The sequence below is a fragment of the Agelaius phoeniceus genome, chromosome 1 (assembly GCF_051311805.1).
Source record: "Agelaius phoeniceus isolate bAgePho1 chromosome 1, bAgePho1.hap1, whole genome shotgun sequence".
In the NCBI taxonomy this organism is placed as follows: domain Eukaryota; kingdom Metazoa; phylum Chordata; class Aves; order Passeriformes; family Icteridae; genus Agelaius; species Agelaius phoeniceus.
Genome location: NC_135265.1, coordinates 83695260 through 83758369, shown reverse-complemented (window position 1 = coordinate 83758369; position 63110 = coordinate 83695260). Strand labels below are relative to the sequence as shown.

The window sequence follows — 63110 nt, the reverse complement described above, 5'->3', positions numbered from 1 at the left end:
ACCCATAGCAGTGCAGGGACCCCTATAACAACACAGGGAACCTTAGAATCCTGCACAGCCCTACATGCAGACTCCCACAGCAAAGTATGGATCCCCTATAGTGATGTGCAGACCCTATAGCAACACACACACCCTATAGCAGCATAGCCCCACCACTCCCCCCACCCAAAGCACCCATCCCCATGCTGCCCCACAGCATCACCCTCACCTGGAGTTTGTGGATCTAGCAGGTAAGATGAAGGAAGCTAGAAGAACATGCAGAGGGTGAGTAGGGCTACACCTCTTGCTCCCTATAGACCCTTTGCCCTATATACCCCTTTATGCCCCACAGATCACTTTGTCACATAGACCCCATCTGCCCCATAGCCCTGCTGGTGCCACATAGGCACCCTGGGTGCCCCACAGACCATCAGTGTCCCCCAGATTGCTGTGCTGCCATGAATCTCTTTCCCCTACAGTTCCTCTCAGTGTTTCTTATACCTTCTTGCTTCATAACCCCATGTGTAGCCCACAGGTCCCCACACCCCAGAGAACCCCTGTGTGTCCCATAAGCCCTCTGTCCCCCATATTCTCCCACAGATTCCTGTGTCCCATAGATCCCCATATGTCCCATAACCCTGCTGTGCACCCCATAGCCCCCCATTTCCTCCACCAGCCCTTCATATCCACATCCCTTATTCCCACTTTGTCCCCCACCCTCTCCCTCTCTCCCCCACGCCGACACCTCTGCCAGCCCTGCAGCCCCAAGGCCTTTATAGACCATCATGGGATGGGGAGGAGCATTCCTGGGGAGGGGGTGGCTGATAAAGGAGGAGGGGGGCACCTCCCCCTGCTTCCCCAGCCACAAGGTGGCATCTCTCCAGTGACTCTGGCATCCAGGACCCACATATTCACCCCATAGAATGATCTATGGGGCAGAGCTCTAGGGGTGAGCAAGGGCTGTCCAGACCTCTTGTAGGAGTGGGATGTGGGGTGGGCTAGGGGGCCTGGATGCCTGGGTCCCTTGTGTAGGAGGTGTCTGTGGAGCCCAGATGTCTGGATCTCTGGTGTGGGGGGCCGGGGGGAGGGAGGGCACTAGGGAGCCCAGGCGCCAGGGTCCCTTGTGTGTGTGTGTGTGAGTCATCTCTGGGACCAGGGCGCTTTGGTGGCGTTTGTGATGATTCTATGGGTCTCAGATGCCTGGCTTTCTTGTGTGCATGGGATCTGTGGAGCCCAGATGCACCCCTGGGTTCTTTGTGCATGGAGGGGATCTATGGGGCTGGGACTCCGGGGACCTGTGTGGAGGGGGTGCCTATGGGGCCGGGATGCCTGGGTCCCTGGCCAATGTCCTGTCATCCGTGGGGTGGTGACAGCTCTACCCTGCCAGGTCTATATTGGGACACGACAGGAGAGGGGGGAGATTGTTATCTCGTCCCCCCCCCATCCAGTGAGGCGCCGTGGGGCCGCCAGGGGTCTGAGGGACGGGGCGGGAGGGGGGGGTCTGGCAGCAGTCCCCGAACACCGTGTCCACTTTGTCATCAAGGAGGTGACAAGTGTTCCCGCGAGGTGACACATTCCCGCGGGTGGGGAGGTCCCCACCTCCCCATTGTGCCCCACAGATCCCCCTCTCCTGCCCCACAGACCACCTCCTCTGCCCCACAGAGCCCTTACAGAGCCCCATAATTGCTCCATGGAGCCACAGAAAGTCTCCACAGATCCCCATAGAGTCTTTTTAGCGCCCCATAGAGTCCCCATAGGGCCCCACAGAGACATTACCAGATTACCCCACCCTCCCTCGGCCCGAGTTCGCCGGGGGAGGGGAGCCGCCCGCACGCCGGGGTCCCCTGGGGTCCATCCTGCGGCGCCGCCAGGACCGGGAGGGATGGGGCAGCGACAGATGGACGGCGAGAGGGAGGGTGAGGGGGGAAGGGGGGAGGGACAGAGGATTTGGTGGGGAGGGACATGCAGGAGACAGAGGGACAATGGGACATAGAGAACTTGCAGGGACCAGGGGGACATGGAGAAGGCAGAAGGACTGTGGGAGATGGAGGACACGGGGCTGGTGGGCAAAGAGGTGGTGGAGTGATGGATGGCAAGTCCAGAGCAATGGAGGGACAGGTCAGTAGGGAATGGGGGGCTGTGAGACATGGGGTGTGGTGGGATGGAGCAGCTGATGGCTAGGGGAACACTGACCAGGCCAGGACAGAGGGACCTCAGCACGTGCAGCAAGAGAAGGTGCAACCTCAGGAACCAAAACATGCCTGAGGGGCTCTGCCCCACATATGGGGATCCCAGATTCTGTCCCAGATGTGGTCCCCCCTTCCCCACCCCCACATCTGCCCCCAGATGTGTGTCTCCCCCCACATGGATCTAGGCTGCTGTGGAACAGGCTGAGGTTACACAACACCATGGGGCAGAGAGAGTATCTGCCCCACAGCAGATACACTGTGAGGCAGCCCAAGGTCGAGCTCATGGCTCACATCACATTGCACTGTGGGTCTGGTTGCATCACGATGTGGGGCACATGGTGCTGCACACTGGTTGGTGATCTTGTGTGGGCTACAGACATCTTTTTGTGTGCCATGCCATGGGGAAACCCCACCCTCCCCACACAAACACAGCCCCACAAAAACTGATGCTGCTCAATGCTTTTTATTGGCTGACCAAGATTAGGGGGCTGGGAGGGGGGGTGGGCCACTTGGTGGTCCAGGGAATATTGTTGGAGGTCCAGAGCTTCACTCTTCATTGAGTCCCTTCTGATGGAGAATGAGAAAAATGGACTGTGAGCATGAGGAAGTTATGGGGCAGCCATGGGGCAGCTGTAGGGCAGGGGAAAGTCCCACCTTGGCTCCAATGTCGCGGCTCTTGGCCCGCAGCTTGTTGACCTGGGACTCAGCAATGTCAGCACGCTCCTCTGCCTCATCCAGCTCATGCTGCGCCTTGCGGAACTTGGCCAGGTTGGTGTTGGCCTGTTCCTCCTGAGGGTGCAGGGACACCAGTGAGGCTCCCACACAGCTCTGTCTGGCCTCCTGCCACCCTGCCAGCTGTCCCTCCATCCTATCTTCTTATTGCTCCATCTGGCCCATCATGGACGCACCTGTCCTTCCAGACATCCCATCTTCCAGCCACCCAACCATCTCCTCAACAAACCATCCATCCATCCATCCATCCATCCATCCATCCATCCATCCATCCATCCATCCAGCCCACCACCATCTCCACATGTCACCACCCACCCACTTTCTCTTGACCTACTCTCCTCACCCCCTGATACCTCACCCCATGACCACCCCAAGGTCCCCTACTACTCCCCACATCCTCTCCCACACCCTAATCCCAAAGTGTCCCCTCCTGGGGGGTGGCCCCACAGATGTCCCTCCAGTGCTCACCGCCTCCTCTGCCTGTCGCTTGTAGGCCTTGACCTTCATTTGGAGCTTGTCCACAAGGTCTTGGAGCCGGACCAGGTTCTTGCGGTCCTCTTCTGTCTGTGGGGTGAGAACATGTGGGTCAGGACATGATCCTACCTGTGCTTTGAATCACTACGAGAGCAGTGAGGGTCAGGAGACAGTTAATGATGTTTTTGGGAGTGGAGCCTCTCTAGATCTGTGGGTGGCCTCAACTGTGGGGCAGAAAGTGGGTTGTCTCCTTTTGTGAAGGTATCTTCTTGCCCCTGATGTGGTCCCACCTGAGGGCCTGGATCATGCAGAGACCCCATGGATGCTGGGACGCTGAGAGGTGGCCTGGGTGGTTCATGACCCAGACAATATTCTAGGTGCCACTACATATCAGACAGTAGACAGTACACAGTATCAGACATACACACAGTGGGTGGTCTAGTTTACCCATGTCTGTCTGGCCAGCAGGTCAGCCATTTTTTAAGTCATGTTCAGCATGGGACATAAGGCCCTGGGGCCACAGGGAGAGTGGATGACCTCCAGGACCAGCTCAGACAACTCACCTGGTAGCTGAGTTCCTTGACACGACGCTCGGACTTGCGGAGACCCTTGACACTCTCGGCATGGCGCTTCTGCTCAGCCTCCAGCTCATTCTCCAGCTCCCGCACACGAGCCTCCAGCTTCTGCAGCTGCTTCTTGCCCCCTTTGAGGGCCAGCTGCTCGGCCTCATCCAGCCTCATCTGCAGGTCCTTGATGGTCTGCTCCATGTTCTTCTTCATCCGTTCCAGATGGGCGCTGGTGTCCTGCTCCTTCTTCAGCTCCTCTGCCATCATGGCCGCCTGCCCAAGGAGAGAAGCAAGCAGGGAAGGAGGACCAAAGCATGCTCTCCTTCACCCTCCAGTGGAAGGTGTCCTAGACATAGGTCCCACCATGGCACTCACATCAGTGATGGCTTTCTTGGCCTTCTCCTCAGCATTCCTGCACTCCTGGATGGCCTCTTCCACTTCTGTCTGCAGCTGGGAGATGTCAGCCTCCATCTTCTTCTTCTGGTTGATGAGGCTGGTGTTCTGGAGTTAGAGGAGAGGATCTCAGGAGGTGTCTCTTGAACTGCTGACCCATCCTTCTTCAACCCCCCAGTACTTAATGCTCCCCAACTCCATTCCAACTCTGCAGGCTTAAAGGATCTGGAGATCTTGGTAACTCAAACCATAAGAAGCCCAGATCCATTGGATAGAGGTGACCTCTGTCCTTGAAGGTGTGTGATGTCTCACCTGTGAGTGGAGAAGCTGGACCCTCTCGCTGGCCTCAATCAGCTCCTGCTCAGCCAACTTGCGGGCTCTCTCAGTCTGTTCCACCACTGCCCGCAGCTCCTCCAGCTCTGACTGGAGAAGGTTGTTTCTCCTCTCCACGATGGCAATATTCTCCTTCAGGTCCTCATTGACCCGTACCATGTCATCCAGCTGCAGTTGGGTGTCCTAGAGGTGGCATGGGGGAAGAGGGTGAGTGGGGATGGTGGGGAAGTGACTCAAGGTCTACTTTTCTTCCCCTCTGGGGTGGTGGGACCTACTACATGTCAACATGCTTATGGGATAGAAGTGTGATGGGTACCTTGAGGCAGCCCTGCAGTGTCTTGACTTGCTTCTGAGCTTCAGCAGCCACGCGATTGGCATGGCTGAGCTGAATCTCCATCTCATTGAGGTCACCCTCCATCTTCTTCTTCAGCCTCAGGGCCTCGTTGCGGCTCCGGGTCTCAGCATCCAGCGAGGTCTGCAGTGAGTCCACCACCCGCAGGTGATTGCGCTTGGCCTGCTCCATTTCCTCATCCTTCTCAGCCAGCTTGCGCTCATAGTCTGCCTTGACCTGGTTGAACTCCAGTTGGGCCCTTAGGATCTTTCCCTCTTCATGCTCTAGAGAGGCCTGGTGGAGACAGAGAGAAATTAGAGGGACACACAGAAGACTAGGACAACGTGGGACTCATGGAGATGTGATTTGGCTCACCTCAGCCTCCTCTAATGCAGCTTGGAGCTCCAGTTTCTCGGCATCCAGCTGCTTCCGGACCTTCTCCAGTTCGTGGATGGTCTTGTGGCTGCCACCCAGCTGCTCCGTCAGGTCCGAGATCTCCTCTGCCCAGATGATAACCAATCAGACTTGTGGAAAGTGGTGGAATACAAAAAGGTGGGCAGGGAAAGCCCACGGTCTCACCTTGGAGATTCTTGTTTTCCCTCTTTAAAGTCTCTAAGTGATCAAGTGACTCCTCATAAGCATTTTTCAGCTTGAAGAGCTCAGTGCTGAGGGACCTGGCCTCTTTCTGCGATGCTTCCAGCTCCACCTGCGACTCTTCAAACTTCTGCTTCCACTCAGACAAGATCTATGAAGACATCACCTGCTCAGCTGCTGCTTTGCCCTTGAAGAACCCCCTTTCCATCCTCTTCCTCCTTTCCCCAATTCTCTCCTGAAAGAGACTTGAGGCTCTGCTAAAGCATGGCCCTTGAAAGCTGTTCAGATTTCTTTTTGACTTCTCCTGCCTTTTTTTGATTCACACATTTCTCTAACCCCTTCCCACCCTTCTCCTTCCATCATTTCTTGGTCCTCTCACCTTGTCAAAGTTTCTCTGCTTCTTGTCCAATGCAGCTGCTGCTGCATTTGACCGCTCCAGGTCTGCCATGAGATCTTCAATCTCATTTTGCAGTCGGTGTTTGGTCTTCTCCAGGGAGGAACACTTGGCATTGACCGCCTCTACTGCCTCCTCAGCCTCCTGTAGCCGCTGGGCCAGCTTCTTCCTGTTGTGGGAGAAAACCTGACTGTGGTGACCCATGGACTAAGTGGGCCAACTCAAAACTTCTTCCACCCACTGGTTAGCTGAGGCTCTGCTCTGGATCTCCTCTACTATCTCCAGATTATTATACTTTCTCCAGATCCTTGTACTGTAGAAGAGTCTCCACTTCCCTGTGCCCCACAGAAGCTCCCTTCATGGGGAGATGACTCACTTGGCCTCCTCCAGTTCCTCAGTGCGCTGGATGGCATCTGTCTCATACTTGGTCCTCCACTGTGCCACCTCAGAGTTGGCCTTGGAGAGTGAGCGCTGGAGCTCAGCCTTGGCCTCTGTCTCCTCCTCATACTGCTCCCTCAGAAGGTCGCAGTCATGCCGGGCTGACTGCAGGGCATGGGCCAGTGCATTCTTGGCCTGGGAGGGGAGACAGTTACAAGGTGAGGAGAAGTTGGGTCCATATCAAGTTGAGCTATACTGGCATTCTCCAACTCCAACTGCCTAGTTACCAACCAACCAATCCAATCCAACCCAACCCAACCAACCCAACCCAACCTAATCCAACCTCCCTGTAATTCACCAGCACTACTGAATTTCTGAGGACCCTCGATTCATTTTCTCCTACTATGAGGGCAGGCTCATGATGCACTTCTCAATCCCAGACCAACCACATCCTTGGCACTGGAGGTGCCTTTCAGCCTCACTGACCCCCCAACAAAGCCCTACCTTCACTTCTTCCTCTAGCTGCCTCTTGAGGTCCTCCAGCTGTTGGGTGTAGGTGAGTTTCCCTCGTGTCATCTGGTTGATGAAGGCTTCCTTCTCCTCCAGCTGCCTAGAAAGCTCACCTGTCAGGTGGAATGGCAGATAATCAGTTTCAAGACACACCCCAAAGCCACCCCACTGGGCAAGAGTTAGGCAGTTGGGTTAGGAAGAGCAAGACCCTCACCATTCTCAGTCTGGAGCTTGGCTCGTTGAGTGGTGAGGTCATTGACCATGCGTTGAGCCTCTTCGGACTTGGTCCGGTGCTCATTCATCTGATCTTCCATGGTGCGGCACATCTTCTCCAGGTTGGCCTACAAGCAGGAAGGGCAGAAAGATGAAAGGGAACATTGAGAGGGCAGTGGAAGTGTTCTTCCTTCATGGCTGGAGGCCTGTTTCCTACCTTGGCTTTTATCAGTTGCTCCATGTTGGAGCCGACATCATCCAGCTCCAGCTTGAGCTCACTCTTCTCCTTCTCCAGCTTCTGCTTGACGCGCTGTAAGTTGTCGATCTGCTCGCTGAGCTCGGCCACGCTGTCAGCATGCTTCTTGCGCAGTGCAGCAGCCGTGGCCTCATGCTGCAGCGTGGCCTCCTCCAGGTCCCGCCGCATCTTCTGGAACTCTGCCTCCCGCTTCTTGTTGAGCTCGATCTGCACTGATGTGGCACCACCTGCCTCCTCCAGCCGCTCGCTGATCTCCTCCAGCTCTCGTGACAGGTCTGAGCGCAGCTTCTCCACCTTGGCTCTGCCTGTCCGCTCTGCTTCCAGCTCCTCCTCCAGCTCCTCAATCCGTGCCTGTGTTCCGGGGATGAACATGTTTTCAGTGGGCTTGGTTTCACTCAACTCCTCCACTCAACTCAGCCAATCAAGATGGAGAGTGTTTAAGTCAATTCAAGTCAACTCAACCAACTGTAGACTCTTCAGCTCAACCCAGACAGCTGTAGACCCTTCACCTCTATCAGTCTCGATCCCATCCAGTTCTTTTCAACCTAGTCAAGATCTGAGCTCTCCAGATCAACCTGGCCTTGTTTGAAGACACTCCACCTTCTCAAATTACCTTGAGGTTCTTCAACTCAACTGGTCTTGAGGACATTCCAATTGATCCATTCTAATTGGACTAACAGACAACTCAGCACAAACTTCTCTAGGGACATTGGAATGAATGTGACTCAACCCAGGTGGTCTGCTCAGCTCAGAAGATTCTACCCAAGATGCTCCCTACACCCCAAGCACTCCAAACCCATGGGTTCAGCTCAACCCCCATATGGGCCAACCTGTCTAGGAGCCCATGAGTCATTTCAAGGCAATAAATGACAGGGAGGTTCTGGGACAAGGGATATGCCACGGGCTTCCGACCTCAGATGGATGGCATACTAGTTTAAGTTCTTCTCAAAAAGATATGAAGAAGATAATGGGGAGGACCAGTTCCTCCTTCTGCTTGAACCCCAAGCTGAAGCCCACCTCACCTGAAGTTCTTTGAGCTTCTTCTGGAGCTGGGCTGCAACTGCTTGCTCATCCTCAATTCTGGCGTTGAGGGCATTGAGCTCAAAGTCTTTCCTAGGTGTGGGGAGAAACACCAGTAAGTCATCCTTCTGAGTGCTCAGCAGAGGTGTTAGAGGTAAAGAACAAGAAAGTGTGCAGGCCCTTACTTTTTCAGCCTCTCGTCCAGTTGTTGCTTGTCATTCTCCAGGTCCATGATATTCTCCTGAGCCAACTTCAAATCACCTTCCAGCTTCCTTTTGGCCCGTTCCAGGTCCATCCGAATCTTCTTCTCTTGCTCCAGTGAACTCTCCAGCTGCAAGTGAGGAAGAGACACACCCATCAGCCCCCAGAAACTCACACTCCAGAAGGACTTCCACACCCCAAGGGACCAGTTATGTGCCTGTCATGGACTATACTCACATCATCCACTTGCTGTTCCAGCTTGACTTTGGCCTTTGTCAATGTGTTGACCTTGTCTTCCTCTGCCTGCAGGTCATCCAGTGCTTGCTGGTGAGATTCTTGCAGGGCTTTCTTCTCCTTTGTTAGCTTGACGATGGTTTCATCCAGCCCGGCCATCTCCTCTGTGAGGTTCTTGACCTGCAGGAGGAGAAATATCAGGCCTCCAGCTTGGTACCAGAGGTAGGACAAGAGACAGGAGGTTGTTCTTTCTCTTTGTGAAGCTGGGTCTGAGTCAGGAGATGCAGGAAAACACAACCAGCCTTGGTTCTTGGTGATGCAAGCCAACCAGTCTTGCATTATCACAATCCAACCCAAGAAGTTTTGGGTCTTCATGACCCTCCAGCCTTGAATTTGGCAGCCCAAACAGCCTTGATTCATGGCAACCCAAACAGCCTTGATTCATGGCAACCCAGCCCAGCCAGCCTTGGGTCTTCACCAGACTCTATGCACTTTGCCTTGAGTCAGCTCAGTTCCCCACGATTTGAGGTCAAGATGTCTCCCCACCCTCACCTTGTTCTCAGTGGCGTGTTTCTCCTTTTCCACTTTGGCCAATGACAACTCCAGGTCATCAATATCCTTCTTCAGCTCTGAGCATTCATCCTCCAGCTTCCTTTTCTTTGCTGTCAACTCAGCATTCATCTCCTCCTCATCCTCCATCCGCTCAGTCATCTCCTTCACCTTGGCCTCCAGCTGGATCTTGTTCTTGATCAGCTGGTCACAGCGCTCCTCAGCATCAGCCAGGTTGTCTTGCTCCTGGAAGGGATAAGCTTGGTTTGAGATGAATGAAAAAGGAGCATGGGGCTGGGATATCTAGGTCACTCACAGCCTGCACTTGGAGCTGAAGGTCATTCTTCTCCTGCAGCATGGAGACCATCTTCTCCTCTAGCTCCTTCCGCCGGGCTTCTGACTTCTCTAAGGCCTCCTTCAGCCGCCCAAACTCTTCTTTCATGTTCTGTGGGAGGCACAAACATGCCACGTAAATCTCATTTCTCCTTTTTTGTCCCCACCTACCATTTACTCTCTCCATCCACCCACCCACCTTCCCTACCAATGGCCCTGTCCTACCTGCATCTCTTTCTCTGTCTCAGCACTCTTCAACAAGGGCTTGATCTTGAAGTAGAGTTTCATCCAAGGCCAGTTCTTCACCCCCATGAAGGCCCTGATGTTCCACTGGATCACCAGCAATGAGTCTCTGGAGAAGCCACATCAAGACGTGGATCACCAGGGGCTTCCATTCAACATGGATGCAACACCATCTCCATCTCACCACCTACCTGCGCTCTAGGATCTTCTTGAACTCCTGACGGGACAGGAAACCACGGACTTGGGCTTGCAAGCGGGTCATGATCCGGGCCAGGCGCTCATCCCTCATCTCCTCCAGCAGCCCCAGCAACCCAGCCTTGAAGAAGACCTTTGAGGAAAGATGAAGATAAGTGCTGCTGGCATGTGAAGGCATGATGGAGGGATGGGTAGTGGTGTGGATGGAGGGACCTCAGATGGGCACATGGACAAGCAGATGATGGGACATAGAGTCCATCTGGTCCCACCATGAAAACCTTGTGGATGATGGGACCACCAGAACTGAGATCAAATGACCTCACCTTGGTGTGTCCAAATTTGTACTGGTTGTGGTCAATGTCAAGGGATCCCAGGAGCTTCTCAGCACCCTTGCGACTGTCAATGAACTGCCCCTCAGGGATGGCAGCAGGGTTCAGGATGCGGTACCTGGTGACCAGAGAGGACAGGAAACGTCTGAATTCAGTCCCAGTGGGGTTGTCCATCCCATTCCCACATTTTCTCCTCCTTGCCTACCGCTGTCGGAAGTCCCCATAGAGGATGCGATTGGGGAAGCCCTTGCGGCAGATGCGGATGCCCTCTAGCACTCCATTGCAGCGAAGCTGGTGCATTACCAGGGGGTTGTTCATCACACCTGGTGGGTCATCAAGACTGGTGAGTCAAGGCCTGCCCCAGAGCACTGCTCCCCACGACCACCTCTGGCCAGAGCCCAGCAGTATCCTCTGGATCAACCCTCAGGAACTGGCTCACCAGGAGACTTAGTCTCATTGGGGATGATGCAGCGGACAAAATGAGGGTGGGTAGACCGCAGGTTGGTCATCAATTTGTTGAGATTCTCCTGAACAATGGAGGAGGAGATGATGAAGGGAATGAAGACACCCCCCAGCCTGTCCCACCAAGGCTTATCCCTTGCCCTGGGACATGTTTTCCAGGCTCACACACCCTGGAATCCACCAATAACCCTTGAATGCTCACCCGATGCAGGGCAGAGACAGTTTGGAAGGAGGAACCTTTCTTCTTAGCTCCTTTCCCCTTCTCCACAGCTGTTGGAGAAGAAGAGAGGATGAGATAGGACAGGGACAGGGTGGAAAGAATCCCAGATGCTGAGGAAAGGGGTTCCTCTTACGTGCATCAGCCCCAGCATAGTTGGCAAAGAGGTTGGCCAAGAGCTTCAGGGCTGATTTCTGGTAGAGCCCCACCACTGTCTCATTGAGGGGGTCCTTATTCTTCTGCAGCCACCCGATGATGTTGTAGTCCACTGTGCCGGCATAGTGAATAAGGGCAAAGTGGGCCTCTGGCTTCCCCTTGATGTTTCGTGGCTTCCCAAAGTTGGCTGACTTGCCCAGGTGATTATCAAAGAGCTTGGCCTTGAAGGTCATGTCCGTGGCCTTGGGAAACATGCACTCCTCCTCCAGGATGGACATAATCCCCATGGGCTAGGAAGAAGAGACCTTGTTTGCTACAGTGAACAGCAAGTACAACCCAACTGGCCAAGGAACTTTGGGGTTCCTGCCAAGCTGCAAAAGAAAGGGCCCTTCCCCAGCCCACACAAGACCCTGAGGGAGGTGGTACCTTCTCAATGAGGTCAATGCAGGCCTGGAGGTCCATGCCAAAGTCAATGAACTCCCACTCAATGCCCTCCTTCTTGTATTCCTCCTGCTCCAGCACGAACATGTGGTGGTTGAAAAACTGCTGCAGCTTCTCATTGGTGAAGTTGATGCAGAGCTGCTCAAAGCTGTTGAACTGGGGAAGGAGAGAGGAGATAGCCAGTGGGGTTAACAGTAGAATATGTTCAGCGGCGTCAACCTGAGCCCCAGCAGGGTCAACACAAGTGAAAACAAAGTCATCTGACCATCCAGTATGATTAAATCTACATCCAATGGAGTCAACACAACACAGTCAACCAGGGCTTACATCAAAGATTTCAAAGCCAGCAATGTCCAGCACACCAATGAAGTACTGTCGTGGCTGCTTGGTCTCCAGTGAATTGTTGATCCTGGTCACCATCCAGTTGAACATCTTCTCATACACGGCTTTGGCCAAGGCTCCGACAGCATAAATCACCTGGAAGAAGGATGCTCCACAAGTGAGAGGGCCTCTTGGTGTTCTCCTTGCTGGAGATGGCACCATGTCGACCCAAAAGGAAGACATTTTGTGATGTTGTGCTTACCTGCTGGACATTCTGCCCCTTGGTGACATACTCATTGCCCACCTTGACCCGAGGATGGCACAACCCCTTGAGAAGATCAGCTGAGTTCAGCCCCATTAGGTAAGCTGATTTATCTGCCTCTGAGGATGAAGAAGTGAAAATATGAACCTGGAAGGATCATGGAGTTCACCCCAGTTTCCACCTCAACCTTGGTTGGACCCAACCTTCTGTGCCATCTGGTTCTGCCTGCTCTTCCCGTTGTTTCTGCTTGAACTTCATGTTGCCGAAGTGCATGATGGCTCCTGTCAGTTTATAGATGGAGTTCTTCTCCTCTGGAGTGAATCCCAGGACATCAAAGGCACTCTGTGGGGCAAAAATGTGTTCAAGATCTTCTACAGCCCACAGAGACACATACACACTGCCTGATGGCCTCCCATCTCACATCCGTGGCCAGCAGCTCCTCCCCATCATCAATGGATGGAACTGTGGTTTCTCCTTGGGAGATGAAGGCATAATCGTAGGGGTTGTTGGTCACCAGCATCATGTCTGAAAGGAGAAAAAGAGGTTGGGACAGGCAGGTCCCAAAAGGGGTGCGGGATCAGGTATTTATGGGATCAGGTTGGCAGCATAGCTCACCCAGCAGCTCTGGCTTCTTATTGGAGAGGATCTGGTAGTAAATGTGGTAGTTTCTTTCAGCCTTCAGCTGGAAGATCACACGGGACTTCTCCAGGAGGTCTGGGATGGGAATGAAGAGAAGATGAGTGGAATTTGGGATGAGGAGATAGAGGGTCAGATGGATGAATGGAGGGAGGCTTGAGGACATGGAAGGGTAGATGAATGGTGGCATGAGGAGAAGGATGGACAGGTGGATGGAGAGATAGAGGAAGGCATGGTGGACAACAAGATGTCCTCTCATGGAGCCCTCAACCTACTCACAGGTCTCAATGTCAGCTGATGCCAACTTCCCAGTGGCCCCAAAATGGATCCGGATAAACTTCCCCTGGAAGAATAGTGGAAGGAGGTGGAGATGGCCACCTTTTCCCAGAACACCCCGACCCACAGACTCTTCCCCACAGACTCCACCCCCTAGACTCTTCCTTACAGACACCACCCCCAACACTCACAAATCGGGATGAGTTGTCATTCCGGACAGTTTTGGCATTGCCAAAGGCTTCCAAGGCAGGGTTGGCCTGGATGATTTGGTCCTCCAGGGTGCCCTGGATGGAGTGGGACAGTGTCAGGGGGCTTCTCACAGTAAGATGCAGGGGATGAAGGGTGTGAGGTTTAAATGTATGGGAGAACACAGTGAAGGTTTTAGCAGGTGGTCAGGTCGGTGGACAGGGATGTGTGTTGATGCCATGAGTGGATGGAGAGACGGTTAGTTGGTTGGATGGGGGTGGGACAGATGAATGGAAGGTTGGTTGGTTGGTTGGTTGGTTGGTTGGTTAGTTGGTTGGTTGGATTTTTGGGTGTTTGGTTTGGTAATTGTTTGGGTGGTTGATTGTGTCATTGGTTGGACAGGCAGGCAGCAGAATGTTGCCACACCCCAGGGTGTCATGCCCCACCTACTGCCCTTACCTTGCCTGGGGCCCCCGCCTCCTTCTTGCCACGGTCACCGATGGCAGCGATGACAGCAAAGTACTGGATGACCCTCTTGGTGTTCACAGTCTTCCCCGCCCCGGATTCTCCGCTGAAGGTAGCCAAAGAGAGAAATGGTTGGGTACTGGTGCTATGGTGCTGGGGGTGGGAACTCACTGGGGAGGGATGGATAATGGACCTCCACAAACAAGTCCATGTAGTAATAAAGGGTTGGCCAGTGGGCATGACTTCAAGAGGGAAGGGGAGGGGCTGTGTGCGAGGTGAGGGGGTCTTAGCTGTGAGCAGGATTAAGACAGCGTTTACAGATGAGATTACTCACGTGATGAGGATGGATTGGTTCTCTCGGTCTGGTGGGATAAAGAGAAGAAACATGAGGTTCTGAAGCCCACCTTGGCTCTGCTCCACCTCTCCTGCTCCCCAAAAAGGATCGGGGAATATGGTTATGGGGTCCCTGCAGAAGATCCCTACCTGTCAGCATGTTCTGGTAGGCATTGTCAGAGATGGAGAAGATGTGGGGTGGAGCTTCACTCCGCTTCTTTCCCCGGTAGGCAGCCACCACCTCGGCATTGTAGACGGGCAACCACTTGTAGGGGTTGACAGTCACACAGAAGAGCCCCGAGTAGGTCTGGAGAAAGGAGCAGGTTGGTCAGTCAGAAGGTGCTATCCCACCAGGTGGTCCAAGGGATGTCTTGTGGCTGGGCTATATCTTGGGTTTAGATCACCCTTGTGGTCTGGAGATGGGACCTTCAGGACTGGAGATGGGACATCTTGGATACGGGGGACCAAAGAGGTCTGGAGAGAGGATGTCCCAGTTCTGGGTGGCCCATGTGAATCTGGAGAAGGGGCATTGTGGTTTTTATTGGCCCAAAGGGTTGGGGATATCTTGGATCTGGGTGTAAAGGGGTGTAAAGAAGGATCATCCCAGTTATAGGTGGACCATGAGATCTGGAGAAGGGACAATTTGCACCTATGTGGCCCAAGGGGTCTACAGAAAGGGTGTCTGAGTTCTGGATGGGGTCTGAAGAACCTCATGGGCTCACAACTCACATAGATCATCCAAGATGCGTAGCGGTCCTTGAGGTTGTAAAGGACGGCGGGCTCATGGAGGAACGTCAGCATGGCCATGTCCTCAATCTTGTCGAACTTGGGGGGGTTCTGCTGCATGATCTGGTCCTCCTTGACGGTCACTGTCTGCTCAAGGTAAGGAGGACCCCATGGAGCAGGAACACAGGGCAAGGAGTTGCCCCAGTTGTTCCCTCCCAAAGGGCTGGGAGCTGGGCATCTTAGTGCTCACTTGAGAGCCAGAGGAGGTCTAGGTGTCCCTCAAGTGGTAGAGAAGATGTTTTGGGGTCTGGGTGTCTCTGGGGTAATAGAGGAGGTTGGATGGGGTCTAACTGTGCAGTGGGTTCTGGGAAAGGTGGAGCAGGGTCTAGGTATTTCCTGGGTTCTAGAGAAGATGCTGTGGAATCTGAGCATCCAGTGGGTGCTGGAGAAGGCACGTTGGGGTCTAGATGTTTCTTGGGTTCTAGAGAAGGTGGATTGGGTTCTTTGTGTCCCATGTGGATATTCTGGTGTCCCAGGTGTAGCTGGGGTCCCCCCACCTTGCCATGTTCGGTCTCAGCAGTGATCTTGGAGCCCTCACGGCTGACAATGGTGGCCTTGACAAATTCCTCCTTTTCATCAGGGACGAAGATGTCCTTCTTCAGGTCGAAGGGGCGGGTCTGGGCAGCCAGCCGTTCCTTCTCCGACTTGCGGAGATAGGGGGCAGCCTCCCCAAATTCAGCCATCTCCACATCAGGCATGGTGGCGTTGGATGGGGCTGGGTGGGGTAGGAGGGATCAGACCCTTCAAGTGCTGTCACTTCCTCCCAGTTGACCACCCAAGCTCTTTCCTTGGTGAACCCATCATTCCCTGTTCTTCTCCACATCTACCACTTCCACCTGGTCAACCCAACTCCTTCATTCCTCCCCAGTGCTCCCAGTTCCTCTCCAATGGCCCCACTCCTCCCAGATGGCCTATCCCAAGTCCATCTTCAGTGCTTCCATTATCTAGAGTTCCCTCTCAATGCTTCCAGTTCCTCTCCAGTGTTCCCAGTCAGCCCCATCCAAAGTCCATCCTCGGTGATCTCATCTTCTCCCGTTCTTCTCCAGTGCTCCCAGTTCCTTTACAGTGCTCCTAGTTCCTGCCAGTCCTCATCTCCATCCCAAGTTCCTTCTTGGAAGTACCAGTGCCCTCCCCAGTTCTCCCTGTTCCTTGCAGTGCCTCACACTGCCTGCCCTTTATCCCACCCCAACACCTTCAGTACCCCCCAGTACTCCTGCGTCCCTCCCAGTCCTTTCCAATTCCCTACAGACCCTCCCAGTATCATCCCGGACCCTCCCAGACACCCCCAGTCTCCCCAGACACCCCTCAGTTCCTTCCACTACTCAGCCCCACCTCTCTCTGTGGTCTCCGAGTCAGGGGGTGACAGTGCAGACTCAGGGCGGTTCTGGTCCTGCTCCGGGACACAACAACCCCCCCACAGTATGTCCCAGTATGTCCCAGTATATCCCAATATGTCCAATTACATCCCAGCATCCCTGCCCAGCCCTGCCAGTAATTCTCTAGTACACCATCACACAGACAGACAGACAGACACAAACCCACACACACACACACACAGTACTGCTCAGTAAGTTCCAGTACCCCCCTAGGATTTATCCAGTATCCTCCCTCCTCTCCCAGTATCACTCCAGTCCCTCCCAGTTACCACATAAACTCTCCCAGCATCATCCCAGTCCCATCCTGTTTCCCTACAGATGCTCCCAGTATCATCCCAGTTTCCTGCAAAGACCCTCCTAGTTCCTTCCTAGATCCTCCCAGTCCCTCCCAGTTCCCCTATAGACCCTCCCAGTATAATCCCAGTCCCTCCCAGTTTCCCTATAGACCCTCCCAGTATAATCCCAGTCCCTCCCAGTTCACCCATAGACCCTCCCAGTTCTCCTATAGACCCTCCCAGTCCCTCCCAGTTCACCCACAGACCCTCCCAGTTCCCTCCCAGTTCCTCCCTGTTCATTCCCAGTCCCTTCCAGTTGCCCCTAGTTCCCCCATAACCCCCTCCCAGACCCTCACGGTGCTCCAAGTGCCCCCTGCCCCACCTGCCCCTGGGTCTGCAGGCGCCGGCTGGGGGACCCCCCTTATATCCCCCCCTCCCCCCTGCAGCTGCGTCACCAGGGGAGGGGGGGGGGGCATGTACAGACGGGTGACCTCAGGGCCACCTTACTGCCCTATAGGGACACGGTGACCCCTGTGGATCTACAGTACACTCCCCAAATCCATAGAGCCCTCCCTCTGCTCTGTAGTCCCATAGGACCTTCACCACCCCATAGGTCCAGTGACCCCTATGGACCCATAAAACTCCACTGGTCCCATGGGACCCCCATATCTCACACCCACAAGGACCCTATAGCTGTCTCCTACCTCATAGGACCTACTTCCAGCTCCACAGGACTCCCCCAGCCCCATAAGACATCACTCCAGCCCTATAGGACATGTGTAGAACCCTTCTCAGCCCCACAGGGCTCCCATTATTTCCTTTCAATAGGATCCCTCTAAGTGCACACAGCTCCACAGAACTCACTCCCAGACACCCCTCCCCAGTCCCATGGTCCTATAGGACCCATATCCAGCCCCATAGAACCTCTAAATATTTCCCTATAGGACCCTCATGGTTTCCCCCCCTTCCTGCAGGCCAGTCTCGGCCCTATGGACCTTCCATACAACCCACTCCTCCTAGCCTTATAGAATCCCTATAGGGCTCCCCCAGACCCACAGCACCCCGCAGACCCACAGGACACCCCACTCTCAGTCCCCATAGGGCCCCCCTCTAACTCCCCTTCCCCTCCCCCCCCCCCCCCCCCCAGTTTATTATGGGATAGATGAGGCAAGCCAAAAGACTCGCCTGGATGCCTGGGTCCCCCTGGGCTGGGGGAGGGGACAGACAGACAAAGGACAGGTGTGACCCCCCTTCCCCCTCCAAGGGAACTCAGGCATCTGTGCCCCTCCTCCCATCCCTTTGTTCCCTCTCCCTTCCCCCACAATGGGATATTTTTGGGATGCCCCCCCGCCACAACCCCTGACATCCGATCAGCTTGTGACGCCAGTGGGGCTGTGGGGCACCTTCACCTCATAACCATATATGGGGCTGGCCCCACAGGTTCCCCTTCCCCCCCTCGACCCCCAAAGCTCACCTAAGAATAGACAGGGGCACCCAGGCATCCAGGCCCCATCAATCCTATTAGATACCCTACAGAGGACCAGGTGTCTGAATTTCACCTATTTTTTCAGATTCCCCACAAAGTTTCCTGATTTTTCCTCAGATTTCCTTGGTTTTCCCCTGATTTTCCTAAATATCCCTCAGTTTGCCACAAATTTCCTTTGTTTCCTGCTGCTTTCCCCATATTTCTATCAATTTGCCCTGAATTTCCTTGGTGTCCCCTAATTTTCCCAATTTTTCCATATTTTTCTCCAAATGTCCTCATTTTATACTGCAATTTAACTCAAATTTCCTTGTTTTCCCCTTGATTTCCCCAAATTATGGCCAAATTTTGTTTTCCCCAATTTCCCCTAATTCCCTCACTTTGCTAGTTTCCTTTAATTTCCCCTTATTTCCCTGTATTGCCCCTAATTTTCCTCTTCTGACCTTGTACACCTAAATTTCCTCGTATTCTCCTGGTATTTTCCCTTATCTCCCTAAATTTGCTCCACTACCTCCAAGTTTTTCTTTATTTCCCCTAAACTTCCCTAAATTTCCATACATTTTCCCTGATTCCCCTAAGGTATTTCACTTTTTCCAAATTTCCCCAAATTGTCCTCGTTTCCCTCTATTTTCCCAAATTTTTCGCCAGACTATATCCCTAACTTCCCCTAACTGAAATTTATCTCCCAAATTTACCAAAATTTTCATATATTTCTCCTAATTTTTTATTACTGCCTGCAGATTTCCCCTAATTCCATCCTACTTTGCCACAATCTCCCCCAATTTTTCCCCATTTCTCCGAATGTCATAGTTTCCACAGTTTTCACAGTTTCCACAATTTTCTCAATTTCACCCTAATTGCCCCTGATTTTCCCCAACGTTTTCATAACTTATCTTCTTTTCTCCATATTTTACCTAATTTGCTCCAACACTTTATTGGATATGGGGGGAAACATAGCAACAAGGATGAGGAAAAGGCTCAGGTGCTTAATGGCTCCTCAGCTTCAGTCTTTAATAGCAAGAGCACTTGTTCTCAGCATACTCAGGACCCTGAACTGAAAGACCAGAAGACTGGGAACAAGAACAAGGCCGCCATAAACCAAGGACTGTACCACTCAGGCATTTCCCTCTCAGACATTCCCTCCCTGAAATGCGCTCCTGGTCCTGCAGAAGCTCCTCATCCTCCCAGGACAGGTGAGGCTGGTTACTGCCTCTCCCTTGGCTGAACAGCACTTGACTTGAACTTGGTTCTGACTGACAGAGCCAGAGCTTTCCTTGACTTTACTTTTGGCAATTTGGCCTTTTGGGTCTGTCCAGACAAAATCTCTCTGGGCTTCCAACCCCCTCCCGCCCCCATCCACTGTCTAATGACAGGGCTTCCTTTCCTGGTGCTTCCTCAGTGCCAAGAGTGGTCTTATCTATTCCATTCGACTATTTGTGTTCCCTGACCATCACACAGAGCTGTTTCTGTGCTGCCCCATCTGCCATCCTGCCTTCCATATGTGTCAAGAGCTTCCAGCTGCCAGCAGAGCCACCTCCCACCCGCCCCAGCCGTGCTCCCCTGCTCATTTGTATCCCCGGCACAATGGCATTGCACTCAGTCTGGGGAAAATAAATGGGATCTATTGCCAGATAAAACTGACCCAATACCTGCCCCTCTTCTTCACCAGGATCCCTATGGGACCTGACTCAAAACAGGCAGGAGCTGTGGCTCAGGTTCCACAGTGGCCCAGCATCTGCAGCCTGAGGTGAGATAAAAACCCAGAGAGCTCCTTCTGAAATGAGAAGGGGAAATGAGTGTCCTTTTTCTCTGTGGTGTGTGACTGCTGACAGAGCAGTGCCACAGAGATCAGACTGCAGCAGCACATGTAAACACAGACTGCTGAGACTGTCCTTTCTTTACAGTACTCCCTTGAGGAGGACTCAAGACATGGATGGAGAGGAAGGTACAGCTAAGGCAACTCTAATTCCCACCATGGCACTCTCTTCCTCTATTAGGAAGTGTGAGACAGCAGGAAAAGGAAGTGTGGCCATAAACAGGGCCTGTTTCATCAGCACCAATCTTTTGGCCGGCTATGACAGGAAACTAGAGGAGAATACATGCTGGAGGGAGGAAAGAAACTTCTGGAGTGTGCCCTTCCTCACAACTCCAGTAAAGCCTGGGACCCCAGCCTGGTCCAAGCTTGGCAACGGCCTTCCTGCTGCCATCATGGATAGAGTCCTGCACTTCACTCTCAAAAGAAGGGACAGTGGATTTTATTGATACACAAGTGAGTGAACGAAGCTCAGTAGCAAGCATGACAGTGACTTAACAAGTCTCAAGGTTGGAGCTTCACTCGGCACCTCTCTTAAATTCTTTCCTTGCAGGGCAAGAAAAAGGAAGGAATAGAAGCATGAGAAGACAGTTCCTATAGAAAAGAGCCATGGAAACCGCAGGTGGTTAGCTTTTTTCTTTTAAAAGCAGTCTCCAGTCGGGCTGCTGTGAGCTCAGGGGCAGCCAACAGGTGCACAGCATTCTGATCCAGTGCACGTCTGCCCAGTCTGAACTCACAGATCCTGCTGCGCCTGGAGCTCGGGCAGACACAGGGAATGCTGCAAGGCACAAAGAGCAAGGGAGAGCTGCTGCTGTTGCCAAGTGTTTCCTATCACTGACAGTGCTCTGCTCTGCTTTCTTGCTTGTTTCCCTCCCTGAACTCTGGTCCTACCGAATGCTCTGCCCCACTCTCTCTCCTTTCACCAGCCCTGAACTGCTCAGTCCTTTGGGGCACTCTCCAAAAAGTCCTCTCTGTCCATCGGGGCTCAAAGCAGTTCTGCCCATGGCCAAATTTCTGAAATAGCCCCCTGCAGAAGGTTGGGGAAGCAGGGCTCTAATGCTGATCAAAACCAAAAGACTCAAGTCTTCATGCCAATAGAGTGCTTTGCTGAAACCTTCATGGGCCCAGCTCTGCCTCAGCACTACTCTCTATCAGCAGTGTGCAATGCCACAGACTGTGGGGACACTGCTGTTGGGTCCAGCTGACCTTTGCCTGAATGGCCATGGTGGGTGACCAGAGGGTGGCCACTCAGAGCCCTGACCACAGGCTGTGAGTGAGATGCACTGTGTGCTCTGGCATTGCACCAGCAGAACCAGCCTTGGCCCAAAATACCCAACTGCTGTTGAAGGGGACAAACACAGAAGGAAATGCAGGCCTGGTACACTGCTGCCTCCTCTGGAGGCATTCTCCACCAAGTTGTCCCACATGGTAAATACATGTCAGACACATGCCAAAGGTCTCCTTATGCTTGGAACTCAGTCCAAGATGGGATCATGCCTCAGGGCGCCTGCTCCTCTTTCTGTGGTCACAATGGCACTGCAGGGGCTGCAACAGTTGGACATCCCCTACCCTAGAACATGCTCCTGGTCCTCCAGAAGCTCCTCAACCTCCTGGGTCAGGTGATGTTGGCTACTGCCTCTCCCTCAGCTTCAGAGAACTGGCTTAGCCCTCCTGCAGAAGTTAAGCCCCCACTTCCTCTGAGGCAGGGGACACTGGCACATCCCTGTTGGCAGATTTTTGCTCTTAGCTGGGCTCTTCTGGTCATAGCAGGGGAAGTGGACCAAGGCAAAAGAGAGCCCTGGGGATATCCTAAAGCACCACCCTCAGGTGTGAGCTGCAGGGGGACTTGTTGAAAAAGGACAGGCAGACACACAACACCAGGGTCACGTCTTCAGAGCCGTTGTTTTCCTGCAGGGCAGCAAGGAGGAAAAGTACCCTGAAGCCTTCAGTACCCATGCAGTTCAGCAGCAGACACAAGAGCAGCAGTAGGGACTGCAGGTCTCGAACCTGGCATCCCTGGCTTGGACCGGCCTGGGCCGGCATAATCCTGAGCCAGTTGTAGAGTTGTCACCAAGTGCACCAAAGGTCACCTTGAAAGGCAGTGTTTGGCACCATTTTGTTAGGGATGAAGGGCTCCGGCTCCAGAGGAGAATAAGGAGCTGCTACAAAAGCTGTGGCCAGACTTCTCATCTGTGGGGGTGGACAGGAACTCTTTGGAAGTAGAAGGGACATAAGGAACACCCATTGCTCCTGTCCCTATTGGTACCTGTGCTGTTGCTGTTCTCTCCATCTCAAGAGAAGGGTCAGCCTAGTGCCCTTACAGTTCAATAGCCAGCAGGGCTTGTGTTTCTCCTCTCCAGCAGCATTTCTTTACTCAGCTGGAGTTTGTCAATGACCCCAAACTGAGTGGGGAAGTGGACCCTTTGGAAAGGAGAAACACCCTGCAGAAGCACCTGGATAGGCTGGAAGAATGGGCTAGCAAGAGCTTGATGAAGTTCAACAAGGACAAATGTAAGGTCTTGCACCTGGGCAAACATGATCCAGGAGTGCAGCACAGGCTGGGATCTACCTGGGTGGAGAGCAGCTATATGGGAGGGAACCTGGGGGCCTGGTAGACAAGCAGTTCAAGATGGGTGAACAGTGCAGAGAAAGTTAACAGGATGCTGAGTTACATCAAAAATTATGTCACCAGCAGAGGCAGAGGAGTCACTATCCCATTCAATACAGGACTCATCAGGCCACATCTGGAATACTGTTCAGTTTTGGTCCCTGGTAAGCAAAACAGATGTGGATGGGCTGGAGAGAGTCCAGAGAAGATGACCCAATGACTGAAAAGCCTGACACATGAAGAGAGGCTAGGTTTGTTCAGTGGGAAGTGGGTTTGTTCAGTTTGTTCTTTTTCTGAGAAAAAGAGGCTTATGGGAGACTTTATTACCATGTTCTAGTATTTGAAGGGTGGCCACAAAGATGGAGATTCCATATTTACAAGAATCCCATGGAAAGGATGAGGGGTAATTGGTAAAATTATTCCAGGGGGAATTCTCTTTCACCACAAGAAGAACATTTTTTGCAGTGGGAGCAATCAGCCATTGGAATTATCTCCCCTGGGAAGCAGTAGATTCCCCAACACTGGATACATTTAAGATCCAGCTGGGTCAGGTACCTGGGCCATCTTGTCTAGACAATGCTTTGACAAGAAAGGTTGGATCGTCCAGCCTGTCATTCTCTGGTTCTATGATTCTATTACATGTACCAGAAGCAGACAGGGAGGAATCTGCCTCCACCTGACACGGATTCCACTATATGCATTTACTCCTTTTGATAACATTTTAATCAGTCTGACCACTGCTGTTTTGTCGGAAGAACTGGAAACATTCCCGTTGCCACAGGAGGTCACTGTTGGGCAGTGTATGTGTGCGTGTGGCCCTGATAAGCGCTGTCATTCCACTTTTGAAAGAAGCTGTTACCAGCTTACAAAGGACTGGCAGGGACTGAACCCTTGACCCAGGGAAGGAACATAAAATTGCATTGCAAACACCTATTCTTAAAGTTATGCTGGCTGTTAAGCCAGTACCTTTAGGTGCAGCATGTAAGACCCCTGTACAGTGTTTTGCCACCAGGTTTTGCTACACTGCCAATGACACAAGAGGTACAGTCAGATAGCTATTAATATAAATTAATATAGAAATGTTGTCTTGGGCATGGAGTTAAGTGAACTTTGCACTAACTATGTTAACCTCAGAGTAGTGGTGTAGGAGAAAGATTAAGCCAGTTGTTTAAAAAAATGGTGTCACTAATTAGGAAATAAATTTATCCGAGGCCATGCAATTTTTAAAATCCTGACAGACAACAACTGATAGTCACTGTATAAAAGTTTTGAACAATCTCCTGCTCTGAACCAACGGGAGCAGGATGCTTTGAACACCTCAGTGTGGCATCCAGGACATCAGGCAAGAATTCACCACTGTTGGTCTGAAAATGCTGGGTTACTTTGCAGTGTGTTAGAGGGAAAGGAACATAGGAAATGGAAGTGAAATTTACCATTACAGAGTAAATACAGTCCAAGTCATAAGTCCCAAAGAGCCAGTGATATCCTGGACATGAGTGAAATGTGGTTTTTTGCTGCGGTAAGTGTCCATCCAGCAAGTACAGTACCTATTCCTTGGAACTGCATTGACACTCCCTGTAGTGGGATGCTATCACCAGAGAGAATGTTGACAACATCTAGAAAGTCAGTATCCTTCATATATCAAACAAGCCTGACCCTTCCATTGGGAATTCTCAGATACTGTTAGAGAAATGTTGATGCACAATGCAACAATCAAGCAGACCTGTGGATGATGGTATAATCAAGCATAACTTTCCCATGACATAGGCCAAGAGGCCCAGTATATTCAAAACCCACTAGTGAGGTAGCAAGAATCAGATATCTGTCTGACTGCCTGTACCTTACATTTGTTGAAAGATTTCTCACAGAATCTGGCAACCTGGACTTGGGTAGAGAAATTAATATAATATGAAGGACCCTTCAAAAGAATCACAACACTATTGAAGCTCCTGCTCTTCTGTATAAGTTTTTCTTCTTGCACAGTTGTATATGTGTGAACTAACAGATAACAAGGGATGGTGATGCCTGCTGGGAAACAGAACCCTTAGAATTCATTTTAAATCTGTGAGCCAACTAGCCACCAAGGTTGCATCCCACAGGGGGCAGTACAAAATTTGAAATTTCCCTGGTTCCCATTCCCACTACTACAGCAGTAATAGTTAGTCAAGTATTTCCAATAAGATCTGCAATTTTTACCTCTGAAGTTTTTGGATGTTCCATTTGGGTTTGATGGGACAACATTAGCTCAAGTATAATCCCATTGCTCATAATGGATAGTACTTATATATGAACAATGGTGCTGTCCCACCAGAACATCTGCAAAGTTAGGAGTCTTCCTGGAGGATTAGGAACAGTTAGATTGGGCACAGGGGCATTGAACTCTATCAGTTCAGAAATCCTTAATAATTAAGTATCCAGTCTAGGACTATTAAGCAGACAAGCTATAATTGAACAGACCCTGGATATAATAAATGGCAAGGATGCAACTACTGACATCTTGATAATCAGCCTAAACCCTTGGAGAAAATTCCAGAATATTTTCAAGGAAATGTATGCTGGTGTTCACAAATCTGTTTCAAATTTCAGCAGTGCCATTGCTTGTGTTGTGATGCAAACCTTTATTATAAATGAATATGGACTGCAAGCCCATTGGATCCATAATGGGAATCTTGTGATGTTAGGGACCCGGTTATTTGGATTGATGCCATATCATAACTTCCATTTATCAAAGCTTAGGAGTAGCAAGCAAAAGCAGTCTGTTGGGTAGATCTGTTTAGCACCACACCATAAGTAGGGAAGGTGAAAATGAACCCATTTATACACCCTATTCCCTATTATTAGATAGAATGTGGCTGTGAGTTCAAGGGGCCAAATTCATGGATAACAAAGGTAACCCAATCAATACTCATGGATGTAAAATGGGGAAAGCACTAATGGTACTGCCCTGAACACTTAGAGCTACAAGGCCCTTGTACAAATAATATGGTCTCAAGTAACTGCTATCTAGGCTAACTGCATGGTTGTACTCAATTAAAAATTTGGTTGTATATGCATTTTGTTTGCTTTGTGATGTTTTTTGTAATGACAGGATGTCTTTATAGAAACTAAAAACCTAATTAAAGTTTTTGCTGCTGGATCACTATCTTACAACTTGTACAGGACCCTTAGGAACGTTGTGGGACACGGTACATTCTCAAACTGAAGAACTGAAAATTTTAATCAACAAGTACAAGAAAACAATTGCTTATCAAAAACAAATGACTGCTTCTATACTGATCAGACTGTCAAGACTGTACCAGGAATTGAAAAAACTGCTAAATATCATTGGTATGAGATTTTTGTGGATTGTGCACCATCTGCAACTGGCATATTGCATCTTAGGTTGAAACTCAGGATCATTGTATTTTTTTTTCTGTATTTTTTTTAATGCATCCAGAGTTAGTTCTAACATCATGCTGAAAGCATGTTATCTAATAATAAACTGTGATGCTAGACTTTCCAATGGAAATGGACTTTCCAAGGCTCAAAGCTTTGCCCTACCCTCACTCACAGTGAGGGAGGAAGAGTAGCAGTACCCCACCCACTGCAGCGTGGGACTTACCAGACTTTCTGCCTATACTTAAGTGGTGCAGTGTGGGTGATCACTTGACTCCTGCCCAGGTTTTGGCCCAACACAGCTCATGCTAAAGCCTGATGTAGGGCAGTAGCAGTACTACTAAGCTAAAGCGAGAGCAATACTGTCACTGCCTGAGAGAGTGAGTTTGTGAACTATTGCCTTTGTCAGCTAATGAATTCGTGAATTAGTGAAAATATGAATTAGGGAGTTTTCAACTAGACTAGTCTGCTGAGAGAGGATTGGGCCCTTGTTTGATTTTTACCTAATGAGGTAATGAAGTACAGATTGGCACACAAGAGAGCATTGTCCTTTAAATTTGAGAGATCCAAATGAACTCTGGCATGCATGTAATTCAGAATCCGCTACGTGACTTTGCTGGCAGTCCACTGCCTGTTTGTTCCTTTAGCAAGGGATAGGTTTTCATTCAGTTGAAAGCATTCAAGTGCTTGCTGTCCCCTAAGTATTGCTTAGCTATAATAGGACAGAAATATTTATAGGGAGCTGATACCTGTAACAGTACTGTGAAAATTGTCATTGTATGTGACAACAAAAGAAAACTTCTTTCTAGTTTTGTCAAGCTCTGATGACAAGCTATGGTTTGTTTTCTTCTTTCTATACTCCCATAAAATTAAAGATAGCAATTTATTGGTGCAGGGAGAAAAGAGAAAAGATGAGAGGAATGGAAGAGCTTTGCATTTCTTAGCTTCATTTCCTATTTTTGTGCTGGGCGGCTCACTGAGATATCAGCTTTCACTGAACAAAAAAATTCCTTCCTCTGAGAGACTGGAGTCATGCCATCATGCTGCTTCTTGCTTGACAAGTGTATATTAACTTAAATGGTTTGTTTCATCTGCTCCTTATGGTGCTTTTGTATTAACACCAAGTGATGAGTAAGAAAGGTCTCTTTTCTTTTTGATTCCAACTTTAGAAGTCACGATCACAGACACATTGTAGGGTAATAAGGTATATAATTTTTACATGTTTTTTTCCTACCAAAAGAATTAGAGAGTTAGTCATGTGCTAAACAACACACTTTATTTCAATAGAAACACTACAGAAAAGCATAGTTAAACTTCATTTTCCATACACGTATCTCTTCTTTTCCTGCAACAGCTTAAGCCATTCATAATTAATGTTTCTCATTTTTTTAAAAAAAATGTAACTTTTTTACAGTTAGGTGAATGAAAGCATGCCAGATTTCTGTACAGCTTACTTTACCCAAGAGAAGTTATGTATTTTATCAAATTATTTGCAATAAGCTTTCCCCGCCCCTAGAATTAATTTTACAGTATCATTGGGGTTTATGCCAGGAAGTGATTGCCTCTGAGCCAGGAGCAACTGCAATTTGCGAAAAAATTTACATTGCAAAAATTGTGCTCAGACACTTTTTTCAGATCATCCTGGACAAGTTGGAAATGCTGACAGGACAGGAGGGCTGATGCTGGTCTTTATTCAAAGAAAAGTTTTTAAAAGACTATAAATAAAGAATATATACATATATATATATATATATATATATATATATATATATATATATATAAAAATAAATAAAATAAAGATTATAAATAAAGAAAAAAATTAAAATATTATAAATACATTGCCTTCATAGAGGCAAGGGCCACCCCAGTTCCTTGAAATAGAGTTTAAGGGTGGGACAAGGCAGGACAGGGCAGCAGCCTGGTGAGGGCAAGAAGACCAACAAGCTGGGCCAAGAAATGGAAAACACAGGATAAAAGGTGATCTGTTGTATTCATCATCCCAAGTAGTATTTTTCCTATATCGCAAACTGAAACTGTGGTCAAGGAGTAGGAAAAGTGGGAAAGAAGAGGTGATTCCTGCACTGGTGGAAACCATTGCCCATGGGAGCAGACCATAAGCAGGGTATTGGTGTTTGCAGAGACAAGGCCATGGCCACAGCAGCCTGGGGAAGGCAAGGGGAGGTGCTGCCTGGGCAGCTGAGTGAAGGCTTGCCCAGCCCTGGGAAAGGGCCACAGACCTGCAGATCAGGGCCACAGCAATATCACCCACTCAGGCACTGCTGGCCCGTGCTGGAGCAGCCACAGGCTCTTTCGGAGAGCTGGGCTGATTTGTAACCCCAAATCTGATTTAAAACACCAGAGATGCAGCTCTTTCTCCTACCTTTCAGCCATCAGGCTGTTTCCCATCTACAACTACATCATGCTAGCCACATGTTTGTTTTCTCCAAAGACATACCTGGGCAGCAGGAAGCTCGTGTTGAACAGTGTTGGTGATCAGGGATTAGGTAATGCTCAGCTGTGAGGGACCAGAGTGGGAGGACTGAACAGCTGGGAGCCCCCTGTAGTGACCCCTTTTTTCACAACTTTGTTCAATAGTGTGGATGTTGAAGTGAAGCTGACTCAGAGCAGGGGCAGCTTTTGCTGGGTGAGCTCCCTGGCAGCAGGTGCTTGTAAGAAGGCTTTCACCCACAGCTTTTTATCTGTAAAGAAATTGCAGATGGCACCTGGAACAAGATGATGCTTGTCAGTATTCAGATTGTACTGCAACTACACTTTTTGTGATGAAAGATTAGTCATTTTCTGCTTAATTTTTTTCCTTTTAAATGAAGATTCTAAACCCCTCCTTTGTTTCAGCTGCTGCAGATTTTAACTGAACAACAGGAAATCATCTGGGAGAGGTATACTGTTCTTTTGGTTAAAAGATTCAGGCAGGAAAATGCAAGTCATAGAAAAATTATCAGGTATAAGGATATGTTTATTTTTGGTTTGCACAAGAGCAAGAACTAAATTTTCTGTGCAGCTTTAAAATCTGTGCCTTCTGCTCAATACACAAAGTTTCTGTACATTAACATTTTCCTATTTCTTCTGTGTATGCAAGTTAGTCCAATAAAAAATAAACTACCTTCTCCTAGTTGTCAAGAAGTTTTCATTTTTTTGACTAGTATCCAACTACCAACTTCCCCAGGAACTGGTTTTGGGTTGCATCTATAAAACACGTACAGCCTTTACTTACCACCCCTAAAGGCCTGGGGAAAATGGGCATAAATCTAAAATTTCTCAAGATTATCTCAAAGGAAACTAGAAATTTGAAAGGCTTATAAAGCTTGCTTGAAGCTGCTTTTGGCCACCTTTATTTTGAGTGAAACTGAGCCTGCCTGCACTGAAGGAGTGATCCGGACATGGGATTCTCTCCAGGAAACACATTTATAAAAAATGTAACGATAAGTGCTGACAGAGTTCTGAAATATTTGTAATGAATCATTCATTGCTACATATCGGCCTCCTCTTCTCCCACTGAGTCATAATTTTCAGTAGGAGTAAGCATGGGCAAAATGAAATTTTATTATCCCCTTTTGCCTTTCTCTGACGACTGGTCTACTGAACATTAGAGTTAATTAAAAGGCTGCTAGCAGGAATTGAATTTGGTGATATAAAAAGGGCAACTATCATCAGCTTCAGTGGTGATTGTAATAAGGAGAACATACAGGAAAGGCTCTCAGTGCCAGATACAATATATGGATAATTCTCAGGGTGTTGAGGTTCAAAATTACAGATGAGAAAACATCTGTTCAGTTGCTAGCTAAACTTGAAAACACTTGAAATTCAATAGTCTCATGTCCCAGAGAAGTTTCAAGGTTTTATATATCCTACAACTGAAGTTCTGCATCTGCTAAAATATCTCTTGGCTGAAACTGGAAAGAACAGCAGTGAAATCCCAAGCTATGCCCAGTTTTTCCTTGGACAGTGGTGTCAGTGACCATCCTTCTGTCATGAACCTGTGATTCACCCAGTCCTAGAGCTGTAGGGAGAAGGTGAATTCCATGGGTGCCTTTGTATTACCAGATGATAATGCCAAACTTGTGGAGCCAAGAGGACAAGAAGTAAGAACAGCCTGGACTCTGTGTATCTCTAAGATAATTGTATTTCTGCTCCAGCAAAGATCTGAATCCAGAAGTCCCACTACTGGGCAAACAACTTAGGGTAGGAAGTTTCAGGCGTTCAACCTTGCTTATTTCAGAACCACTGAATCAATTCTCTGTCTGCAGAAAACTTTCAGCAAACCCTCTGGAATAAAAAGAAAAAATGCAATGCTCTTCTGCAACCACTCAGGTGCCTTATGCTATTCATGGAGAAAGACAGGCTGCTCATTCTGTTACTGACATTAGTTTCTTGGTAAACATGCTGGATTTGAGGCTGTTATGTAAAGTGTCTGATCATCCTCATGCAATGCACAGGAATCACAAGTATGTAGCTATGATATCTTATATTTCTGGGGTGGGCATTTAAATCCCAGCCTCTAGAGCCCTTTTGTAAACCTCAAAGTATGGAATGCATCATTTAGTAGCATTAAAGGTCTGAGTATACCTCATCCCTGTATTGTCTTCAAAATGTCTGGGTACTCTTAGGCAAACAAGAAGTTTTACCAAAAAACCTGTAGGGAAAAAACCCACACTGCAAAAATGTACAACTTCTTCTAAAATGGCATCCTGTAAGAGCTGGTATAAAAACTGAAAAATAAAAAGATGCCAGCAAATTCTCTGTGCTGACTCACAATAAGGAAGGTTTTTAGAAATTCTTCAGATCCTGTTTTACTTTCATCATGTTCAAGTACAATCTTTTCAATAACACAGTTTCACTGACTCCAAAAAACAAAAATCTCTACTTTACCTCCTCCATGCAGTCCTGGAGCTGTGATTAAGAATAGTCTCTGATATATCAGCATGGTTTAGATTCATGGACAGGAGCTAAAGCAATGGCTGTGTGGAGGGAAATGTTGAGTAAACATGTACTTTCTTTTGCTCTTATTTAGATAGTGCTGTTCTTGCCTTGGCTTGAAGGAAAGACCATGATATATATGACAAAGTCTGAAAGATTTGGCCTCAAATTTATGAAGCTGGCATTCATGTCTAGCTCTGTACAAGTGTTTTACAACAAACTAGAGTTGTACCAAAGGACCTCCTTCTGTGCAAAGCACTGCTAGGGGTACCTCAGCTGCATCTGTCAAACATGGATACACAATTGGAACAGGCTGCTCAAAGGTGATGTGGTGTTTCCATTTTAAAAAAATCTCACAATATAGCTGGAGAAGATCCTGGACAACCTGGCCTAAGCTGACCTAACTTGGGGAGGCTGGTAGTGGGGGAACAGATAACCTCCAGACATCCTTTCCAACAAGTATTATTTTATGAATTTCCAAATTAGTGTACAACTCTGGTAGAGCAGGAGAGCAGTAAGAAAGAGACTTTGCACCAGTGAGAGCAAGGCGGTGGTTCTGAGCTCTTTTTAGATAATTTTAAGCTATAGGAAGATACCACTCTTGGATGGGAACTAGTTTCTATCAAGGCAGCTGTGTGGGCAGGAGCAAGATCTGAGGCCTGTCTGCTTCTGCTGGCGTTGATGCATTTTATCAGCATAGCCTTGACGTTCACATAGGAATGATTTCACTCATATAAACAGTGAATCCAGACATGTGAAGGGCACCTCTGAAAATCATCTTGTCCCAAGCCCTTCCATGAGTGAAAGACATTCAAAGTTAAGTTTCATGTAACTTCAACATGTTTATATGAAGGCTCCTCAAGTTAAAAGAAAATCAGAAATGGTATTCACCTCTTATCTTTCAGTGTTGCAAGGAAATCTAGAATGATTTCACATATTTTGTTATTTACCTTAGCACACTGAAATGAAAAAATACAAATAAATATTGAATAACAGACTAGAAATAACTTGCTGTGACTAAAGAGATAACAGATCATATCTAAGTTATTACTGACATTTGATAGATCTCATTTTTAGTTTGATTAATGAAATGCGCTTATATCAGTAACGATCAGCTCTGACGGAAATATGGAAAGAAGCTGAAATCTTTCCATAAATCCAAGTATTAGAGACATTTATGAATTAAGACTATTTAGTATTAACTATCAAAAAATGCAGAAAAAAAGTAAAGCTAAAAATGAAATGTTGAAGTAATGAAGAAACTGATGGAATTATGAGCTATAAATCTAAGATTAATATATTTCTTGAATAATTTTGTATCTGAATTAATTTCAAAAACATTGTTTTTTCTTTGGGAAAAATCTGAAATTGGGAACAAACCAGACTCCAGTTCTGGGCAAGTTAAAATCTCTGTGAGTCCTAGTGTTTCTCTCTGACAGCTGTTGAATAATTTATAGAATGACATCTTCTTTGTTTACATCTAAAAATAGTACTAGTAATCTAATAGCAAGTATAACTATTTTCATTCAAAATATCACTGATGCCCTTTCTGCAAAGGAACCTCATCTGTCTCTGTACTTGAACAATGGAAAAACTATATAGATGGTTTCTTTGGGTGTAGGGAGTCAGGAAAAGGGTCTTCCAGAGGGCCTTTGGTGAGCCAAGAGATTCCATTGACATGTACAAAGAGTCCTGTGTTTGGCCTCCCTTCCACTAGCAAAAGAAACTGGTAGGAAAATAGTAGGATCCCTTCGTTCATGCACTTGTCTTTTTCATTGAAGACAGTTAAAAGAGAAACTTTTCCCAAATATACTGAGAACTAACTGCTAGGAGTTTCCTTGTTTATGACACAAAATCTTCTCGGTCAGTGCTGCTCCGAGGGCTCTTTCCCCTCAGTTCGAGTGGTTTGCTGGCTGTTGTCTCAGCTTTGTCCTTGGTGTACAGCTGATAACAAGTGTTTATGGCTGGCTGGTACTGCAGGAGGCAGGGGGACACTTGTGAGCATTCTCCCTGCTGGCCATGCTGATGGAAAGGATGGTTAGATTGCTCTGCACATTCCGAGGCCATTGCAGGACGCATGAAACCATAACTAAGAGGGGTTCCGAGTATCTGGAGAATGGAAATTATAACTTTAGGTACCACAATACTTCAAGGAACTTATTTACTTCTCTCATTAATTTTTTGCATCTTTTGCTAGTACGAGTCCTGTTTTTACTTTTATGTTCTTGATGAATACCCTTTCCCCTCATAACAGATAAAGTTGGAGAATTTAATAAAGAAAAATTCCATGAAATTTCTTTAATGCAAAGTTTTATCGGTCCAGAATGATATTGGTACAATACAATTTTCTCTTCTGTGATTCAGAAGCTCATGTGAGTCATACATTATTTCAAAGGCAGTCCCAAGGGCTCAGTCAAGGAAATATTTGGGCACCATTTAGTGCTGTTCTGTCCTTTGAGTCCTAGATGAGACAAAACCAGTAAAAAGGAACACAGCAAATGAGTGCCCTTGGAATGAAAAAAATGGCATGCATTTATGTATTTTCTTTATTATCTTGTATTTTAATGATACTACTGAGAATGAGATTCCCTTTACATTGGTAATTATAAAGGAGAGCAGATGGTGAAGGCTTATCTTTAAGTGTTAATTAAAATAGCTTACGCAGCCAAGCCTCTACTTGAATAAAGTACATCAGGAAGATACAAGACATGAGTGAGTGCCCTATTCCAGTGAATTATTCTTAAATAAAGCTACCTTGGAGCAAATCCATCCGAGATACTTAACATCATGTCAGTGAAATCTCTTTCTCTCAAGTTCGTGGAACAAGCACTAAATGACAGGTTCTAAGTGTATGTTTCTGGAAGTGAAGGGAAGTATGGGTTCCCTAGGAGGATTTGTATTCCTGCCTACCTTAGTAGGTATTCAAATAAAACAAGTGAATCTTCCTCACTGTCTCTATAGGTTTGTTGGCAGGCATGTGCAGGATCACTTCTGTGTGGGCTGTGAGGAACTGGAGGAATGCCAATTCTCCTTCAGGATCCATCCCGTTAATTCATACAGGTGACTCAACACAAGACAATTGGTTCAGAGGTAGTGCCAAAGCCTCCCACCTTCCTGAAAACCAGTCTGAGGGTGGTAGCTGTCAGTCTGCAATACTCTGCTGTTGAAAGAACTTGGCTTGGTTACTGAAGACATGGTTTTAGATTCTTGGGGGTTTTTGGGGTTTTTTTTTGGTTTTTTCTTTTTTTAAATTTGAGACAGAGCCCTGTAAGTCCTCAGCAACAGCACATCATAGCCACCTACATATTTTGTAATGAAATGTGAAGTCATCCACTGGATCAAGGACTAGAACCCAGTTGCTCATATATGCTCTTAAATGATCACTGGACTAGTCACACCTACAATTTTTTTCTCATTTTATTATCTGAGCCACTACATTTTTGTTTCAACTGGAAAAAATTTTGAAAGGCAAAGAGAGGAATAACATTCCCTCTTCTTCTTTTCTCCATTGACATTCTGAATAGCTGAACTGATGACATTGGAAGCTATGAAGATTGAGACTGGACTGCCCTCTTCAGTTCATTTTTGTGCTGTTAACAATTTTGAGCTCTGGGTTAAGAAAATGGAAAAATACAAAGTTACATTAATGAGTGGCAACTTCAGTGCATTCATCTTAAGGGAAAATTTTTCCCCAACCAGATACTGTAAACTTCTATATAGAGCTTTGTTTTAACATAATAATAGGCGGGGGGAAACAGTATTTCTGTCAATTCTTTACATTACTTGTATTGGGTAGGTTTTGGCAGTAAAGACAGAAAATATTAAAGATCATCTAGTAGGATAAACAAGATGTCAAATGCTTTGACTGCCTTTCCTTAAGGGCTCAAGCTCTCAGATTTTTTTATTTTCTGAAAGGTTACAGAAATAGTTCACAGTTTGTCTTTCTAGCTGCAAAATTGTTCTTTAACCTTGGTTTGCTTAAAAAGTACAGTTGGGTACAGTCTGGAAACATAGCCAGTTAAATAGCTTCAAAAATGTGTTTGCTGTGTTCTTCTGTCATCTGCCATTTTTACATGATGTCATTAAATGCTCGTTTGTCCTGAAGTACTGAAAAATTCTGGATGATTGAGAGTTGAACTGTGCTAAATGCTTCCTGGTCCCCGAGCACAGCAAGACCAAGAAGTCACCAAGTTCCAGGCTGGAATCTTCAGTGACTTATGGCATTATGGTAGATCCCAAATGCATCCTGGCCTCGTGAAAACTGGAAGGTGGAAGAGGTGGCTGTGGCTCACATTGGAGGACGAGTGGGACAAGCACAGGAGAGGAAGCATTCTTTCTAACTAAGAACGTCAAAGCTTTTCTGTTGTTTGTAAATAGCTTACCTGATTTTTCCTGTGAAAAATTAGTATTCAGGTCATATGGAAGACAGGAAACTGCATTTTCCCTTCAGGCTCTTTTTTCTTGCCCTATGTGCTTTGACCAAGTGCTTTGATGTTGCTGTTCTCACAGTGTTAACTCTCCTGTAACAAGCTACAGTTAGGAGCAGCTTATGCTGGATTTTGTCTGAGCACTGCACATGCCTTATAGATGCTGCACCTATTGTCAGAAAGTAGTCTAGATTTCAGACTTCAATAGGGTTTTATAATGAATGTGGGGAAATTGGAAGCCCATTCCATTTTAAAAAATCTCTCTGATAGACTCAAAATTTAAGCAATATATTTTTGCAATAAAGTCAGCTATCCACCAGGAACAGAATATTCTGCCCTCAGCATTTTAGAAAGTGGAATAAGGTTATTTATCCTCTGTCAGTTCCTGCTGCATCCTGTCATTCCCAAAAGACAGTCCCTACTGTCTCATTCAGATTGTAAGCAGGAATTTAACTACTATGGTTTTAGTAGCCTCTAAGTTCTAAGCAAATCTCTCCTACCTGGTGTTCTGAGCATTCAAGGCTGCTCAGAGAAAATAAAATACTGCAAGGAAAAAGTCAGAGACATTGTCAGATAACCTGATATGAAGACTTTTTGTACAGTACACTATATGATTATTTTTTCTCCCTGTTCTAAAGAATAAAATAAGCTAACAAAAAGTCACTTCAGACCAATATTACATTGAAAAATTGATTTATGAACCAGGTGCTAAACAGATTCCTTCTAAATCTCACCTGACATTTCTGTTTCAATTTATAATGGGAAATATACGATATTAAAAATTGCTTTATAAATTGCAGGTTTATTGCAGAGCTTATTCAATCATTACTCCATGCCATTACTTAGCTCCCAGTGATAGCATTGTTCATGTAGACTTAACATGGAGACGCTCACTAAACAAAGGAGGTTCTTCCACCTCCTTTGTTTAGTGAGAACCAAAACCTGCACAATACTTTGACTTCTCTATCTGATTTCTGCGATGTCATGTAGATAAAGAAACAAAAGCCTTCCACAGCTCTTGTCTCCTCACTCTGCCTAAAGCAGATATCAGAGTCAAGCCATCTTGTTATGACGATGCAACTATGAATAAGCAGAAGTAAAAGTTAAAATCTAATTGTGAAGTTTGGATTCAATCACACACAGTCAGTCTTTGTCCCACTGAGATCTTCCTCATGCTCAGCCAGAGAGGGGGGCAGGATGAGGCTGTTGGTGCCATTTGTGTTTGTGTGTGTGCTGAGTGGGTCTGTCTGGGCTGCTTCTTGTGCCCAGGAATGCACACAAAGGCTTGTTTTTAAATAATAATAGGTGGGGAGAAACAGTATGTTTCTCTTGTATGTAGGTACAGAAGTACTTTCTGTGTATAAGTATATGTGCACAGTCTTGCTGGGAATACACGCTGGATTCGGCCTCTCCAAATTCCAAATTCCCAGTAGAACTGGGAAAATTTTATCTACCAAATTTCATGATAAAATACCAAAGTGATATTCCCACACATGATGTCCCACAAATCAGGAACAGATAGTAGTTGATCAAGGTTTGTTTGTTTAGATTGGTAACTGGGTACAGAGGCTCTTCCTAAAAACATCAGAAGAACTGGCTATTACATTGGAGGAGATGGGAAGGAAAAAAAGAAAAAAGTGTAACGATGCCAAAAGAATAAATTAATCTGAACAGGTCACAAGTAATTTTGGACCAAAACTACTACCTAAGCCCCAACTAAGTTTACTTTTTGTGTAGCTTAAAGAGGCTGTCTCTTGGGCACATTCATTATGGTCAGGTGTTGGGAAACATCTGAAAGAGAGGAGAACATACACATCATGAGAGAATCCATTGGAAAGCATGCTATAGGCAAGTATAATAGTCTTCTCTCATTTGTATTAAAACCACGCTGCCTTTTAATGATCTCTGTGTTATTATTAGCATGGATTGTCATCACTTCATAGTCTTTGACTGGCCAGTAGCTGAACTGATGCCTACATCAATGCTTTGCAATACAATTAGGCAGTGCTGTGCAGAATTTCATTATGTTTTCTGATTAACATTTATTAGAGCAATTTTGCCAGACCAACATAAGGTGTTTCAGTTTGATAGGTCTCCTTTCCTTTCAATGATAATTGTACCAGAGAACATTTTGAGGCTTTACATGATCACACTTCTCAAGGGGTTTCTAAAGATTGATTGTTTTGCTTCCTCTGATTTCAGAAAATCCTTGCCAAAAGGAGTGATTGTGCATATAACTAGCATTCCCTTCTTCTCATCTACAGCACTAATTTAATACCACTCCAGAAAATTTAAGCTTTTGAAATTTGCGTCTCCAGTCATTAGTAAACTTTTGTATTTTATATGTTAATTACTTTCAGTAAGCCACAAAATGCTTGTTTACTGAGATACTGCCAATAGCTTGAACATGAGCTCAAGTAGTTTTTATGGGTGACCATTTGGGGTACTTAATTTGCCCACAGCATTTCTGTCAGTATATTTCAGTTCAACATTTCAACAGAGTATGTTGACTGTGGCACATGTATTCAAACACCCTGACTTTGCAGTGAAGACTTTTTCATGCTTTGAATTAGTCATAAGATAACTGATATCTGTATTCTCCAGGGCACAGGTAGAACCTCTTAATCTTTAATATTTTAATGGGATATTCCTTCACCAAAGAATAGTCTATAGAGCTTGTAGACAGAAAACTGAACTCAGATTCAGATGAAAATCTAGCTTCTGGTGGAATCATGGATCTGAAACTTATATTCAAACTATTATGGATATATTCTTTCTCTACTTCACATTCTTTCTTTTTTCTCTTTTTTTTTTTTGGGAGGGGGGGGTTTGTTGGTTTTTTTGGGGGGTTTTTGGTTTTTTTTGTCTAAGATCAACCTGCCTATGGAGGTGTAGAAATGGCCATCCTTACTGGAAGTTTTCTCTCTATCTGGAAATTCTCCGGTTCAAAACTTTTTTTTTTTCAATCCGTGATAATTTCCATTTCTTGTTTGCAGAATTGGGTCAGCTAGGCATTAACTTCAGATTCTCAGTCTATGTTCACATGATTTTGATATCTGTTCTATGCTTTCCATTGCCGCTCATTAGTATTTATACCCTGGGCTGAGTCTGTAGAATAATGGTTGGGGAAGTTTCTGTTTGATTAGTAAACCTAAGACAAAAAAAGGCTCTTCCTGGTACATGCGTGATATGAATGTGATGAATTCAAGATATTCTTAAGAAGGGAGAATATCCATTGGGATGTGTCAGCTTTTTCAGGAGTCCTTGCTAGACTGTGGGCGTGGTGAAAGTGGTGCGTGGAAGGATATATGGGAGAGTGCGCAGGACTGTGATGTGGTTGATACTTTGCCCTTCAAACAAATAAATTGAGATTCTCTGACTGCCTGTGACTACATTTTCAGTCGGTTCAGTTATCTGTACCATTCCTCCTGAAGTATGGGCAAGTGCCAGGGCCCTGGCCTGAGCACAAAGTAGCTGAATTGAACATGTTAAACTGCTGAATGTGACATGAAAAATTCATGGACTTAATAAGCATCTGAGTGAGAAGTGGCCAAAAGTTGCCGATAGCACTGTGAGGGACAGGGTGCATGAGGGGAGTTTTGTGAAAGGTTTGGGGTCTGTGGGGTCTGTCTGTCTGTACTGAGAGCTTGCATCCAACCTTGCTGTGAGCTCCACATAAAGATTGAATCACCTCCACTGAGCACTGCCACTCAGGGCTGGAGAAATACCCAGGGTCCCAGCCCTCACTAGGCAGGAAGGAGAATTGCCCTGCATCCCCTATCATAGAATCACAGAATGGTTTGTGTTGGAAAGAACCTTGAAGTTCATCTAGTCCCAGCCTCCTTGCCATATACAGGGATATCTTCTACTAGACCAGGTTGCTCAAAGCCCATCCAGCTTGGCCTTGAACACTTCCAGGGATGGGGCACCTTCAGCTTCTGTGGGTAACCTGTTCCAGTATCTCACCACCTTCACAATGAAAAATTTCTTCCTAATATCTGATTTAAACCTACCATCTTTCAGTATAAGCCATTTACCCTTGGCCTATCAATACATGGCCTTTGAAAAGTCCCTCCCCAACTTTCTTCTCTCCAAAATTCTGGTTTTTTTCCTCTCTGGTCCCTGTAGCAAACACACAGATACAGTGGGCATGCAGAAGTAGATGGGCTGTGGTCATGCAGAGTTAATTTTAGGTGTATACGATGTAAGCAATAACCTGTTCTGCAGTTGCCTTCATACTCACTGGGGACGGCACAGATACAAAACTAATCGCAGGGCCAAAACCCAAGATATGAGATGGTCTGACCAAATGGTTTTCAAAAAACTTTTGCTGATTATTACTAAGGATCTTCCACGCATTGAGCAAAACTTGGGACGTGCTCAAAATTAATGACGGTCCAATGTATTCCAATGTATTTTGCTATGCTACAGGTTGGTGTTGCCATGGTGTTTGAGATGTGAATAGCTTGCCAGAGAGTGAAATTTCTGGCTAGACATCAGGTGGTCATAGCTCTCTTGCTGGCCCCACTGTTGTTTATTTGAGTACAATATGTGCAGACAACTTCGGGTGAGTGGTCTTTGAATTGGCCTAATTGCAGTATATTTGTTCAGAAAAGCACTTAAACACACAGGCAGCTGTGTGCCAGTGAGAGCTGTGCTGAGGGCCAGTTTCAAATGAGGTGTGTGTGCTAGTGCCACTCTGGTGTGGGCAGGAATAACAGAGGCAAAATAAAGCAGTGCAATGAGTGTTATTTTCTGCTTTTTGTCATGAAAGGTCTTTTGTGTGTCAGTCTCCAAATTATAGACCTGGAAGACTCAAGAAAATAACTTTTGTAATAATTCTGAGTGCATGTTTGAGACAGGAAGGCTTATAACCAAATGCAGCTCTGGCATGAGCCTGGAGCTGGAGAAACCTTAAGAATTTAAAAGTAAAGACCCTGTTAGGAGATGTGTGGGCACAAAATGTGGGGATGCAGGAAGCATTTTCACAGGTTGAAAAGGCCATTTATAACATCTAGCTGCTGAAGGAAAGGGAAAATCTGATCACTCATGATCTGATGTGTGTAAAAGTAAAGCTTCTGGACTGACTGTTTCCTTGCATTTTTGTTTACTTTAACAAACTTCACCACTATAGGGTTTAAAGTCCCTAAAGAGTTTGGTGTTTCTTTTTTTCTTTTATTTATAATATACATTTTGTTAACCATTCCAAAGACAATGATAGAATGAAGTCCAGGAACAAGCTGGAGTTTTAAATAAAAAACATCAGAACAGGACTGAGATTTTTACCCTTCAGAAGAAATATTTATACTTATTGCTGTCAGATGCTAAAATTTTAAGGTCAACCTGAACTCTCTATGAGAAAGAGAAGGCAGAGCAGGCCACTTTCATGAAAAGGAAATAGAAGAGAGAAAGAAAAAGGGTGCACAGATCTTTTCAAGTAAACTGGCAGCTGCTTGGCTGTATAGAGGTTTGTGTAATTAAGGCACAAGGCACGGTGTTTCTACCTCCAGGCAGCTGTTACAGACTTATTGATACAGTGGTGGACAGATATCTTGCAAAAGAAACCGTAAGATTTGTTATAGATCATGGGAGTGGAATTAAAAGAGGGTTCTTTTTTTGAAGTTTACACAGTTGTTGACAGAACACCTTGAATATAGATTGTTTTTCCAAGATTTTTGCTCTTGTGAAACACGGGGGAGTGCCTAATAAGAAAAAAAACACTGTTTTCTTTATTACCAGATATATAACAAGATTGGAGATCCTAATTAGATACAAGTTCACTGAAGGACCTGTTGGGAATACAAGAAAAAGACTGTGCTGGATCTGGGTGGAGAGCTTTGTTTAATGCATTTCAGCTCTCCCTCTGCACCCCTCAGGTGGGAAAATCCATCAGGAGGGAATGCACAGCCACACTGCCTGAAAACATTCATTGCCTTTGGGTGCAACAGGGGAGGAGTGTGAGCATGGTCAGCACTGCTTGGAGATAAAGTACTTCTTCCTTTTTATGACTAGATGAAATTACATCTCAGGCAGGAGAAAGAGGGTTTGGAATCTCCTGAATGATACAGTGCTTGGGATGGTAGGGGACAAGAGAAACTCCACCAAAAGTGAGGTGTGTATTTCTAAGGCACAAAATATGCACAGAACAGTAGCATATAGTAAAAGGAACAATCCCATGCTTATCCTCATTGTAGCACATAATACTGAAAGAACTTTGCCTAAGGAAAAACGTTGATAGATCTGTGTGGCAAACTTCCTCAAGGAACAAGTCTTTACCATCTCAGTACCCTGAGAAAGCCTGAACTTTTTAATTTTTTTTTCTGTCACTTTTCCTTACAGAACAACTGGTTTCATCCTCTGACTTAATCAGCAGTGAAATGGCAGCTATTATAGTCCTTGGATGATTGCCAAAGACTATAATACATCTGTCAGAAACATGCATGTTTTAGGAGGCTATTCTCCAGTCCTTTATTTGTTTGGGATGATACAAACATGGCTCAGCTTCTGTGGCATTTCTGAGGCAAGGGGTTAGCAGAACCTTCCTCACAAGGTGCTTTAGGAGGCACCCCTATGGTAGCACCTGGTGCCCCCAGCACATCATGCTTGTGTTTACATGCCCAATAAATTCCAGCTTGGTGGAGGGGTGGGAGGCCTGCATGACAGTCAAAGGGATTATTTGAAATGCTACAAACCAGTGGGGTAAATAAATCTGTTTTGACTATATAAAAAGAGCTGGTTGTCCCCAGCTGTACTGTGGCTCGGAAAAATAATCTTAAAAAAGAGATGCAACACATATATATGCATAAGAATATACATATAATATATATTATACTATATATATATATATATATATATTAGATCTATTTTTATATATCTATATATTATATCTATTTATATATATATATCATATGCAGAAGAATAAAAACAGGGGAAAATGATGAAAATAGCCCTTAAATACCTAACCAGAAAAATTGTTACCATAGTAAAGGATTTCTCACCAGCTGTTTTAGAAAACAAATGTATATTAGAAACACCTTTTGAAACTTAAAAAGTGAACTTCAGGAAAAAAAAAAGAAAATAAGACCTTGGTGTGGATGTTGTCTGCTGTGCTGCTATCCTCAAAAATACTGTGCAGTGTTTTAGTTACTTGCAACCTCTGTACAAAGGATTGCTTGGCTGATTCTCTTGTTCTTTTTCTGTTGGAAGGATATCCTTTGGCTAATGTCCAGATACCAGAAAGCATGGTTATTTTTAGATAATTTGATACAATCTGCTAGCAAATGAGAAGATGAAAAGCGATGAGTAAATGTGGAAGGAATGGAATCTGAGGATCACAGGAATCTTGATATCATGCAGGCAGCCCAAGTTTTCTTCCACCAAGTAAAAATGTTCAAAACTATTTTGAATACCAAGTGTGTGTGTAATCCATGCCCTCCACCCCCACCATGCAGAAGCTCTTGGTTACATCTTTCTCAAAAAGGCATTATCTTTTACCCCCTAAGAAAGCCTGCTTCATCTTTTGTAAATCTTAAACTGCCTATTTCCTTTTGTTTCCTCATTTTGGGTGTCTGGGGGCTGGAGTCATTCTTCTTCTTCTTCTTCTTCTTCTTCTTCTTCTTCTTCTTCTTCTTCTTCCTCCTCCTCCTCCTCCTTTTTCTTTTCTCCTTTCTTTTTTCTCCTTTCTCCTTTCTTCTTTCTTCTCCTGCCAATCTTGGATCATGACTCAAGGAGCACAACTCTGGATCATGACTCATTGTCCAGACTAATAAGGTTTTGCCTCTGTTTGTCTCAAGTTTCTGTCTTGTGGCCCCATAAGACCTTAAAGCAATGCTGTATCACATTTTTGCTCTTTGTTTTTTCTGTGAACTTTCTTTCTCACACAAAAGATGTGTGGGGGAATTGTTTTTCAATATTTTCCAGTGAGTCCCATTTTAGTTCCCCAATCCATCAGTTAGTAAGTTTGTAAGAGCTATTGTTTAAGCTATATTTAACTTCAAACTTTCTTAAAGCCCCTTTAGATTTTTAAAGTTTTCTCTTCCTCATCTCTTCAGTTATATCTAACTTTTTCCTCTTATTTTAATTATTAAAATGCCTATTGGAAGCCTGAATCCACTTCACTCTGCTATTACTGAATTTCTCTCCAAATGAAAGGAGATAGAAAATGGTTTTAACATTTGAAAATACATTTTGTTCTCCTTTCAGCACTGTGTTTATGTTCTTTCATTTTAAATATGTGCTTTTTAAAATGCTTTACTGATATGTGCTACCCACCTTTATCAGTGCAGTACCCAACCAGTTACTACCCATTCTACCCTTTACTAAGTTCTTTCATTTACAGATCCTGAAATATCAGTGATTTCTGCAGCTCCTCATGAGACTTTTTCTTTTTTCTTCTTCTCCCCTGTGGTATTTGGCTTTTGACATACAATGGAATGAGGACACCTCTCTGACATTTGTGTGTCTGCAGAGTGGGCTACAGCTAAGTTAGTGACACATGCTTCTTTAAGGATCTGGGTACAATCCTTGTTCCCATACTGGTTCACAGCAGGTATAAACATTAAGAAGTGACCTGGAAGGGCAAAGCATGACACAAGAAGTCAGTGAGAGCCCCTGTCCTACCCAATTGCTCCACGTGAGTAATGTGTTCAGAACTCTGGAGCAAAAGAGTGAAGAAAAACAGACATGAGAAATGGAGTGTGGATAGATAAATTGGTACATTTAAAATGAAGCAACAGTGTAAAAGAAGATGATAGATGGGCATAAAATACAGATGTAAAAAAATACATTATTAGCTTTAATATTAATCAATAGTTTTGTCATACCTCTTTGTCTGTGTTTCTCCTGAGAATGTGAGGAAGATGATACAATGAATTACTTAACAATTTGAGCTCTTCATCTCAGAAAAATCTCACACCACAGCATAAAGATGTTCGTGTTTTATGATAATAGGATCAATAAAGACCATTTGCATTCATAAGGGAGGAAATGCTATGGCTTAATGACTTCTAAGATCAGGAAAAAATTATGGGCTTGTACCAGTCCTTCAGTCATATCACTATATTCCATGTGAATGGTCACATAGAATTTAATAGCTGAAGATTAAAAAGGGCAAAACCTTTCATTTACATTATCTGATAAAACGATTTTAACTTATAATTCTACAATCAGTCTTAGTCAGCAAGTACTTGATGCTTAAATATAGAAATGATTCATCGGATTACACAGCATTACAGCAGCTGTAGGTACTGTCCAAATTCTGTCATTTCAAATCAAATGGTGAACACCCAGCCCAATGCTTTACAAACTCAGACATGCCACTAATGAATGCATTATTTCTGCTGTTTTCTTTGCCTTCAGTGTTTTGGCACTTTTTTCCTGGTTTTGAGCTTCTGCAGGAGGTATAATTTAGATAAACCTGTTTAAATTTGATGTAATATTGTTACAATAAGATTGTGGATACCCTGTGACCCCATTCCTGCAAACCATGGAATCATTTTAGCTCATCAGTATGAGGTGTCTGTGCTCAAACTACACTGGAGCAAGCACTTCCTGCATTATGTTTGTTTGTTTGTTTTCTGCAGTAAACAAATTCTCTTCTCTCTACAAGGACTTTTTTCACTTCCTTACCTTCTGTATAAGCAATGTCAAAGTACATACACTATGGTATTTTAGTCTGTAGTCCTGCTTTGTACTCTTTTCTGCAGGCCAAGGGTAACTTTTCCACCCTACAATCCACTCAGGAAAAGCTGTGCAAGGCTGAGAGGTGTAAAATAGCAACAACAGACTTCAAATATATACAGGAAATAAATCTCAGGGAGTAGAGAAATAAAAACAATCAAGATTATGTTAAAGACCCGTGTGGCTGCCAACCATCAGACTTTGTTGTAAAGGAGTAGCATTAACTAGCATGACTCTTTCTGGGTTCAGTTGCTGATCTTCTCAAAGATTCAAATTCCTGCAGGAAGTCAAAGGCTCATTCAAATAGGTATCAAGAAACAGAGTTAACATCTTTTGAGTATGTCTGCTTTAATAATACACATAGGTAGAATGAAATACCTACTGCTGAGGAAGCAATGTCCAGATATGCTGGACATAGATATGCTTCTGGGAGCTTTATTTTGATCAAGCCTTGGCCAGGTCTTACGTATTGAGTGGTCATGTGGATCTGGAGCAGATTAGGTGTGCTGTTGATACACACCTTCCAGTTTAGTTTCATGGCAAAACAATTCAGTCCCCATCCTGTGGCACCCCTCCACAACGTGCCCTGCAGCAGGGGAATGAGGGTGGTCAGGACACTTGCTTGAGGAGTGACCCAAACTAAAGCACTCTGCCATGCAGCCATCCTAGCAAGTGCCAGAGCAGCAGCCAGCCTCCTTCATCCTGTCCTACACCAGTGGAAGCAGAGGAGTGCGCCCTCTGGAACCACTGTATTAGGAAAAGGCAGAAAGACTTGCACTCAAAGTTTTACATGAGCCCTTAGTTAATACATTCCATAAAATTAGTTAACCAAATCACTTTCACTGAGCCTGCATTACCATGGTTACATTATTATTATAATTTAGCCAGCATGTCATTGCCAGCCAAAGAACAACTTCGCAGTAATAAAAATATAAAATCTCTTCTTTTTCTTCAATAAACAAGGTCACTGTGACCTTTCCATCTAAGAGAGTGTTCTATTTATTAACCTACCTGTTAATAAATGCAACTCAGTTGTCAGGCCTAAGTATTCTCCACTCACAGTTTTGCAAAGCTGAAACACTTCAGCTGGGAAAAGGGCTCCCATTACTCCCCTGTGGTGTGGTGCACATCTCATGTGCCACTGATTCTGGGCCCAGGAGCTTTCATAGTTCACTGCTTACTACATTCCAAATAAACCCATGTTATTGAAGGTACATCTGAGTAGTAAGCAGCCTGTTTACAGCTTTGGCTCCAGGATTACTCATCTCTACCCTATTTTCTGGTTGTCATTTATTCCTAAGTTTTCTGTACACCAGTAGAAACAGATAATTAATTTAGAAGTTAGTCCTGATTTCAATTGAGGCACTAAACTAGAAGACTTTGGGGTGCCCCTACAGACTTTAGGATGTCCCTTCAAACCCACACCCTACATTGAATCTATGACCAGGAAAAAACTGTCTGTATATTTGTCCTAGAATGTCTGCAGTTCTCATAGCAATTAAGCATTTTTTGCAATGATTTTTTGCAATGAGTGCTTTATAGAATACTGTATACTACTGTCCACCTAAAAGATAAACCAAATCCAGAGTGATCAGCATAACAATATGATCAAGCAATATGACTTTTAATGAAGGAATTCAAGCTTGCCAAAGTCTACTTTATGGGTGCTGAAAGAGCATTCCATTATACTAGAGTTATCTAGATTTCTCAAAAAAATCCCCAAGTAGGCTGCTCTTGAATCACAGGATGTAGTAAATTTGTAAAGTTTTGCTCCTCTTAGTAATGTAAGGGAGGGGAAGATCCTTGATTGAAACTTCTGTGTTTACATTCGGTTTAATCAGAAGCCCACACATAAAGTAATTTGATTGGGCCTGTGTGATCTAGATTAATGCAAATTTACAACATGTCTTTATTTTGTTCAAGATAGACCTTTTCAAGGGTCATGATATCCTGAGTAATTCTCTTGTTAGCTAAATACTTTTTTATGTACCAGACAACAGAGCCAAAAACCAGGGATAAACACTTGGTTAATGTTACAGCAAAAGTAGCTTCCTGATCAGCTATATATATATATGTCTGTATATGTAGAAAAATATCTTTTTATATATCTATAAATACACTCTACTCTTATATGTAACCTACCCTTGCATCTATATTTAAATTTTAAGAAAGCTCTGACAGAAAAGCCATATGTCTTTATTAGTTTTAAAAAATCTGCCTGGAAAGGCATAGACTATCCAGGGATAGACTATCTAATATCACTCAGAGTATACTGAACCCATTTTTTTGGTTATCATCAGCAGCTGGTAGAAAGGTTATACACATGTGGATCAAAACAAAATTAAATCAAAGAGGTGGTTCAAACTCCTCCTGGAATGCTCTTCACACAGATTTTTATGAACTGTGAATTTTCAAGGTCATTCTTAATAACTCTTCTTTATCACTTTCAACAAGCATAAAGGGCTTTAGAAACTGGGAACTCAAATACAGTATTCCTTGAAAAGGTGAAGGAAGAAAAACATCTTGGAAAACACAAATAAGAAGTGAAAAATAGTAAAACTATTTCAAAATCAGTGGTTTTTATTTGGCCAGATTGTAAAACAGATTGCCAACCAGCGAAGTGTGTAATCTATTGCTTAAATCTATTTTGCCACCAGTAAAATAGAAAGTAAATGTCATGGAAAATTTTGAAAACTGCCCCTAGGTGTACGAGTCAGGAAGTCTGCCTTTGATGTAAGGAAAATTGAGTGAAAGTGGAATGTAAGAGAAAATTAATAGATCTGTGATCAATGATTAAGCAAGCAAAAGTCAACAGTTTTTGTAGAGAGAAGTTATCCCTCACAAGTTGATGAATTTTTAAGCAGTGAACAAGGAAATGGATAAGTATAGTTGTATTTTAAAAAAGAAAAAAAATCCAGTCAAGATGTCTCCTCAAAAACACTCTCATTTAAAAAAGGAAAAAATAGAAAGAATAAAAGATGAGAAAAACTGCTCATTAAAAGAGAGAAATAAAGGATGAAGCTAAATAGTCAGCTCTTACCACAGATCTCTTACATTAACAGAAATATACCCTAGGATGTAGGCTCAATATATTCACAAATTACCTAGAAATGCCGTTGAATAATGAGAAGTCAACATTATTAAAAGTTGACAAAACTGAAACTGATCTCAAAGATTTTAAAAATGTCTTAGAATTTTAAAAGGCCATCAGATCAATTGGCAGAGGGAATTCAGTGTGGCTAATTACAGAGCTGTGGGAAGGACAGCAGGAAACAGCCCTGGCTGCCCAGGTACAGCGATGAGCCATTAGTGCTCCTGACAGGAATCTTGGAGCTGTTGACAATCATTCTTGGTGAACACTAGTGCCCAAGGAAGGAAAAAAAAGGTAAATTAGGAATTAGAGAACAAAAATACTATTTTACAGTGCACTTCCATGGTCTATTCCAGAATCCTGTTTGCTGGTTTGGCTGCACAGTCTTTAAAGGATGAGTCACAGCTTAAAGGTACGGAGGGATAAACAACAGTGAGCAGAAAATCAGAAAATCAGAAAATGGAAAATCCCAAGTGGTCTCAAATAAGTGAAATATCATTATGTCTTTTGTGTTTATTCCCATTTTGGAGGTCTCTCCTCAGCCACAAAGCAATCACAGCCTGGCTGCCAGCTCTCCACAGCCCAAAGACTCAGTTTGAATAGTAGCAAAGTAGAGGCTGAGGATGTCCCTGAATGACCTCTGCCATCAGCCTGGGATGGCCCAGACTTTATCAGCAGAGATTATCAGAGTTTATCAGCACATGTGCTGCCCAGGCTTTCGCCAGAGCTGAGACAGAGCAAGAGCAAGCTCTGGATGCTCCCATAACTCCTATGGTGCCCCACTGCTGGAATGCAGAAGGGCAACTCATTCCGGTGAGCAGGCACTTGCCTGGGCAGGAGATCTGAGCATTGTTTTGTCACATCCATTTATTGTCTCATGTCCTATCAGCCAACTACCTTCTTGACACTTGACACCTTTGGGACTGGAAGAATAGCTCTCCTCTTGCCAGAGAGCCAAAGCTGCAAAAATGCCCAGAGTATTGCCCTGCCTTCTGTATGCTCCATGGGGAATTTCCTGAGCTGGATGTAGTTTAATACTTAAAAGCCAAGGCAGATTACAAGCACAGGCACAGGCCTCTTCATGCCAGCTGGCCTCAGTGCCAGGGTATGTTTGCTACCAGACATATTCAATTTGCTGGTAGAAACACTTGTTAGGGTTCAGTGTAATATTCCTTTCCCATGCTGTCTTTCTAATAATTTATACAGAGCACTCTTGCTGCTGTTCTTTCTGTAATTTTTTTGTGAAGTCCTTTTGACCATGGATGATCTGCCTTTGTGCAGACTGCCTGGCTCTGCCTGCTCTCTGGCTGTGTATTTTTTTTCCAGGCACCATCTGCCCTAAGTTCTGAGGGCAGAAATAAGCCTCAACAGCCCTGACCCAGCGCTGCCTGGGACCTCCACCCGACATCCTGTCCCCAGGACCAGGAGCTCTGTTTAAGCTCAGCTCTGAATGTTCTGTTTCTCCCCGAGCCCAGTCACTGGAGTATTGATCTCTAGTTCAGCTGTAGTCCCCACTGACCCAGTCCCTGTCCTCCAGACTAAATTTCTGGCTTGACCTGGGACCTGCCACAATAACATGAACATGTCTGGGGGTCTGGACCCTTGGGTGAAGCCAGTCACTGTCGCTGCTTCTGCCCTACTCACCTTGCATAGGGGCTGTGGGACTGGGCTCTGGCTGAGACTCCTGCCCTGTCATCTGAGTTATTGCTCTTGATCCTTGTCTCTCTGTCCTTTAGGGAGCAGCAAGCCATTGCTGCTCTTTGATGTGCCCAATCTGACTCATTTTCAAAAGAATAAATTGTTTCTTGCAACTAGGATTACAGGACCCTGCTGCTGTGCTGTGTGGTTTTGCTTCAACAAGGCAAGCATTTTTATACCACTTATGAAGTCAGTCAATTTGTGTTATGTAGGATAATTGCACAGCATTTTCATTCTGTCACCGCATGAAAATCTGTTAGCTTAGCAGATCCCCTCTTCTGTCTCTTCTGTAATCTCCTGGCCAGTGTTAACATAGTCCATGGAGTCTGGGGTTATGTCTATTGACATAACATGAGTCAAACAGTGCCAAGCACATAATCTAATAGTGATACAGGATTCTCCAGGCTGATTAACATTTAATAAGCCCCAGTGGCAAGTGTTTAGCCTTTCCAACTGGCATTCTCTTCAGATATGCCTGGGCAAGGTCTGGATGCAGGAACAATCCCAGCAGGCAGTATGGACATTATCATGCCCTCTGCCATGTTCACTCTGGCAGTCTTAGACTCTATCCCAGCTGACCTTAACACAGTAACCTCTCTTCCATATTTATACTTCATAGAGTCAGAGAATCACAGAATTACTTGGGTGAGAAGGGAGGGAACCTTAAAGTTCCAATCCCCCTAAAAGGCATACCCTTCATTAGACCAAGCTGCTCAGAGCTCCATCCAACATAGTCTGAAACACCTTCAGGAATAAAGCATCCTCGGCTTCTCTGGAAAACCTGTTCCAGAGCCTCACTACACTCAAATTAAAGAATTTATTTCTCATATCTAATCTAAACCTCCTCTCTTTCAATTTTAATCCATTGCCCTTTGTCCCATCACTGCATGCCCTTATAAAAGCCACTCTCCAACCTTCTTGTAGGTTCCCTTCAAATTGAGGTACTGGAAGGTTGCAATTAGGTCTTCCCTAAACCATCTCTTCTTCAAATTGAAGAATTTTGAACAATCCTAATTCTCTCAGGCTTTGCTTGTAGGAGAGGTGCTCCATCCCTCTGATCATCTTGATGTCCCTCCTCTGGACTCACTCCAACAGTTCCCTGTCCCTCCCTATGTTGTGGTCCCAGAGCTGATGCAGCACTGCAGTGGGGTTCCACCAGAGCAGAGCAGAGGGGCAGAATCCCCTCCCTCCCCTGCTGCCCACACTGCTTTGGATGCAGCCCAGGACACGTTTGGCTCTCTGGGCTGTGAGTGCCCATGGCTGGGTCCTGTCCAGCCTCTCACCCACAGCACCCCCAAGTCCTTCTGGGCAGGGCTGCTCTGGATCTGTTCATTCCCAGATTCTGTTGGGGTTGTCCTTTAGGGCCACATCAAACACAGCCCTAGCCCATTCTCTACTACAAGGGAAATACCTATTTTTCTTCCTTCCTTCCTTCCTTCCTAGAGTGTCAGCTCAAGGGAGAAGAACTTTTTAGTTCTCATTGCAGTCAAAGGACAACAGATAGCTGTGTACACTAAGGAGATGGCAACCATTGCTTATCTGTGTTAAGATCTCCCATAGGATTGAGGGTTTGGAGAAGATTTGGATAACAGCTGTTGTGCCTCTTGCCACTTGAAGAGAGTTAACACAGCAGCTGGGACAGATAAGCCTCACACAGATGAGTAGCCATGAAAAAATATAAATGTTTAAAGCAGGGCATACAAAGGATCAAGACTGCAGTCCATGTTCTGGTGTAGCTCAGCATGAACCCACTTCTTTGATGATACTGAGCTTTTGGTCACTGGCTAACCAGGCTGGAATGTAGTGGTTCCCTTTTAGGGTCTCATTTTTCAACTAAGCCTCTTGGCCTGGTGTGCTGGGAGGGGAAAAAAGAGGCAGAGGATGCCATAAAGGGCTGCTACCACTCAGAGGGTATACACTGCAGAGGGTGTGCATAAGAGGGGCTTGCACTATTCCCCTGAGTGTGAGTGATTGCATGCAGGGCATTATTTTATTCTTGACCAGGCAGATGTAGGGTCCTCCCTTCAGCCAGGAAAACTAATTGTGTGTGCCCATCTGCAACCCTGAAAAATGCTTCAGTTCAACAAATCATTTTGTGAGTCAGAAAGCACCAGAGTTGCAACCCCCTGCCAAATGATGGATCAAGCAGGAGATATATGGGTGGCTCTGCCTGACATCTGGCTATTTAACAAACAACACCTTGAAAACATCAAGGAATGCAATGAACCTGAGTGTTCCTAGTCTTGTATGTACTTTTCCCTCATTGCTAGGGATGCCTGATATGAGGGAAGGGAGTATACAGAAACTAGTAACACGTCAAAGGATATTTGAAAATAGTATCTTAAATTAAACACTAGTGTCATTGAGTTTCACCTCTGATTAAATAAAGCCTTAACCCTTTCCTTTGGGCAAAGAATGGGGATAGCTCAGTGGTGCTGACAAGGGCCACATCTCTGGGCTACCTCTCTATTCTTTGTCCATGGCAGAATCAAGTCAGTTTGGTTTCCATGGTTTCCAGCCGGGGGAGAAGGAAGAAAACAGGGATAGATTTTTGCAGGGATCGGATGCTTGGTATGCAGTGTACACAAAGCTGGGCAATATGCCATTGAGAGTGAGGGGAGAAATCTTTCATCACTTCATCAGATAGTCTCCTATAGCAACTGCAGCAGTAAAAGCAGGAGCTGCAGAGGCAGACAGCTGCATAGCAACCAGGTATGTCATACCAAGGGTCCCACACCCCCTCCTCATGCATGCACACTACTATTACAGAGCAATTTGGTTAGGCACATGCATCTCCCAGACAAGATCCAGCTTTGCAGGCACAGCACCAAAGTATTCTGCTTCCCTGCCCTGGAAGAGGATGGAGTATAACACTTGCTGACCTCAGAAAGGTTCTCTAGAAAACAACAAATGCTGCTGGATTTGCACAGTACCAGTGAGGTGAAGCAGTGGTCATGGCAACAGCTCTGTACCCACACCTGTGTTAGCCACGACTGCACTGCAGGTTCCTCTCCCTCCTCCCTTTCCACCTCAAGGAATGGAGCACCTTCCACATCAGCTCTCCAGCAGCCCTGTCTGCCCACTGCTGGTCAGGGATGCCCCTGGTCACTGCGCACACTGTGCAGGCTGCACTGCCCCCACCACCTCAGAGCAAACCTGGTGGATGCTGTGCAGGGCTCTGCTCTCAGGGAGACATCTTGGGAGCAGGAATGTTTACAGCACAGATGCCAGAATAGAGGGTGTCATAGAAATGGGGGAAGTGGTACCCATTTGCTGTGGGCATGTTTATTCAGTGCTGGTGTCTGGGCAGACCCAGGAGTGGGCCAGCAAAGGGTGACCTGGTGGCCACTGGCTGCCCTCCCTAGGGCCCCAACACCAGAGTTCTTCATGCAGAAATACATCTCATCCCAGTGGAGAGTCTGGACATTATGCTGGGCTCCAAGAGAAGCCCAAAATCCTGGAAAGTGATTTTTTTTCCCCTAGTTATTGTTGAAAGATTTCTCCTCCTGCCATTTAAGGCCATGATTTCTTTTTTCTTTCCCAGGCAGGTAAAGGAGGTACTACCCCTGTCCTTTCACCTCATTGGCATGTCAGGCCCACTGGGCTCTGCTCAGGTAATTCTGGCCAGCCAGTGTCAGTGCCTGGAGAAGGAGAGACATTGGGAGCAGAAGGAGGAGTTGGGCTTTCTGAACACCAGATGAATATTGCTCCAGAGCTGATCCTTGTCAGGAAGTGTGTGTGCCCTGCTGTGCTAGCTGCATCCATATTCCTTGTACTTGGAAGACAGCAGTCCATCTGACAGGGATGCTGGCCATGCAAGCCTGCTCTCCAGTGGCTGATCCTTTGGTTTGTTTTCAAGTCAGGCTGTCAGCTGAAGAGATGACAGATGGCCCACAGTGCAGACCTCTGTGTTTGCTGCCCAGTACCATGAAACATCTGATTCCAGCAAAAAGTCCAAGTTTTGTCCTTTTCCTTCCCTTACCAGCCAGAGGGAGAAGGTTACTCCTCATACCTGCCTCTGTTCTCAAGACAGATGCTGTGGGTGGTGTGATGAAGCAGGAGATCTGTGTCTAATCCAGCATGAAAAATAGACCACCCAGGAATGGTCCTAAAGGAGGCAGCCTGTGATGCTGCAGGCCAGGATTCTGGCTAAAGACCATGGAAGCTGAGGAGGATAGGAGGTTTTGTAGGGTCTTAGTTCCCAGAGGCAGGGTACAATGTCACAGCCAAATATTCAGTGAGATTAGCAGAGTGGGGTCAGCCATGACGTTACACTGGATCAGACATTCAGGCCCCCAGTCTGCCTGGAGCCCCTTATGGAGCTCTAAAATTAACCCTGACACTGGCTCACAGTCTGTATTCCTCATACTGTCACACTGGGTCCCTCCAAACAGGAGGGAAACACAGCAAAGGGAAACTTCTTCCCTCTCCTGCACTTTCTCTTCACAGGGAACTGCCAGAAGTGGGGGGAACCCGAATTCCCACCAAATCAGGATGCCCCTTTTCCATTTGCCAAAATGGAGGTTCATGCTACCCTAGGGGTCAGATTTCCTTAAGCACATAAATTAAAAATTGTTAATTCTATTTCCCCAGGTAGATTGTTAAATAACCTTCTCTTTTGGCTATTCATGGACTCCAGTGATCAGCCTTGCCTTCCTGTCTGGAGAATTTGCAAGCCTCCTTGGAGATAAGGCAAGGTACAAGCAAAAAAATTAAACATCTGCTGCAGACTTCTGCAACAAGAGAGTACTGAGAATGATGAAAGAACAAACTGAAGAGGGAAATCATACATATAAATGAGGCAGAAAATCTTGGACATCTGGAGGTAGTGACGTCTGAACACAAGGAGGAAAAAAGTGAGCTGAAAGGGATCAGCAAAACAACCAAGGACTTAACTGTAGGAGGGCTGAAGTCTGGCTCTAAAGCAGAACAGCAGGTGCAGTGTATATATTATGCTGTGACAAGGTTAATTCATCAAAAAATCTTTGCTAATTGGATTTGGCACTATGATTTGGTCATTGTATCTTTTGGGGCAAAACATTCTTAATGCAATAGTAATAAGCTTTAAAGCCGAACTCTGAACTCGGTCAAATAAACACAAATGAGGGAGAACAAAATGTAGCTCTTACTAACACACACAAGCACATCTTATCAGCACAATGAAAAAACAAAATATTAGCACATCTTATAGCAAGTACAAAATGAAATTGATCTTTTGGTTCTAATTATGCAGCCAGAACACTTGTCTGCAATAAAGACAACTTGTCATTTTCTTGAAGATTGGATCTACTTAGCATGTCCCAAAAGTGATAGCATCTCAAGACTGATAAAGAGTAAAAACATGATTTACAATAATTGGAAAACACATTAGGCCCTTGCTTGTCTATGGCCCATTTGTATCAGCATTTACACCTTTCTCTTCCACAGGAGGAGCAGTCAGAGCCTTTCAGGCTTTTGAAAGCTTCACAGTCTTGTGGATTTGGTGGTCAGGGACAGCCTTAGCTGCCATGACTGTGAGATGGTGGAGTTCAGGGTTGTGAGAAGAAGGAACAAGACAAATTGCTGAATAACAGCTCTTGGCTTCAAGCTCAAGAATAATTCATCCTGACGTGAAGAAATTCAAGAAAAAGTAGCCAGAAACTTTCATGTAGCTTCTGACTAAAAAAGGAACAAGGAGTTCCTGACTGAAGACACATCTAAAAACCTGTACAAGAAGTGGAAGCAGAGAGATATCAGCCAGAAGAGACACAGTCTGAGCCCACAGGGGTGGAGCTAGGGAAGTCAAAGCCCATCTCATGTTGAATCTGACAAGGGACATGTAGGAAAACAAGGAGGGCTTCTACTGATGTACCACCAACAAACAGGAGAGGTAGGAAAACAGGGCCCAGTGCTGCATGGGGCAAGAAAAAGATTTCTTTTCCATGCAGGAAAGAGCAAAGTGCTCAGTGCATCTTGGCTCAGATTTTACCAGCAAAACCAGCCTCCAGGAGGGCACCAGGACCCTGGAGCAGTGGAACAGTCTAGGGCAAGAAAGACTTCACCATCATTTGAGTTATTAAATTAGGGCTTGTTTAAAGAAACTGGACAGGGTCTGTGTGACCTGATGGGATGCACCCACGGGTGCTGAGGTTGCTAGCTCAAGGGATATCCCTATGACCTTACATAACCTTAACCCCCAGTCAGAAAAGGATACGCTGCTTGCTTTGCCTTACAGTTACGGCCATCAGAGACTGCTAAAATTTATTTACATAAAGAAGTAAAGTACTACAGTTCTCATTTCAAAAGCATCTGAAGCATCAGGTAGAAACTCAGCCTTTTGCAGAAAATCAATGCATTGATTTGCTTGGCTTTTTTTGTTAAACAAAGACAAGGAGAGAGTAGAGAAAGAGATAAGGGTAAAATGAGAGGGCCAAGCACGAAATCAGATATTTGTTTTGGAGCAAGGAAGCCAGAAGCAGCAAAAGAAAAGAAAAGAGGAGCAATCTTTGCAGCAGGCATATATGGAAATTCAATTTAATTGAAGATACTGTAATTTCTTTTTCAATCTTGTGGTGTAGTGATGGCTTGATCAAATTAATGCAAGTGACATTGCATAGGGTGATGGCATTTTAATTTCCACATAGCTGATCAGACAGACACATTTGTTGTTTTATTCCTGCTTTTTATAGCCATCCATGACCATTTGCACATCTGGTCATCAATCTTTAAAAAGATTCAACACATCACAGAAAATTGCCCACATTTCAGTTTTCATCAGCTTTGTAAAAAGAAATATGTTCCATAAATGAAAGGGGGAAAAAAAAAGCAAAACACAAAAAAACATAAGGCTTAAATTGCTTGCTCATGAGCAACAATTCCTCAAGGCCATTGTCTTATTTAGGAGAATACTACTACTACTACAGTTACTATTATGTGCATCTATGATGTCTGAAACATGTAAGGCTACCATTAATTTATCACTATATCTAATAGAAGGGCTTTACTTTGTGGTTCTTTTCTAGGAAAAAATGAAAAGAGATCTTTTTTTAAGAACAAATATTTGAGAATAAATAACTTTGCCTGAAAAAATTTTAAAAATAATTTTTAAAAAGAAACTTATTTTTAAAATACCTACAAGCATCCTGTCAACATCAGTAAAGAAGGGCATAGGCAGAGGGAAGTCATTAAGAAATCACTGGAACCACTGGCTCTTGCCATGCAGAATCAGGACAGGTGAGATTTACTAGAAATAAAAAAGCAAATAAATATGAGAGGGGAAAATCAAATGCAGAAAAACCATGGAAATTATCAGTAGGACCTACAGGTAATGACACAAGTAATTTGGAGATAAAAAAGGGAGCACAATATTGTAGTCAGGCATTTTAAACCATCAGGAGAATCAAAGAACTGATGTCTCTTGTGAGTGACACATTTAGAAAATGTGTTCCTTGTATCAGGGATTCTGAAGAGATTATAATGGCAGTATCAGTGCTTCTATACCACTAGAATTGGGTTTTTTTCTCTTTAAGAAATTGAATTTTCAGGAATCAATATATTCTAGAACTTGTAAATTACATTAAAATGTTGTCCTTTTCAAGAAATAGGAAATAAGGAGCTATAAAAATGCACTGAAAAGTGTATCTTCATTATTTTTAAAACTTAGCCTGCTTTGTGGGGAGAAGTGTAATGGTAACAGGCTTTGTCTACCACTGTCACAAACCTCAGTCAATCAGAGTTCCATTTATGTGGTAACACCTCTACAGATTTATTTAAGCCATCCCTAATGTGTGCAGCTCAATAGGTTTCAGTCTGTACTGAGGGGCATGTTTTTAAAGAATGCACTTGGAACTCCTGATTTGATTACTGATATACTTAAATCACACAATGGTTTTGCAGAATCAGAGGTTTAATCTCTATATGATGAGCCCTAAAATGACAAGAGGGCAAAAGTCAGCCACCACTTACTTTTTTTAATCAAAAAATTGTTTCATTTTTCCATTGAGGCTGTTGATTTATCATAGAAATGCAATTCTTTACTGAATTTCACTTAACCCACATCTTTGATTTGCCTATGCTTCATGTTCTAATAGTTCAAAACACAGATGCAATGCATCTTCAGATCTCTGCACCATAACCAAAATATAGTCAGGATCATACAGAAAACTACAAAAAACAAACAACAAAAATAAAAACAAACAAAACAAACAAAAAAAAAAACCCACACCAACTATTTAATTCTTATGCAAGCCTCTAAGTGACTAAAGCAAGATAAAAATTGACAAAAGTATTTGAACATACTGTCTGAACATACAAAACTCTGTCCAGAATAGATGAGAGGTATATGTTTTAATCTTTTGGTTTAAGGCAGGTTTTTTGCAAAAAAGGAGTTTGGCTGTTGGCCAAGGGTAATCCACCACGCCCCTTCAAGAAAGAAATAATGTTAAGGAAGCTATTGAAATTAAAATACTTCCAAGCAATACAGTAAAAAACAGTAAAAAAAACCCACTGAGTTTTAAACTTGTAAAATTATAACAAACCTGAAAAGGGATTTCCCATAGCTTTAAATTAATCTGACAGGATCTTCTCTTGTTTCACAAGAATTTATGCTAATGCTGGTCTGTGGTTGGATTAAAAAGAAACCAGCTTTAATAGAAAAGTCAATTTATTGGAATTCAATCACAGATTTTCTTCACAGCTCTTAACTAAGAAAACTTGGTTTAATACAATTGAAGAAACCTTTTGTTATATTCTTAAACAAAGAAAAAAAACCCAAAAAATATTTAGAAAATGAGGAAAGATTACCTCTTTGTGCTGCTCTTAAAAATGTACTTTTCACCCAACTCAGAAATGCTTCCTTTGTGTCATCTTCAAAATTTTATGGTTTTCCTTAGAAATAACGGGGCAGATTCTGGGGCTTTGCCTCCAGGTAGAACCTGATGGGAATCAAGGATTTTTTTGTGCAACTACAGAAAGTATTCAGCAATTCAAAACCCATGTCCTTGTTTCAGTTTTACAGATACTTCAATGCATTGCAGACAGTAGTATTTCTTTATTTTATTCTAATAAATTCTGATCTGGACTAGGGTCTCTGTTAAAACTGTTTCCTTTTTGAACACATGAAAAATTAGGCCTCTTTCACTCAGAGGGAGTGGAACAAATTCTACATTTTATTTTTCTGATGTTGTCTCAAGAACAAGAGGGCATATGTAATTGTTTGTGTAGAAGTTTTTGCTTTCCCCAGCAAGAATTTCAGCGCTGAAAATGCAGTCCAGCATCTCTGACTGTAAACACAGAAATCCATCAGACTTTGCTGGGAGATGAACTCAGTCCTTACTGCCAAACGTTGCTATTTAATGAGATGGTCTCTGCTGTGTGTTGTGAATATAAAGGAGTTTATTGACTGCTATTGTGAACCAATGCTTTTAGGTGAGGGGCACAGGGAAAGGCTCTATAGTTTTGCTGAAGGTAAGAGAAGATATAAAAGTATTTCTTTGCTGTATTATTACAGCTTTTTATGTTGATGTTAGTCCCAGGGAACTGATGTTAAGCAAAGGAGAAATTCCTGAGTATCCTTCCTATTGGAAACATTATGTTTCTTTCAGCTATGACACTGAAAATGTGCCTTCTACATCACAAAGGGAGATGAAAGGATATTTTAATAAAAGGATGACCCTCTCAGTAAAAATGCCTATTTTCCCCATGTGCAGCACGTAACACCTGCTGTCTCCCTATAAAACAAATGATTGATTCTGAATCACTTTGTATGGCAGAGTTACCTTGGGAACAAAATCGTGGAGCAGCTGTGTCACAGCCATCACTCAGCAATTAGCTGAACTGGTCCTCAAGCAGAAACAATGTCACTTTATCTCACAGGTCAAAGATTTCAGGTCAAAAGAACATAGCTTTGTATTTAATTTTGTATGTCTAAGTCAGTCTGCAAAATGCTGTAAAGAGACTTATGGGGAAAACTAAGAGGAAATCTTATTCTGTTGCACAGAGATTTAATAAACTGAAACTGGCCAAAATTAAATATTGCACTTGTTCTCTGAAAAATACATTTCACTTTCAATACTGAGGCAACAGACCTTCCCATAAAATGTTACCCAGCTGCTAGATGAATCGTGTGATAATTATGATAATCATTGACTTCATGATATTAGAGGTCCTTTCCAACCTAAATGATTCTATGATTCCATAAAATGCAGTCTTATTCTTGTAACATAATATAAAGACTGAAGATTTGTTCAATTCTTCAGTATTCTGTATTTTGAAAAAAAAAAGCTAATTGCTAATTTAATCAATTCAGGATCCTTTATTAGTGAAACTAATCCTGCTAAGACAGTTCAAGTGGTGACTTCACAAGATTATATTTGCTGTATTGACCTCAAGCTTCCAAAAGCACTGTGGTTTTGCTATTTTGCTCATAAAACCATCGGGAATAGTGGGACCCCAGTTCCCCAGTAAAGAATTCTATTTTACTGAAGGCTTACAGGTCTACAGCAATTCTTTAAGATTACACCTTCCCTTATGAACCTGGATGCCTAGGCATGGCCACAGAATAAGAGTGTAGGTAATGCAGGGATGCAGATGCAATGAATTTTTTTCAACCCTACCCATTCCTTCTGTCTCTTTCACACACCAGGGAAGCATTGAGAGGAGCAATCAGCCAAATTACTCTGGAGTTAAAGAAAAAAAAAAAAAAGGCAGCAGCATGCCAGTCCTAAAAGTATACAACTCTATCGTGAGTGACAGCTTGCAGTAAGTTCAGCCTGGAGCCCTGGACCTGAGCTTAGTCCTTGAAATAGTTTTACACGTTGCCCTAAAATTGTAGGAAGAGTTTTTCTGAAAGGGATCTCTTGAAGTCTAGCACAGTCCCTGGCTGCTTGCTCTCATCCTTTTACTTTTGTAACACATCCTCCCCACCACTATAGTTTTTTTGCAAATTACAAAAAGGATCAGTAAAGGTGATGCAAGGCAAGATGCAGATGAATACAAAACACAGTGAATATGAAAATAGGTAACCAGAAAGTTTTAATCCTTCACCAACCTTGATGACAGAAGAGTGGAATGTGTGAAAACCAACTAATCATCTGGATTCCTAGAACCTTCTAACAGGTGCGTGGCAGCTACACAGGGAGAGCAAGGCTTCTCTATTCCATAGCTCCAGCTTCCCAAGTTCAAGCGATGGCCTAGGAATGTGCAATCACATTCCTGGGTGACACTCTGCTTTACAATCATCACTGATAGCTCCTTGCAGTGCAGACATATCACACTTGAGGCAGGATTTTGTCTGAATGTGTGGATGATCTTGAATTAGGAAACTAGTTACCCAGGGAGTTTATACTATTTGGAAGGGAGGGGAGGCTTCTGGAAGGATAGGAACTATCAAAGACACTTTTCGATAAGAAAAGAAACAATCATTAATTGTTCCTTTACAATGAGGGTATTATGAAAAAGCTGAGTTGGGTTTTTTAATAGTGAGTTGCAGAGCAGAAGTGCAGTGATATTAATCAGATTTAACTGTTAACACTATCCTCTGTCTTTCTAAATACCTCTGGATTTGTATGTTTGGGTGCCTAAGAAACATTCACATGTAACATGGTATACACAGTCTGTTGACTGATAGAAAATATTGGGTATTATTTACAGAGGAGAAAGTAAATCATCTATTGCTACAGAGATAAAGCTACAACAGAACTAAGGACTAGTCAAGGCTGTAAGGGTTGGGTTAGGTTAGGAAATGATTAATACTAACAGTAACAAAGGTTACAGTGAAGTTTTCCTGCAAAGGAAAAGTCTCCAATTAAGATAAAGGCACAATTTGTGCGTTATTCTAACATGAAATAGTTAATATTGCTTTAAAAATCCTGGACATTTTGAAATATCTGACAGAGATGAAAGAAGCAACATGTAGAGGTAAATTTTTATCTTTGATGACCTGTCATGAAATGTATTGAGTACCAGCTGCTGTGAATTTAATTTCAAAGTTGTTTTTGACAGCTTGTTCCAATTATATCCTTATTGAAAGGCTAGATTTTTGGTAGATTGACAAGTTTCCTTTTTATTTTTACCTTCTAATGAGCAAAACAATCTGTTACAGTATATTGATCCAGCTTATTTATTTCTGGATATTTAGAATATGGTCTGTTGTCCTTCTCTTCAGATACTCTTACCACCTGCACTACAGCAACAAATATACTTGCATTTTCAAAAATAGGTGGGGGAAAAGGTCACTTTGAAGGAATTAGTGCTTTTTCTGTGAAATGAAACTATATTTAGAGCTATGGGCTTGTCTTACTTACAGAGAGGATTAAAGTATTTGAATGTGATGGACATAGAAACACTAAGGGTCATTAGCCCCCTCCAAAAACACAATAGACCATGTAGCCTCCTGAAATGGCATGGATTATGACTAATGTTTAGATACTATCAGCATCTGTTGGCATGGTTCTGAGCAGGGCAGGAGGACCTGATTGAGGATATGGCAGTTGCAGAGTCATCCTGTGAGAGTGATCGTAACACATGCAGAGCGTGGGAGCAGCAAAGACAGCCCCTGCACCCATTCAGCCCCTGCACCCATTCAGTTTCAAGAGAGACACCATCAACACATGAGAGCTCCTCAAAGCATGGGAGACAACAGCCACAGCTAGTTGCAGGGGACATATTGAATGAGGCAAATAAATCTTTACTAAAGCAGGTTTAGACACTCACCATCCTTGGAAGATTTTACCACTGCCCAGAATGAGGCCTTGGCCAACCAGATCCAGCTTTGCAGTTAGCTCTGCTTGGAGTAGGTGACTGCAAGAGAAGCTTCCAGCATAAAACCTTCTCTGAGTCAATGATTTTGTTTTTAAAAAGAAGCTATCAATTAAATAAACTATTCACCCAGGCAGCAGAGAGAGCATTCTGATTGCCTGTCACCCCAGAGTACATTCCACTTACTGGGGAGACCTTCAGAAAGGAACTAGAATGGTTGAATGGTGGTGCAAAAGAAACAAGACCAAGGACCATTATGATCCCTCAGTAATAAGGAAAGAGGGAGATGATCAATACTGCTGGATTAAATGTAAAAGTATCCTGGGATTGTCCAGGCATGAAAATTAAGAATAAATCATTTTTAAATGCTTCAGGAGATGAATGGCAGAGAGACAATCAGCAGAAGCAATAAGGAAAGGATACAAATAGGAGAGAAAAAATAACTCAGCTGTAAAAAAAATATTTATCACCAATTTATTATTTCTCTACCATTTCCATCTTACAGGATACATGAAGGATCAATATATTGTAACATGAAACCAGTTCAGGGATACAAAATTGTTTTAAGCTTTAGGATAGAAATGCTGCAAATGAACCAGCAGAAAAATTCCCAGAATAAAAGTTCACAA

At 44.7% G+C, this 63110-nt stretch overlaps 1 protein-coding gene across 2 annotated transcripts; it reads right to left on the bottom strand.

Moving 5' to 3' along the window:
* Positions 1-2714: 2714 nt before the first annotated feature.
* Positions 2715-15685, bottom strand: LOC129120803 (myosin-7). Of its 2 annotated transcripts, none has more exons than XM_054633570.2 (39): positions 15485-15685; positions 14931-15074; positions 14352-14508; positions 14203-14230; positions 13863-13974; positions 13409-13501; positions 13221-13284; positions 12921-13019; positions 12727-12830; positions 12509-12647; positions 12306-12424; positions 12050-12199; positions 11708-11878; positions 11262-11571; positions 11111-11178; positions 10886-10973; positions 10652-10769; positions 10441-10564; positions 10114-10250; positions 9905-10031; positions 9663-9791; positions 9350-9592; positions 8801-8977; positions 8548-8693; positions 8365-8455; positions 7304-7693; positions 7088-7214; positions 6868-6986; positions 6362-6558; positions 5971-6154; positions 5577-5742; positions 5373-5497; positions 4983-5291; positions 4646-4849; positions 4316-4441; positions 3938-4213; positions 3369-3464; positions 2823-2957; positions 2715-2735 (listed from the first exon to the last, which is right to left on the bottom strand). In XM_054633570.2, exons 1-39 carry the CDS (start codon positions 15683-15685, stop codon positions 2715-2717), a joined length of 5814 nt encoding a protein of 1937 aa, XP_054489545.1. The 2 variants fall into 2 exon arrangements, with proteins under 2 accessions (XP_054489545.1, XP_054489552.1); XM_054633577.2 differs by having other exon boundaries at positions 2715-2732.
* Positions 15686-63110: the final 47425 nt, after the last annotated feature.

Excerpts from the sequence above, each read along its gene's own strand:
- LOC129120803 (XM_054633570.2), bottom strand. The coding sequence starts at position 15,685 with ATGCCTGATGTGGAGATGGCTGAATTTGGGGAGGCTGCCCCCTATCTC. Across the intron at positions 12,200-12,305 it reads AGGGGCAGAATGTCCAGCAG|GTGATTTATGCTGTCGGAGC; the intron begins GTAAGCACAACA and ends TCCTTCTTCCAG. Across the intron at positions 11,879-12,049 it reads CTGGCTTTGAAATCTTTGAT|TTCAACAGCTTTGAGCAGCT; the intron begins GTAAGCCCTGGT and ends CTCCTTCCCCAG.